We start from the raw sequence: 72,089 nt of genomic DNA, 5'->3' as shown, positions 1-72,089 counted from the left end.
AAGTAACATCTACCAAATATAATGTCTTATTTAATCAGAACAATAACTCTATTAACTTGGTATTGTGTATATGCCCAATTTTACACACATACACACACACAGAGAGAGAGAGAGAGAGAGAGAGAGAGAGGGAGGGAGAGAGAGAGAGAGGGAAAGAGAGAGAGAGAGAGAGAGAGAGAGAGAGAGAGAGAGAGAATAGTCTGACAAAAATTTAGATCAAAGACCTAGCATAGAAGAGAGCCAGGCTTTGAACTTTGGACACTCATGCAGATAATGATAATGAGGTCTGAAACTAAGAACTTTTGCTTCTGGTGAAACCATATCCCATCCTTAGTCCCCTACATACATATCACAGAGTGAGAAAAGAAAGACAAGATATATATAACACAGATAGCTTATTTCCATATGTACAGATATATAAACAAGGCATACACAAGATAGTATCTGTGATCCTATGAAGAACTTGAAAGCAGAAGAGAAAGTAAGCATAGAGGAATAAATTGGATCGACTTGAAATTCAGGGAATCACATTCTCTGAGGCCCTAATACTGCAACATGAGCCCAGACAGGTTTTTGTACCTTCTTGGACTATCCACACCTAGTGAGACATATGCTTCAGCAAAGACAGACAACAATAATCCAATATGTTTCTAAGATTCACAAGTTGACAACGTGAGGCAAGCTGCCAATTTTGCATCCCTGAAAATTACTCTAACTAATGGGTCTAGTTTAAAAGTGTTATGTTCCAGAAGGAAAGTCTTGGTTTATTCTTGTTTCTAGAACCATTCTGTCCAGCATAATTGTGTCTGACCCTCTTTTCTTCAATATGTTCTTATTCATTTCTCAAATCTTCACTCTGGCCATATGTATACCCTGGAGTAGTTCGCTATTGAGCCACAAAGACATGCTCAGAGAGAGTACTGACCTTAACCTCAGCAATTCCTATAGACTTGGGAGACAAAAATCAAAGGCCCTTTCAGAAAATAAGGGAATGATATCAGAGAACGCCACCAGAGCTAAGTGCAGAGAGACTATTTGAGACAACCAGAGAAAACAAAAGGGGACAAACAAATGGCTCCAGCGTAGACAGAACTTCCTGCAGCCAACCGTGTCTCAAAATCAAATCCCATACCTAGTACATTAGCCATGTTTTTGCCTTATCTAAAATGACTTATTTTTTTTAAAAAAATTGTAAATTATTATCGTTGTTGTTGTTGTTGTGTGTAGATGATGTATGCATACATGTAACCATGAACATGTCATAGCAGGTTAATAGAGGTCAAAATTCTATAATTCCTTCTCCCATTCTGCCTTTATATGTGTTCCAAGAATTGAACGTGGGTTGTCAGGCTACAACAATGAGCACTTTTCATGCTGAGCCTATATGTCCAATGAATATATCCATTGACATATTAATTGACCATTAGACAATATGTCCAATGAATACAAAATAAAATATTTAAATATTGAATTTCCAAGCTGGGTATAACAAAAACATTAAGTTAAAAAACTCCTTAACTGTAGGGAGCTGCTTGCCAGTTAACTGTCGTTAGCTGTTAACAAGTCCTTATTTGGGTGGAGCCTGTTGAGTCTTGCGCCTTCCACGTGGATACAACCTATCAGCAATGCCCACGTGGCTAAGCCTGATTGGCTGGCTATTAGTATTTAAGGGCTGGGCTGATTCTCTCGGGGGCAGAAGAGGGAGAAGAAGGAGAAGAAGTACAACGGTCCTGAGTAAACTGCTTGAAGAAGCTCTTCCTGTGTTGCGTCATTCCTTGCAGGCGAGGGTGGACGCGACACTTAACTTTATACAGTTTTTCATATGAAATAGTAAGTAACTCTAGGCATTTCTTAATGATGGTTATCTGTCAATTGTATCATGTCAAACACTGTCACTGTTTTACATGTAGTTATCACTGAATATTCATGCTCCAGATATAAAATACCATGTTTACATATAACCTGTATCCAGCTGAAAAACTTTATACTCCTCTAACTTACCTGTAACACACAGTATAAAGGAAATGCCACGTAATTAGTTTTTATACTCTATTGTTCTGGGAAAATGATAGGAAAGGGACCATATAAGTTTAGTACAGATAGAAAGGTTTTTCCTTCCTGAATTGTTTCACTCTAAAATTGGTTAAATCTGTAGATACAGAGGGCCAACGATCCTTTAGTGTACACAATGTTTTTTATTAGGTCTTTAGAAGCTTGTGTTTGCATATTTTGAGTTTCTGGTATGGCAAGGATTATAAATGAATTGAAACATAATTTTTACAGTTTTGAGTAATTTTTTAAATACTAATAAAGTAGAGAATGCAACAGAGACAACATTTGATCTGCAATACCTAAAATATTCAATATATGGCCCTTACAGAAAAGATGTAGTCATGTTTTTAAATGATGAACTACAAATAAAATTATCTCCACTTGCTCTATTCAGTGAAGGAAGGACAAAATATCTCACACTGGAACTCAGAGATGGAGGCTTTTATCTTATGGTGACAATGGCTGCCAGAAGGGTGTAAAGAACTAAAGGTGGCTCTCAAGTGTGCCAGAAATCAAGGATGCTAGTATCAAACTGAGAACCCATATAGACATCAGAGGAAGAGCAGGAAAGCAAGTCAGACACACTGCATTCTCATCTTAGCTCATAGGCAAGGTGTTTAAGTGTAGTTCTATTTACATATGCAATTAAATATGGAAGAATGAGAAACAAACGCATTAACAATGCATGACTAAATGATTCGTTTAGCGAGGCTTGGCTTGGAACAGATCATGCCACATGTTCATTGGATGACTAATGCGAGCCTTGTAGTATTACACAAATAAAATGCTTGAACATCAAGGACACCCAGGTGATTTTTCAACTAGGTATGTCTACAAATGTGAGTGCTGCAGTTTAGTTGACTTCGGAAACTTTGTTCCTGAACTTTACAATCAAGTAGCAAGTACTCATTTATTTTTTTTTTAAAAAAGTCACAATACCAATGGTTGGTTTGGTTGCCTACTTCCTAATATCAAATTTTATATTTTCACATGTCACATTCAACTATAAAGGAAGAGAAAGCAATTTCCAAAGAAAGCCACTTTTTGAGTCTGTAGTTTCTGGGATGAGACCAGTTAGCAAACCCTTTATAACTCTAACCAGGACCTAAGCCAGAGAGCACAAGGTCCCTGTCGCATTTCAGTTTTAAAAGCACAGCACGATATATTTCTGTGGCATTGCTTCAAAATGTATTACCTCATCAATTCATTTCTGAAAAAGTCAAAATAGTGGAGGCAGTCTATTTTGCCAACATTTTGAATCAAAGCTGTTTTGAGTTCTTCAAGCACCAGAAAGCAGAGCCACTTAATGAGCCCTATCTTCTCCCAGCCTTGATGAACACAGTGAGTTCATTCATGCAGTCATTCATTCAATGAAGAACAAAGGAAGGTAAACTGGCTGTCAGACACATGGGCAGATGCCTTGAGGGACCAAGAATGACCAAAGCCAAGACCCCGCAGGGGTTCACAGCCCAGGAGAGGGAGATGGGTAATCAAACAAGCTGCCTTTAAAGCTATAACAGAAAAAGTGCATGGCTGTGTGAGATAAGGTATAAGAGTTACTGCCCCCAGATTCATGGGATGACAATCACAATAGCGTCCCAGGAAGTAAAAAGCTACATTTCATCCTCCCAAAAGAAGCTGGACAATATTACTTGACATATATACCCACCTACCCAGGACACTAAATGACTACCACACTACTACACTGTCTCCAATAGGTAGCATGGGGTCTGAAGGATCCTATCATACATGAAGGGCTCCTGTGGAGCTATAGTCATCTGTGGACAGAAGGGTGTGCCATACTTTTTTATTTAAAGTAAAAATCATGCCATATGCCCCTACACACACACACACACACACTTTCTCACACACACACACATACACACACACAAACACACACACACACTTTCTCACACACACACACACACACACACACACACGCACACACACACACACACACACACGCACACAGAGTAAGAAGGTTAGTGGTTAAGCTAAGATATAAAGATTGCTATACAATTTAAAAATTTATAAGACAGTTCCTTTCTTTCCTGTCTTCCCCAGATCCCTTCCCCCACAGGTAGAGTAGAAGAAGGCCCTGCCCTGCTTCTTTCCAGAAAGCAGTAGCACCAATAATGACAGGCTAAGGTAGGGTCCAACCCCAGGAGGTCAGCCTCCTTAGAGTCAGAGCAGCAGAGCAGGCAGCTGATCAAAACCTTCTTCTGTCAGGATCAGGTCCTAGTTCCTCATTTTCTTCACCATGGCAACTTTATCTAGTCACCAAGACCCAAAAGGAAGCAGGTCCAGAGCGCTCCTGCATCCTGCTCTAGCTGAAAGCCCCTTAGCTGCTCCTGCTGGAGCAGGAGACACCACGCTGAGCCCATAAGGCTCCAGAGTTCAAGGAGGCTAGAAAGGAGGCCAGGGCAGAGCAAGGAAGGAGGTGGAGTCTTGTTAAAGAGGCCAAAGCCCACAGCTGAGAGCTATTTTAGAATTTCGTGTGTCATACAGAACAGCTTCATTCTAACGGGAGTGAATTGGGCTAATTATGTCTTCAGGCAGGTGTTTCCCTAGTTAAAAGAACATACAAATTGATAGCAAAGTTTTTGTGAAGATGAAACGGTGGACCAAGACAAAACAGAACAGTGGGTGAGTGATAAAAGCCTCAAATCATCCAGCCTGAAGCCTGGACACTCACAGCTCAGTTATGAATGCAAGCGCAAGATGGAGGAAAGGCATGTTAGTAGAGAGGCTCTGTCTAGCGAGGAACCAGAGTTGGCAGGATCTGAGTCAGCTCATTTGGACACCCTCTCCTCAATTTACCAATGAGAAACTGAAGGCTCAAGATGCTAAAGTAACCACCGCAGGGTTTATGTGGCAAAACGTCACCTTTTTCCTTTTCTTATCTCTGCTTCCAGGTTCTTATACAGTCAAATCCCTTCCCTTGCAATTCATTAAAGGAATAGATAGGAATTTTCACCCTCATTTTTTCCTCTTTACATCAGGCCCCTGGACTGTCACCTGTTTTACTCATGCTACATTCCTTTCTAAAATTACTTCAACTGCCTTTCTCTTCCTGATAGTAATGGTGCCCTACTCCTTCAAAACAAAACAAAAATAATCAATATCAAAGGTCAAGATCACATAGTCACTGGTTGCAAGAACCAGAAGGGCAAGAATCAAGCCATATGGCTTTGCACTATTTTCCTGAGCTCTATATAACCCTTCAAGGAGGGGTGCTTAATTCATTCTTTCATTGAGGGTGTTACCAGTACCTCCCTCTGGTTTTCCTTGGACTTCCCAGACCTTCTTATCTTCATGGAAAGGGGTTAAAGAAGAAGCATAAAGTGACAGACAGAACTGTTCAGAGTACGAAGGAGAGCACACTCTCAGAGGATGAGAGTGGACAATGGCTAGAGAGATCATTCTGCGAGCTTGTGGTTTAGGCAAGCTTATTATTTCTAAAGTCTCTAGGACAGAGGACTGTTTTTTTTTTGTTTGCATAATGGCAGGCCCATTAGAACTGACTCTTCTAGGAAGGCAATGGTATGTCCTTGTCACAATAATCCTGCATGGCTTAGTACTCTAGGAACCAGATTTAGATCATTATATATTAATAATCTCTGGATATTCAAGAAAGTTAGTCTCTGTTGCCTCTTAGGGCCAGAGATCAGATATGGGTCTGATTCCTCCTGTGGTTTGGTTCCAATTCTTAGTTTTACAAGCTATGAAAACCATTTATTTATCATCCCTAATCTTCAACACTAGAATGGACATTTCTCCCCAAGTTAATGGGACTATACACATAGAAGAACTAAGGTTGTGAACTTTTCTTACCTTTTCTAGTCATGGTCTACAGTCCTGTCTCTTCCAACAGCTTCTTTTGTTGAACAAACAAGGAAGCTATAAATGTCTTTCTCTCCCTCCATCCATTCCTTGTTTCTTCTGTGCGGAGGGTGAACCTAGGGCTTTGCATGTACTAAACATATGCTCTGACATGGGGCCCCAAAGCTCCACGAACTCCTATTTGGATGAAAGAAAAATCCAAGATGTCTGAAAGGAAATTTAAAATGGCTGGAGAGCAGAGGCAAGAGAGGTCAGTAAATAGGATATAGGCTCACAACAAAAGTCTGCTTAAGTTACTAGGTGTCAAAACACTACTCAATTGCCATTTTTATCATGGGGGCCTCTTTATGACTCTTTTTTTTTTTTACAGGCAGAACTAAATTTTTTTTCTATATTCTTTGTTGGCATTCCCAGTGATTTTGCTTTTCCCGGTCCCCGCCCCCCCTCCCCACATAAGTCCCTTAAGCCCTCTTCCCTCTGCCCATTCCCCCAATCAACCCCCTCCCATTTCTCTGTCCTGGCAATCCCCTACAATGCTATGTCAAGCCTTTCCAGGACCAGGGCCCTCTCCTTACTTCTTCTTGGGAATCATTTGATATGTGAATTGTGTCTTGGGTATATCAGGGCTTCTGGGCTAATATCCACTTATCAGTGACTGCATTCCATGTATGTTCTTTTGTGATTGAGTTACCTCACTTAGGATGATATTTTCAAGTTCCAACCATTTGTCTAAAAATTTCATGAATTCATTGTTTTTAATTGCTGAGTAGTATTCCATTGTGTAAATATACCACATTTTCTGTATCCATTCCTCCATTGAGGGACATCTGGGTTCTCTATCCAGAAGCAAGAATCCTTTTGCATAAGGACTGCAGGTCCTTCCCACACCTTTCTGCCCTCTACACATCCTGCTTCTCTTTTCTGAAGACACTGAAGATTCAACATAAACTTTTCATTTCCTCCCAAATTTTTGCTTATAGCTTCAGTCCAGCAGACATCCTCCAACTGCTATTTGGACCCAGTGTGGTTAGGCCAAGAAACATGTCCTAGAGCTTGCTGATTAAACACTCCCATTTCAGAGTCCCCAAGATCTCAAGAGTTTGGAGTTAATGCTTCTCATCTCTGAGCCTTCCCCTCTGATCTAGAAATGTTTTTCTCAAATGCCAATGGAGGGGGGTTAAAAGTTAGTCAGAAAATAAAAAATAAAAACAAGCAAATAAACCTCTTAACATTGGCCTCACTTTCTTAGCAATTTGGAAATCTCTTGATCAATGCTTCCTTTTCTGAATGAAAAATTTCTAGTCAACATATGCTTCCAATGCATCTGGGGTAAACCCTCCCAACAATGGCTGATGCTGCAGATTAAGGCAAGCAAACACGAACTGGACCTCCCACAAGAGTGGGCCAAAAGATGCGGAGAAGCAAGTAGTTGAGAAGCCTGTGAGAATATAAGAGATAAAAAGGTGACTTTTTTCTAATCATGCCTAAGTCTCCCATTTCTGCAAAACAGTTGAGCTGTTAAGTTCTATACTAAGGCACGCATGCACTTTGGAAAGGTAATTTAAAAGCGAGTTGAGCCATGACAAATAGGGACAGCTGGCCTAATTGAATCATTTGATCTAAGACAGCTCAACTTGGTTATCCTCACTGCAGCCCACACTGATATTAGGGAGGGAATCATTAGCCATGAAATCATGTCGCCTTTCCTGACTACAGCGTTTTTTGACATGACAGCGATAGCAGCCTGCCTCTCATTAGAGCCCCACGAGTTCCATGGTCTGTCAGAGAAACAGGGGACCTTGGAAAACTTTCATGTTCGGCCTCAGAAAGTCAGCTTCCCACAGGGAGCACAGAGCATTTCAAAGAAAGGCAGGGTGTGTGCTGGTGTGTGCAGCTCCCACAAAGGTGTACATCTTTGGCATTCACACCTGGTGCAGTGCAGAACCAGCTCTGCCTCTGTGTGACTTTTCTCTTTGCTGTAACAAAACACCTGACAGATACAACTTAACTGGAGAGACATTTATTTTTGGCTCACCATTTTATAGGCTAAGATCCATCCTGGATGGATGGCAAAGTGGCTGGCGCTCCATCTGTGGTGGCAGGAGCTTGTAGTAGGGCTTGTTATAGTTTGGTATCTCAAGAAGCAGAAAGCCAGACAGAAAGCAGCTGGTGGTAGTCCTCAAGGTACATCCTTGTGACCCTACAGCTGCTGGCCAGCTCCATGCCCAAAAGGTTTCACAACCGCCCACGCAGTGCCACCAGCTGGGAGCCAAGGGTTCAAACGCCTGAGTGAGTGGGAGATAGTTCATATTCAAGCCAATAAAAAACTTGAGCTTTTTGATTGTTTGATTGCTTGATTGCTTGCTTGCTTGCTTGACACATGTCTCATTATGCAGCCTCGGTTGGCCTTGCACACATTGTATAGCACATGTTGACATGGACACCAGGCCCTCTTCTACACAGACTCCCAGGTGCTGGAATTATACATTACATGCTGGCTTCAGCTCCACCTCTTAAGCCTCATTTTGGAACCACTCAGGAAAATGGAGCCATGATAACTATGTAATCTATAAAAAACCTCTTATAGGAGTCTTTGTGTATTTCACACATTCCTGATAGCTTCTCTTTTGTTCCTCAAGAGCAATGGTGTGGGCCTGTTCATTGTTTCACCAGGTTTGTCTAAGGTAGAGAGACACAGGTGTGAGAGTGCAAGTGGAAAGGCGAGCAGCAGTTGTAAAATAGCCCTCCTGCAGTCCCTTTCCTGTTCTGTGCATGCAATCAAGGCAGGAATTGAAGCGGCATCAAAGTGACCCCATCTCCCGTTTTCATTGCAGACATTCCTACTACAAAGATGGTCAATGTACCTAAAACCCGAAGGACTTTCTCTAAGAAATGTGGCAAGCGTGGTGGCGCACGCCTTTAATCCCACCAGTTGGGAGGCAGAGGCAGGCGGATTTCTGAGTTAGAGGCCATCCTGATCAACAGAGTGAGTTCTAGGACAGCCAGGGCTACATAGAGAAACCCTGTCTCAAAAAACCAAAAAAAGAAAAAAGAAATGTGGCAAGCATCAGCTTCACAAAATGACCCAGTATAAGAAGGGCCAGGAGTCCCTGTATATCCAAGGGAATTGGTGCTACGAACACAAGCAGAGAGGCTGCAGTGGGTAGACAAAGCCACGTTTTCTAAAAGCCAAAGCCACAAAGAAGACTGTGCTCAGGCTAGAGTGTGCTGAGGCCAACTGCAGATCCAAGAGGATGATGGCCATTACAAGATGAAAGCATTTTGAACTAGGAGGCAACAAGAAGAGAAAGGGCCAAGTGATCCAGTTCTAAAACTTGTGTTTTCTGAGAGGAAAATACTGAAGCAGTAGAAAAGAATGCCCTGCTAGAGGATAGAGTTATTGTTACTGATAATTTTGATCTTGACAAGGGTGAATAATACAATAACAAGGAAATCAGGCAGCTTGAAGACTAGCATTGTTAAGGAGGATTCAGACTTTTGATATTCTTATATGATGTCATCCTCAAACACACTGTGCTTCATTCTTGGTCTCTTGGAAAACATGTAGCCTGTAGACCACATGTTAGACAAATCTGACCATGACTTTTTAAATCTCATGCATGTGCAAGCATAAAAGCTACATTTTCAATGCACTATAGACTTAGCCTATGTTAAAAAACTAGTATGAATCAAGTCAAATCAATCATGTTTATTGAGTGATATCCTACCAAAAAACAGAGCAAATGATTAAATTATTTTCATGTATTTGATAAATAAAAAATGAATAATTAAGTAGACTTTCATACACCTGGTTCTGTCACTCTTTACTTACGTCCTTTTCCTCTCAAACTGCATGTCTGCCCATACAGCACCTAGAACCCTGTGAAATGCCTGTCACTCAAGTATACAAAGCTCCTTGATGGGACATCAGAAAAGACTCATAGAAGAGATAAAGTTTGAGATGGGCTACAGACTACACATGGTGAAGGGAAAAGAGAGGAAAAATTGGTCTTCCTATGGCCCTGTGGGCAAAGACAGACGAGTTAAATTATTTGTCAATAATCACCTCACCTCCCAGGACCATTTTATTCTCCTTAAATCAAGCAGTCAAGTTACAGTATCACAGAGAAATTAAATCACCAGAATCTTCAACAAAATGAGCTGGTGTATCATGATAAGCAAGAAAATGCTGAAAGGCATTCCATTTTTGCTAATATAACAATACAAATTTGCACTGGTATTTCTTTTTTTCATATTTCAGCTTCCATAATTTCAGCTAGCTGTGGTTTGCTGATCTGGAATTATAAGTGAATATTATAGAAGCAAACAGTTTGTAAGTTTGAAATTGTTCATGATCTGAGTAACATGATAAACCCTCAAGTAGTCCTATTTAGAACTTGGTTCTACTTATCTAGAATATCTACACTGTACAAAATATCTACTTAATAGTTAGAAGCCCTCCCCACTCTCAACTGTCAAATTATCTCAGTATCATACTGTTTGCATTCAAGAAACCCTTATTTTGCTGGGCTGGTTTATTTTGGACTTGAACTCTGCAGCCAGTCCTATAACACCTAGAAGAAGCTCAATTCCTAGGAGCTCTAACATGCCCGGGATCCCAGAATTACAGGATCACAGGAATATGGGATCTTGGTAACACCAGGATCTCAGGGTCCCAGAGGCAGTTTGATACCCAGGAACTCTAACACACCCAGGGTCTCAGGATTGTGGAATCATAGGAACACAGGAGACAGCTGGACTCTGAGAAGTTCTGATACAACCAGTATCACAGGAAGCACAGGCTCCAGCCAGATATAGAAAGGCCAGTTAGCACTAGAGATAATCAGATGGAGGGAGGCAAGAATAAAAACATAAGCAGCAGAAACTAATATGGCATCATCAGGACCCAATTCTCCCACCATAGCAAGTCTTGGATACATTATCACACCAGAAAAGCAGGGTTCAGATCCATCATCACTTCTCATGATGATGATAGAGGACATCAAGAAGGACATAAATAATTCCCTTAAAGAAATACAGGAGAACACAGGAAAAAATGGCAAGAAGTCTTTAAAGAGGAAACACAAAAATCCCTTAAAGAATTACAGGGAAAAACAATCAAACAGGCAAAAGAAATGAATAAACTCACCCAGGATCTAAAAATGGAAGTAGAAACAATAAAGAACTCACAAAGGGAGATAGAAAACCTAGGAAAGAGATCAGGAGTCAACAACAGAATACAAGAGATAAAAGAGAGAATCTCAGGTGCAGAAGATAACATAGAAAACACTGATACAATAGTCAAAAAAATGTAAAAGGTAAAAAGTTCCTAACTCAAACATCCAGGAAATACAGGACACAATGAGAAGACCAAACCTTAGGATAATAGGTATAGAAGAGAGTGAAGATTTCCAACTTAAAGGGCCAGTAAATATTTTCAACAAAATTATAGAAGAAAACTTCCCTACCCTAAAGAAAGAGATGCCCATGAACATACAAGAAGCCTACAGAACTCCAAATATTAAAAGCAGTAAGGGAAAAAGGTCAAGGAACATATAAAGGCTGACCTATCAGAATTACACCAGACTTCTCACCAGAGGCTATGAAAGCTAGAAGATCCTGGGCAGATGTCATACAGATCCTAAGAGAACATAAATTTCAGCCCAGGCTACTAATCCAGCAAAACTGTCAATTACCATAGATGGAGAGACCAACATGTTCCATGATAAAACCAAATGTACACATTATCTTTCCACAAATACAGCTCTACAAAGGACATTAGATGGAAAACACCAACACAAGAAGGGAAACTACACCCTAGTTAAAGCAAGAAGGTAATCTTTCAACAAACCCAAAAGAAAAGAGTCACATAACATAATTTTACCTCTTACAACAAAAGTAACAGGAAGTAACAATCACTTTTCCTTAATATCTATTAATATCAATGAACTCAATTCCCCAATAAAAAGACATAGACTAACAGACTGGATATACAAACAGGACCCAGCATTTTGTTGCATACTGGAAATGCACCTCAGTGACAAAGACATAAACTATCTCAGAGTAAAAGGTTGGAAAACAATTTTCCAAGCAAATGGTCCCAAGAAACAAGCTGGAGTAGCCATTCTAATACTGAATAAAATCAACTTTCAACGAAAAGCTATCAAAAAAGATAAGGAAGGATACTTCATACTAGTCAAAAGAAAAAACCTAAGAAGATGAATTCTCACTTCTGAACATCTATGCTCAAAATGCAAAGGTGCCCACATTCATAAAAGAAACTTTACTAAAGCTCAAAGCACACATTGCACATTATACAATAGTGAGAGACTTCAACACCTCAGTCTCAGCAATGGACAGATCATGGGAAATGAAACTAAACAGAGACACAGAAACACTAAAAGAAGTAATGAACCAAATGGATCTAACAGATATTTATAGAACATTTCATCCTAAATCAAAAGAATATACCTTCTTCTCTGTACTTTATGCTACCTTTTCCAAAACTGACCACAAAACTGGCCACAAATTAGGCCTCAACAGATACAAGATTGAAATAATCTCATATACCGTATCCATGGACTAAGGTATTAAATGCCAACAAAAACAACAGAAACACACACACACACACACACACACACACACACACGGAAGCTGAACAATGCTCTACTCAATGATAACTTGGTCAAGGAAGAAATAAAGAAATTAAAGACTTTTTAGAATTTAATGAAAATGAAGACACATCATACCAGAACTTATGGGACACAATGAAAGCAGTGCTAAAAGGAAAACTCATAGCTCTGAGTGCCTCCAAAAAGAAAATGGAAAAAGCTTACACTAGCAGCTTGACAGGACACCTGAAAACTCTAAAACAAAAAGAAGCAAATACACACAAGAAGAATAGACAGCAGGAAATAATCAAACTCAGGGCTGAAATCAACCAAATAAAAACAAAAAGAACTATGCAAAGAATCAACAAAACCAGGAGCTCGTTCTTTCAGAAAATCAACAAGAGAGACAAACCCTTAGGAAGACTAACCAGAGGGCACAGAGACAGTACCTAAATTAATAAAATCAGAAATGAAAATGGAGAAATAACAATGGAAACTGTGGAAATTCAAAAAATAATCAGATCCTACTACAAAAGCTTCTACTCAATAAAATTGGAAAATATGGATGAAATGAAATATTCTCTAGACATATACCAGGTGCCAATTTTAAAACAGGATCAGAAAAACAATCTAAATAGTCCTATAACCTCTAAAGAAATAGAAGTAGTCATTAATAGTCTCCCAACCAGGACCAGATGGGCTTAGTGGAGAATTCTATCTGACCTTCAAAGAAGACCTATTACCAATACTCTTCAAATTATTCCATAAAATAGAAATAGAAGGAATACTGCCCAATTCATTCTTTGAAGTCACATTTACGCTTATACCTAAACCACACAAAAATCAAACAAAAAAAGAGAACTTAAGACCAATTTCCCTTATGAACATTGATGCCAAAATACTCAATATAATTCTTACCAACTGAATCTAAGAACACATCAATCTTATTCACCACAACCAAATAGGCTTCATACCAGGAATGCAGGGATGGTTCAATATATGGAATTCCATCAAAGTAATCCACTACATAAAAAAGTCAAAGAAAAAATCACATGATCATCTCATTACATGCTCAAAAAGCATTTGAAAAAGATCAGCATCACTTCATGTTAAAAGTCTTGGAAAGATAAGGAATTCAAGGCCCATACCTAAACATAGAATATACAGCAAACCAGTAGTTAACATCAAACTAAATGGAGAGAAACTTGAAACAATCCCACTAAAATCAGGGACCAGAAAAGGCTGCTCACTCTCTCCCTATCTATTCAATAGAGTACTTGAAGTTATAGCTAGAGGAATCAGACAACAAAAGGAGGTCAAGGGAATACAAATTGGAAAGGAAGAAATCAAACTATCACTATTTGCAGATGATAGGATAGTATATTTAAGTGACCACAAAAATTCCACCAGACAACTCAAAAAATGAGAAACAACTTCAGCAAAGTGGCTGGATATAAAATTAACTCGAACAAATCAGTAGCCTTCCTCTACTCAAAGGATAAACAAGATTAGAAAGAAATTATGGAAACAACACCCTTTACAATAGTCACAAATACATATACATACCTTGGTGTGACTCTAACAAAGCAAGTGAAAGATCTGTATGACAAGAACTTCAAGTCTCTGAAGAAAGAAATCGAAGAAGATCTCAGAAGTTGGAAAGATCTCCCATGCTCATGTATTGTCAGGATTAATATAGTAAAAATGGCCATCTTGCCAAAAGCAATATACAGATTCAATACAATCCCTATCAAAATTCCAACTCAGTTCTTCATAGAGTTAGAAAGAGCAATTTGCAAATTCTTCTGGAATAACAAAAAACACAGGATAGCAAAAACTATTCTCAACAATAAAAGAACTCGTGGAATCACCATCCCTGGTATCAAGCTGTATTACAGAGCAATAGTAATAAAAAGTGCTTGGTATTGGTACAGTGACAGGCAAGTAGATCAATGGTATAGATTTAAAGACCCAGAAATGAATTTACACACCTCTGGTCATTTGATCTTTGACAAAGGAGCTAAAACCACCCAGTGGAAAAAGAAAATAGCATTTTCAACAAATGGTGCTGATTCAAAAGGTGGTCAGCATGTAGAAATATGCAAATCAAACCATTCTTATCTTCTTGTACATAGCTTAAGTCCAAGAGGATCAAAGACCTCGACATAAAACAGATACACTGAAACTTATAAAGGCGAAAGTAGGGAAAAGCCTTGAACACATGGGCACAGGCGAAAATGTCCTGAACAGAATACTAATGGCCTATGCTCTAATATTAAGAATCAACAAATGAACCTCATAAAATTGCAAAGCCTCTGTAAAGCAAAGAACATTGTCAATAGAACAAAATGGCAACCAACAGATTTGGAAAAGATCTTTACAAATCCTACATCCAACAGAGGGCTAATATCCAATATATACAAAGAACTCAAGAAGTTAGACTCTAGAGAATCAAATAACCCCATTTAAAAAACAGGGTACATGCACCATGCAGTGGTGGCACACGCCTTTAATCCCAGCACTTGGGAGTCAGAGGAAGGTGGATTTCTGAGTTCGAGGCCAGCCTGGTCTACAGAGTAAGTTCCAGGACAGCCAGGGCTACACAGAAAAACCCTGTCTCAAAAACAAAAACAAAAACAAAAACAACACAAACAAAAAACCCAACAACAACAACAACAACAACAAAATGGGGTACAGAGCTAAACAAAGAATTTTCAGCTGAGGAATATCGACTGGCTTAGAAGCACCTACAGAAATGTTCAACATCATTAGTTATCAGGGAAATGCAAATCAAAACAACCCTGAGATTCTGTTACAGACCATGGGTCTGCTGCGGGATAACCAGGATTCTTTGGTCCAGGAAGACATGGGTCCAGCGGAAAATGACAAACTGACATGACCATAGAGGTAGTTTGAAATCTGAATGTATTTTTTTTTTTGTTCTCTCCCAAAGTCCAGTCAAGTTAACATCTCAAATTAAACATCACATACATCTGTAAAAAGCTAGTTAGGCTTTCTTGGGCAATATAGGATGTTTACCCAAAGTCCAGGGTGCATGTGGCTAAACTGTTTCTTCATCTTGGTCTCGATGTCATGCAGGCCCGGGAGCTGAAGAAGGATGGTTCCAGTGTCTAACCTCCTAGTGAAAATGGCAGCATTGTAGAGCTTGGAAAGCTGCCAGGCTCACACTGTCTTTTAAGAGTACTTTTGCCTAGTTTGCCCGTTGCATTTTTCTCTGTGCTATGCTCGGGGCCATTGTAGGTCCTGGGCAATCAGCTCCAGTGATTAGCTTCAATAGCAGCCTCTAGCTTCTAGCCTAGTAAAACTAACTGGCTGTCGCCTTTTGGGCCAGCCTGGTAAATTAACTGGCCGTAAACCCTTAGGCCCAGCCTGAATGAACTAACTCATTCCTCTTCTGAGTGTCTCTCTGAGTAGCAAAAATCTATTGCCTCTCTGAGTAAAAAGTTATCCATTCTCTCTCTCTCTGAGACTCAATCTCTATTGGGTCTTTATGAGTATTAAGTATATACTCTATCCTGAATCACACCTGGATAAGCTAAGAACGGTTGTTTTTCTCAAGGACTCCCTGGGTGAGGTCTTTAACACAAAAGGCAGTTCCTCACAAACTTCTCTCGCTATTCAGGTGGGCTTGAGATTGCCTGTCTGCAAGCAAAATCAAGAGTTAAAGGCAGAACTGGATTAACTTGTGGGGGAAGATAGCTAGGGAACCAATTCAAATGTAAATCCTTTCTACCTTGCCCAATATTCATTTGTATGGCAGGGGCCTCATAAGATTTTTCAGATGTAAATATCCTTAGTCTGGGCTATTGTTTGAAATATACCTGCCCTGAAAGGCAGTGACTAGAAAACCAAAAAATAAAAGAACTTGTGACTGGAATTTCTGGAATGCCTTTTCTACTATAATAACATAAATGGTTGGAGCAAAGCAAAGCAGAATTTTTGCTATAAGATGGATTCTTACATATCTACATTTGCTTGGTTATACCATGTCCCTGCTATAAGGAAAGAGGAGAGTTTAGGAAATTGCCAAGTGAGATTTTCAGCTTCTAAATATACAGAGATGTACGTTATTCCCAGGAGACATTTTTCTTCGCCCCTGTCTATAAAATATCATGTTTACAGACGTTACTGGGCCAATGCAGCAAAATTCCACCTCATACCAATCGGAATGGCTAAAATCAAAAACTCAGAACAGCAGATGCTGGTGAGGAATGTGAGAAAGAGGAACACTACTCCATTGGTGCTGAGATTGCAAGCTGGTACAACTACTCTGAGAATCAGTTTAGCAGTTCCTCAGAAATTTGGACATAGCACTACCTGAGCACCCAGCTATACCACTCCTGGACATATACCCAGAAAATGCTATAACATGTAATAAGGATACATGCTCCACTATGTTCATAGAGTAGACTTATTTATAATATCCAGAAGCTTGAAAGAACCCAGATGTCCTTCAGCAGAGGAATGGATACAGAAAATGTGGTATATTTACACAATGGACTACTCAGCTATTAAAAACGATGAATTCATGAAATTTGTAGAGAAATGGATGGAACTAGAAAATATCATCCTGAGTAAGGTAACCCAATCACAAAAGAACACACATGGTATGCACTCAGTGATAAGTGCATATTAGCCCAAATGCTCTGAATACCCAAGATAAAATTCATAGAAGCTCATGAAGCTAAAGAAGAAGGAAGACCAAAGTGTAGTTGCTTTAGTTCTTCTGAGAAGGGGAACAAAATACTCACAGGACCAAATATGGAGATAAAGTGTAGAGAAGAGACTGAAGGAAAGGCCATCCAGAGATTGCCCCACCTGGGCATCCCTCACATATACAGACACCAAACCCAGACACTATTGTGGATACCAAAAACTGCTTGCTGAAAGGAGCCTGATATGGCTGTCTCCTGAGAGACCTGGCTAGAACCTGGCAAATATAGAGGTAGATGCTTGCAGCCAACCATTGGACTGAGCATGGGGTCCCCAATGGGGGAGTTAGAGAAAGGACTGAAGGAGGTGATAGAATTTGCAACCTCCTTGGAAGAACAACAATATCAACTAACCAGACCCCCAGAGCTCTCAGGCTAAGAGAGCTATTAACTAAGCATGCAACTAAGCCATCAACCAAGGAGTGTCCATGACTCCAGTTGCATGTATAGCAGAGGATTTCCTTGTCAGGCATCAATAGAAAGAGAGGTCCTTGGTCCTATGAAGGCTTGATAGATGCCCCAGATCAAGGTGATTGAGGGTGGGGAAGTGGGAGTTAGGTGGGTGGAGGAACACCTTCATAGAAGCAGGGAGAAGGAACATGAGATACTTTGTTTCCAAGGGAGGGGAGAACCAGGAAACGTATATAAAGAAAATGTCCAATAAAAACACATAAAAAAGAAACCCTTACTTTACTTATCAATAGCCCCAAATTACATTATTAAAATTACCCTATTATATTATCAGTTAAAATAATTTTCTACTGAACCTAACATAAACTTTGCCATATATCAGTATATAAACAGTATAAATAGAATTCAGTGCTGTCTGCAGTTTTAGATATCTATTGGGGTTATAGAACACAGAGCCTTTGTAGATATGCAGAGACTATTATGGATCTTTTTGTTTCTAAGAAAGAAAGATGGATGAGTGAGGAGAGGTTATCAATAAAGAAACAACATCACAGTGAATTGTAGAATATGTGTGGAGCACATATGACAACCTTCTGATGATTCTCAAATTCATTAAAACACACCAAAAATTTCAGCAACTGAAAGCCCATCATGGGATTTCTTTTGCAAGCAGGTAATGAGTCAAGTTCTGCATCATGAATGGTCCTCATGTGCAAATGTAAATGGCAGGTCAAGGATGCAGTAGCAGCTAACTTCTGTGCCACACTATATAAAGGATCTTGGTTAGTTTGCCTTGGTTATCATTACAAACTGAGTGGCTCAAAACAACAAATTAGTTCTCTCATAGTTAAAGTCCAGAAATGCAAACTTGAGATGTTAGCAAGGCCACTTTCCATACAACTGTTCTAGAGAAAACTCTCCTTGCTTCTTGTTGTTTCTCCAGATGGGTGGCAACCTTTGGAATGCTTGACTTGAATCTACACCCTTCCAACTCCTGCTACCATGGGCACAAGGCCTCTGCCATGTGTCTCTGTCTCCATTCTCTCTCTCTCCTTGAAAGAATGCTAAGCATGCAGGAGTCCCCTGTCCAATATGGCCGACCTCATTTGATTTTGTAAACACTAAAGTTATATTCACAGGGAGCAGAGGTTAGGATATATATATGCTTTTAAATGACACACTTCAAACCGCAGAGGAAAATTTACCCCCAAGTATTTTGTGTGTTTTTCACTGTCTCCAAGAAGCTAAAAGCACCTATGTAATTATGTTGGTATAGTTAACTATAATCACAGAAGACAATTCATCTTCACCTGATTTTTCCATACCATAGCTTTTGACTTCTTTGTTCAGCCAATGAGGCAGGGTTGTTAAGGTGCTGTATCCTGATTTCTTCCCTATCTTAACAGTGTGATAGAGCATCATTTGGTACAGGTGAAATGTCTCAGGGGAGAGTCAGCACTCAGGCACCCCACCAACACAGGACCTCAGTACATGCAGTGGTTTTCTCAGTCTAGGTTACTCTGTGCTTCTCTCTCTCTCTCTCTCTCTCTCTCTCTCTCTCTCTCTCTCTCTGTGTGTGTGTGTGTGCGTGTGTGTGTGTGTATGTGTGTGTGTTTGTGTGTGTGGATGTGTTTGTATGGATGTGTGTGGATGTGTGTGTGTGTTCATCAATCTTAATAGTCAAACCAAGAAAGTATTTGTCCTGTTCACAATTTCAGACGGGTTTATCTATGCTTACTTGGTCTTCAGTGACGAAATACATCATAGTAACTGGAACTTGTAACCTCCGACCTCTGAGGACAGAACCAGATAGTTGGCATCTACATTTGCCTCCAACTTAAACACCAAGTCAAGATAACAGAAAATATGGTTTGTATGCATTATATATACCTATAGTCCAAGTAAGTAGGGTCTGATGGTCATGAAAATATCCTACTAGATACTTATGCACCCTGTAGTGTCTGATGGGGTCTGACTCTATGGAAATGTCCTACTAAACGCCCCTACACTCTGTAATGCCTGGTTATAGTGGTGTTCACAATACAATCTCCATGGTACTGTAATTTCTGTGAGCAGATACCCAACCATCTTATCATCATAGCACTGGACAGTCACTTAGCAAATCTATAGGTAGTTAAAGAACACAAGTTAGGTCAAGCTGTTATCTGCATAATAACAAAGATAAAATTAATGAATTTCACAAAAAAAAAAAAGGTTTCTTCTTCAGTTTAGAAAATGAGAAGTTCACAGAGGAATCCTAATCTATGGCATTCTAATGCAGAAAAGCTGCCAGTGTGGTATATAACCACAACACCCTACACACCGCAGCCACCTGAAGTGAATTTCCAAAGGAAGTCACAATTTACTTCCTAAAAGTTCATTAAATATTAGTGTAATTTAATGTTTTCCAGATTAATTTGAGATTAATTTACATCCAGGCATTTGTACAGCCCAAGCAGTATCTCTCTTTTCTGTCATCTCTATCATCCCCCAGACAGCAGAAAGGGGGAAATGCGCCGTCAAGGAGGACCGTGATAGACTAAGTAGGGAGAGATTTAATTAAATGACATTACATTATCATTTCCTAAGAGTTTAAAAAAAAACAAAATAAAGTATAAATTTGCCAACAGATAGAGCTGTATGCATATCAAGAAGGCTGACGATACAAACTTTACAGATCTTTGATTACATATTATTTACTTTAAAAATGAAAGCCTGTAGAGATCTGGAAAAGTGGCGCTTAAGCCAGCCAGGACTGCAAGGCCGAAGCTCAGCTTACTGCTTCCTTCTCCAAGACATGCTTATTCCTGTCGAAATAACCTTTATTCTCAATTCCTTTTCAGATAGAAGAAAAGAACCAATTGTTCATCAACATTCAGCATGGCTCTCTTTCTTCTTTTCCACTGTTGTCATTATAGCATTCTAGAATTTTAGAACTCACAGGAACTGGAGGGAAAATCAAGCCCCACATGAACTTTTACTCAAATGAGATCTTCTATGCACATGGGAAAACAGGTGTAAGCACAGCTGCTTTGACAGTATCGTGTAGAAGCTGAGCCTTCTCCCAAATGTCCCCATCCCAAAAGATTATGTCCAAGTACTATGCATCATTCCTAGAGTGCTCCAAACACAATTCCATGCTACAATTTAATGCAACTTCCTCATGTTACACGGGAAAAACAAAGACTGGCAAGCCTAACAGATTAGTCCAGTTCTACCGAGAAACTAACAAACCGTGACTGAGAACTCCACTCTGCCTCTACGATCTCTTTCATCTTCTGTGGGCACCTGTAGCACTCAGAATCACAGCTGAACTAACTGCTCAGGCCAGAAAAAGGTGCTAACCAGAGAAGTGGGCCTAAAAGATGCCCTTTGATCAGATCTGAGGCCATCCATGAGGAGACCCCCTGCTGGTGATTCTTCTGTTATTGCTAACTTCTAAAAAAAGTTCTAAAAAAAAATTGAAGTTTGCATAATTCTTTTTATAAAGGTCCCTATAGGGCTAGAGTGATGGCTCAGGGCTTAGAAGCATTTGCTGTTCTTACAGAGAACCTACATTCTGTTCCCAGTGCCCACTAGGTAGCCCACTACCTTCTATTACTTTGGGAGATACAATGTCCTCTTCTGACCTCCAGGTCTACCAGGTACACATTTATGCATACAGATAAAAGCACTCATACACATTAAAAAAATTCAAAAAGAAAATGTAAATCATCCCTTATCACACCTCATAAATCTTATATAATCATTTAAATCTATTGAATATCCTATGTAGGACTTAATTTCTATTTAAAGATATTTACTATTGTGTATATGTATGTGGGGGTGGTGCATATGTGTGAGCACACACATGCACAGTGTGTATGTGGAGGTCAGCAGAAAACTTTTTGGGGAGTTGATTCTTTCCTTCCAACAATGAATCCCTGTGATCGAACTCAAGTCATCAGACTTGGCAAGGTTCTTTTTCCATTAAGTTTCCTTACCTACAGCTAGAGTTCAATTTCTATACTTCCTCTTAAAAATTGAGAAAAGTGGACATCAAAACTTGCACTGTGTGCTCTCCTTGTAGACTCTGTTCCCATTGTCAAGATTTTTGTTTCTGTAATTATAATAAAACTGGTGCTCTGTTGATTCTCAAGCATCTGACCAGTTGGTTAACTATTGTTGGTTTCCTACCACATTTCTAGAAGCATCTAGAATATTCTCTGACCCCTTCTTTTCTCAGATTTTATAGGCTATATTTAGAAATAGTTTTTATTTATTCACTGGCTTGCTTTTTTCTCATCTGGCTGCACTCAATCAAAGCTACTTCTGATCAGCAATTTTCTTGAACCCAGTGAATTTAGAATATCTGTCAACATCACTGTAGTCCTGGACTGATAGGGTGATGAATCTCTGAGTCCATCTTTCATCTCTCTTGCTGGTTTTATACATTTTTTAATAACACTCTCCTTTTGCATTGCATCCTGGGTAAGACATTGCTCTTTCTATATGCCAGATGATTACCCTCAACAATAGCTTTGCGAATTTTCATTAGTTCATTAGCTATTGTTTCTTTTTTCTAAATATACCTTTATTATCATAGATTGCCCTTTGATGTATGTATATATCTTAAGTCTCTAAAAATCTTCAATTTTCAAAACTGCACAATCTACCTTGAAGCACAATAATTCTTTTTGCCTAATTATTTTTAGAACTAACCACTATAATCCCAACACTCCTCCACACGCAGATATTTACAATACAGACAAAATTCAGAGTAGGAGAGCATGTGAAGAACAACTCCCACCCAAGCTCAGGAGGCCTCCTCTAAGATGGACACACCTGTTGAATCAGCAGCTCCTCCTTGGAGTTTTGTCTTATGGAAACGGTATTACGATCCTCTTGGAAAAGGGTGCCATAATGGAAAGCCCGGTATGCCTTGATTGCCAAGGTGTGTCCCTGGCATGTCAGCCTAAACAGAGCAGCTAAGTGAGCTGATGCCAATTCTTTTACCTTGTGCCGGATGATACATCTTGAGAGTGCTTTTTGTCTGCATGGAAGAGTAATTATACAGCACAAGAGGCACCTATGTCAGCAACACGCCTTCTCTAGGGAGTGCCTTGAACCTCCCCAAATAAGGAGTATGGAAAATTTTAGTGAAATACTTTCTTAGATAGGTTCCCCCTTTTAATTTTTCTGGGATCTGGTATGGCGATTATGACTCACCTACACTGTTCCTCGTCTTTCTCCAGCTCTGGGACCTACTCATTGATCTTCACAGAAAGCTCACATAGGAGATCAGGTGTGACTTCTAGTCTGAGAAGAAAAGTCCTCCAGGTTCCTCTTCCTGTGTGGCAACTGAAGGACCTTGATTTCTTATAGTGCTTCCCCATGCAATGAAGGGCCATGAGTTGTAATGATGTTATCTTATTCAGTGAAGGACCATGTACTCTAATAGTGCTTGCCCATGCAGTGAGCATTATTCCGTTAGAAAAAGGTCCCCAAGTGCAGACCTCCTGCTGACCCCTGTGGGACATGTGGCTATAGCCAGAAATAAAGATTTACATTGTGAATTTTTGGGAGAGAGAATAATGTCATCTGTCCTGACTAATACAAGATACAAAGAAACTGTGGAGGATCAGTAAGAGAAATAAGAAGCCAACAAAGGAAGAAAAACATGTGATCAGGGGCTTCAGGGTAGTTGTTTATGGGGATGTGGTTAACATCAGAAGAAAATTTCAATAGGATTTTGTTCTTCACTGACAATCCTTCCATCAGCCATTTGTTCTTAAACACAGCTCTGCTCTGCTTCAGTGATCTCCTTGGATCAAAAATGCACATACCAAAACATCTCATCATAAAAGTATAAACCTGAAATGTGAGCTCCAAATGCATATTACAATCAGAGCAAAATATTTACATTCTGTAAAACATTAAATAAATAAACCATTAGAAAATTCCTATTGAACTGAGCAAAATGGAATCCAATGGAACAGCTGTTAATATTATCTTCCCCCATAAAAGGAAACCTTGATGACTCATTTAGAGCTTCATAAATTGTAGCCTTTCCCCTGCTTGGTGCAAACAGTTTTCCATCCAGTCTGTCATTTAGTATATACTACTAGACTCAGGTTCATATTGTTAGCAGTTCAAGATCTCACCTGCTATTGTCTCCTAGACATACACGCACCCCCTGGTAGTAAATGCAACCCAGCCAGACAAATCCACCAATCCCAGGCTAAAAAAGGTAAAAATAGTAATTGCGATATAATACTATATTTGTTCACAGGCCAAATATAGAATTGTTTACTTTAGAATAATACATGCATGTACATGCATGTATGCAATACATTACAGAAAAATCATGAGCTAGCTATTCTTAAATAAGAATGGCCAAAATAATTGAAAGTGTGCATTTCTCTAAAGCTAATGCCTTCTCCCTTCTTTTGGCTAAGATAGTCCTTCATTTACATTGGCTTTATCTTCCTAAGCTCACTCCTTTAGTAACCAGCAAGCCAGATCTTGTCCTTCCATATTATATCCAGTGAATTGTTCCCTCCATGACTTGTGCTTTACTTTCTAAGGAGTCACTGTGAGTCCTGTTCTGTTCACAGACCTGTGACTGTTCTACAAAGCAGGCAAGTGCCTTACCAAAAAGAGAGAAAAACTATCTTTCTACCTTTGACTTTCTATTCAACATATGTGTTTTTAAAAGATTTATTTATTTTATTTATATGAGTAAACTGTAGCTGTCTTTAGACACACCAGAAAAGTGCATCAGATTTCATTACAAATTATTGTGAGCCACAATGTCGCTGATGGGAATTGAACTCAGGACCTCTGGAAAAGCAGTCAGTGTTCTTAACAACTGAGCCATCTCTCCAGCCCAACATAGGTGTTAACACACTTTGTGTACTGTAACAGAACATGGAAGACTACATAATTTTAAAAAAAATCAAAAATAATTCCTTACAAATGGAAGCTGAGAATCCCAGAACATGGGGTAGGCATTTCTCAAGAGATTCTTGATGTATGCCGACTTGGAGGACAGAAGAACAAGAAAGCAGAAGACCGGAGAAGGCAAAGGGAGCCAGGCTTGTTTATGACATGTGCACTTCTTCCATAAGAACATTACTCTGCTCCCATCTATCAGCCCTGCTATACCAGGAAGCTTCCAATACAGACTTGGAGACTTACAGAAACCACAGCATCAATAGTATTGCCAAGGGTGAAGAACAATGATGTTTGCAAATGTTTGTATCTGATATTGGAAAGAAAGAAAAGAAAAATGCCCATGGCAGGTTCTGCCATAATTGTTTCAATAAAAGTATTGTTTAAAGCATTTATCAAAGGATATATTATTAATTTTCAGGACTCATACAAATGAATTCGGTGAGGGTTTACAACATCTTGGGGAGATTTAGATTTGAGAAACCCAGCTAAAGCCATAAAACCATGAGTAACCCTTGCTAAACATTCTTTTTTGTACAAAAATAAATCTTACCAATAAGAACAAAGGTGAGGACAGGGGATGGAGCAAAGACTGAGGGAATAGCCAGCCCATAACAGGCCCAACCCGAGACCCAGTCCATAGGCAAGCACCAATCCCTGACACTATTAATGATACTTAGTTACGCTTGCAGACAGGAGTTTAGCCTGACTGTCCTCTGAGAGGCTCCACCCAGCAGCTGACTCAGACAGATAAAGGAATCCACAGCCAAACAGAGATGAAGCTTGGGGACTTTTATGGAAGAACAGGAGGAAAAACAACAGGTCCCCAAAGGGATAGGAACTCCACAGGAAGACCAACAAAAAACTTACCTGGGCCCTTGGGGACTTTAGATACTGAATCACCAACCAAAAAATATACACAGGTGGGACCTAGGCCTCCCTACACATATGTAGCAGAGGTGCAGCTTGGTCTTCATGTGGGTGCCAAACATCTGGAGCGGGGGGGGGGGGGGGTTGTGTATCCCAAAAGCTGTTGCTTCTAGCTGGGCTGCCTTGTCTGGTCTCCGTGGGAAAGGATGTGCCTAGCCTCACAGAGACTTGTTATGCTAGGGTTAGGAGACACTCAAGGGGAGGGCCCACCCAGACTCAGAAGAGAAGGGGAGGGAGAGAGGGAGGGGAGGGAGAAGTATTGTGGGAGGGTGTGACTGGGAAAGGGGCAGTGAATGGGATGTAAATCGAGTAAGTGAAAAAAGAGAAAGGAAGGAAGGAAGGAAGGAAGGAAGGAAGGAAGGAAGGAAGAAAGAAAGAAAGAAAGAAAGAAAGAAAGAAAGAAAGAAAGAAAGAAAGAAAGAAAGAAAGAAAGAAAGAAAGAAAGAAAGAAAGAAAGAAAATGATGGTCACAATATGAAATAAAAATAGAAATCAAGACCTATATCTAGATTACAACAACTGTGAATTCCTCTTTCTTCAAAACCCTGTAGAGTCACGCCAGGAGTAGAATTCTCTGGTAAAACAATGAACAGATAACAAGCAGAGCCTTACCCCTCATATCTGCACATGTAATTGTTATAATCACACTGAGAAAAGGATACAACCATCGAATTAATTTAAATTTACACATTTCTCCGGAATTCTACATGTAAAAATATACCCTGCCTGACACAGGAGCTGGGGAGACACTTGTAGGGAAAGTGCCTGCTGAGCAATCATGGGGACCTGAGGCAGGTGTGGCTGCTCATGTGCCTTTGACCCCAATGCTAAAGGAGAAGACTGGAGGTAAATGGCCAAGACACCAGGATTACTAGGGCGTGCTGGACACCAACAAAATCTCAGGTTCAGGTTCAGTGAGAGACATTGTCCCCAAGGAATAAGGTGGAAAGTGACAGAATAGAACATCTTACATCTTCCTATGGCCTTCATATGCACATGAGTGTACACACATGCACATTTGTACATATTGCCATATGTATGTATGTATATGTATGTATATGTGTATGACTATGTGCATGTGCATGTGCATGTGCATGTGTATATGTATATATACAGCACACAGTAGGAGCATGTATTTCTCTATTTTTTATGATGAATAGTAGACACATAGGCTAATCCCTCACCTTATATGTTACACCCTTTTGTACCTATTTCATGTAAAATTATTTAACTTGATATGTATAAGAAATCCTTTCTAAATTCTCAAGGAATCTTTCTTAGAACCTCAGATTTCTTAGAACCTCCTTTTAACAAAAATCCAGGTCAGCATACAGGCAGTCCATACAGATCTGAGAAAAAAAATTTCACAAGAAATAGGTTATCTTCATGAGTTATCAAGACTTTTATCAGAGAGCTTAGAAGCCTATACTATTACCAACAGCTGAGAAACCCTGGTGTCAATCCCATACAAAGAATTTCATAATCGAAATAAGCAACTTTAAGAAAAAATTCAAAGTAGAAAATAAACCTTGGCTACATTAGTTTATAAGTGAGTATACTAGTGTAAATTGATTATTCATGCACTGTTTTGTGTGTTACAATCTAGCACATACTAAGAATGTAATATTATTTATGGGAGTTAATACCTGATAATTACAGAACAATGCATACAATTTGTGTTAAGTGGTATTTAAGGCAAAAGATTTGCAACCCTGTATTTTAAACTACTAGGAGCATTTCCCAGAACAGCCACAAACACAATTTCTTCTACCGGAATACTTTCAAGCAACCAAAGTAGTGGATTTGTTAAACTAGCCACGGCAAGCCACAACGCCCTGAACACCTGCTGCAAGACAGAATTTTCTAGTCACTAATGTAATCTGAGCATGTTGTCTAGAGCAGACTCTGCATGAAACATGTAGCCAAGGAGAGAAAGGCCTGGAATGGAATATTCAAATAGGAAAAAGTAGGTGGGCGGCTACATATTGGTGAAAATGGAACATCATGTAGAGAAATGTGTTCCTTCTCTTTGAATTTACATCTTGTACACAAATCCTATAATTAATACTTGGCCATAAGCAAGACTTCATAAAATGCATTGAGGAGAATTTTCTAAACTGTTGCTACATGCAGAGGTCCTCACCACCAAATCCTGGCCAAGATATATGATATCTACAATGGCAAAAACAATATAAAAGTTGGTGTTCTGAATGAAAACCCTTCACCTCATAAGCCCATTGGTTTCTGTTGATTCTCTTGGCCTTCATTCAAGAGGAGCTGGCATGGGCCGTTGCCTAGCAACAGCATGTACTGCACTTTTCTACTAGCCCATAGAAACACTGTCTCTCTGGACCTCCTGCCATTCAGCATCATATTTTTGTTAGTGATGACAATCTCTGAGGAAATTTTTTTTTTTTTTTTTTTTTTTTTTTTTTTTTTTTCTCTGAGGAAATTTTTATGCTTACTATCCAATAACTGCTGGAAAAGGGCTTTTTCAGCACTCAATTTCTTAACATGGAGTATACTTGTCTTAGCAACAAAAGAAGAAGCATGATCATCAACCCTCAAATTCTGACCCGTGGCACGTTAATGTATATATAGCCATATCCATTATTGAAAATTTCAACAAATGGTTTTTGAATAAAGTATGACAATTTAATACCATCTATGCATTCAACAAATATTTGTTTTCTATGTACTGACATTGTCCTGAGGGGCACAGGATACTGTGAACCTAGCTTCCTAGACTTCCCTGGTTGTTCTTTTTTTTTTTTAAATTGGATATTTTCTTCATTTATATTTCAAATGTTTCCCCCTTTCTAGGTCTCCCCTTCGGAAACCCCCATCCCATCCCCTCTTCCCTTGCCCCACCCACCCAAACCCATCTTCTGGTACTGGCATTACCCTACACTGGGGCATCTTACAACCTCAGACCAAAGGACCTGTCTTCCCACTGATTTCCAACAAGGCCATCCTCTGCCACATATGTGGCCAGCACCATGGGTCACTCCATGTGTATTATTTGGTTGGTGGTCCAGTCCCTAGGAGCTCCAGAACATCTGGCCTGTTGACACTGTAGCTCCTGCCAAGGGGCTGCAAATCCCCTAAGTTCCTTCAGTCTCTTCTCTAACTCCTCCATCAGGGACTCCCAAGCTCAGTCCAAAGGTTGGTTGAGATAATCTACCTCTGTATTTTTCAGGCTCCAGTAGAGCCTCTCAGGAGACAGTCATATCCAGTTTCTACCAGCAAGTACTTCCCAGCATCCACAATAACATTTGGGTTTGGTGGCTGTATATGGGATGGGTCCCCAGATGGGGCAGTCTCGGGATGGTCTTTCCTTCAGCTTTCTGCTCCACACTTGGTCTCCATATTTCCTGTGAGAATTTTGTTCACTCTTCTAAAAAGCACTGAATCATCCACATTTTGGTCTTCCTTCTTCTTAGGCTTCATATGGCCTGTGAAATGAATCTTGGATATTCTGAACTTTCAGGCTAATATCCACTTATCAGTAAGTACATGCCATTTTTGTTCCTTTGTGACTGAATCACCTCACTCAGGATATGCTCAAATTCCATCCATTTGCCTAAGAATTTCATGAAGTCATTTTTTTAATAGCTGAGTAGTGCATACAGTACCTGATTGTGTAAATATACCACATTTTTTTTGTATCCATTACTCTGTTGAGGAACATCCCTGTTCTTTCCAGCTTCTAGATAATATAAATAAGGCTGCTATGAACATAGTGGAACATGTGTCCTTATTACATGTTGGAGCATCTTCTGGGTATATGCCCAGGAGTGGGTTCTCCAATTTTCTGAAGAACCTCCAAATTGATTTCCATAGTGGTTGTACCAGTTTACAATCCCACCAGCAATGGAGGACTGTTCTTTCTCCACATCCTCACCAGCATCTGCTGTCACCTGAGTTTTTGATCTTAGCCTTTCTGACTGGTGTGAGATAGAATCTCAGGGTTGTTTTGATTTGCATTTCCCTGATGACTAAGGATGTTGAACATTTTTTAAGTGTTTCTCAGCCACCTAGTATTCCCCAGATGAGAATTTTCTGTTTAGCTCTGTTCCCTATCTTTAATAGGGTTATTTGTTTCTCTGGAATCTAACTTCTTCAGTTCTTTGTATATATTGGATATTAGCCCTCTATCAGATGAAGGATTGGTGAAACTCTTTTGCCAATCTGTAGGTTGATGTTTTGTCCTATTGTCAGTGTTCTTTGCCTTACAGAAGCTTTGAAATTTTATGAGGTGCCATTTGTCAATTCTTGATCTTAGAGCATAAGCCACTGGTTTTCTGTTCAGGAAAATTTCACCTGTGTCCATGTATTTGTGACTCCCCCCCCCCCTTTCTCTTCTATTAGATTCAGTGTATCTGGTTTTATGTGGCTGTCCTTGATCCACTTAGACTTGAGCTTTGTTCAGGGAGATAAGAATGGATCACTTTGCATTCCTCTACATGCTGACCTCCAGTTAAACCAGCACCATTTGTTGAAAAGGCTGTCTTTTTTTCTACTGGATGGTTTTTGCTCCTTTGTCACAGATCAAGTGACCATAGGTATGTAGATGCATTTCTGGGTCTTCGATTCTGTTGCATTGATCTACCTGCCTGTCACTGTACCAATACCATGTAGTTTTTAATCACTATTGCTCTGTAGTACAGTTTAAGGTCAGGGATGCTGATTCCCCTAGAATTTCTTTAAAACCCCTAAAGAAATAGAAGCAGTCATTAAAAATATCCCAACCAGAAAAAGCAGGGCCAGAGGGTTTAGTGGGGAATTCTATCAGATCTTCAAAGATTTAATACCAACATTTTTCAAACTATTCCACAAAATAGAAACAGAAGAAACACTACTCAATTCATTCTATGAATCCACAGTTATGCCCATAACAAAAACTCACATACACCCAACAATGAAAGAGAACTTCAGACCAAGTTCCCTTATGGATATAGATACAAAAATAATACAATTCTCTCAAACTGAATCCAAGAACACATCTAAATGATCATTCATTCATCTTACTCAGGTAGGCTTCATCCCAGGGATGCAGGGATGGTTCAATATATAGAAATCCATCAATGCAATCCACTACATAAACAAACTCAAAGAAAAAAAAAACACATGGTCATTTCATTACATGCTCAAAAAGCATTTGACAATATTCAGCATTCCTTCATGTTAAGAGTCTTGTAAAGATCAGGAATTCAAGGCCCATACCCAAACATAGTAAAAGCAATATACAGCAAACAAGTAGACAACATTGAACTAAATGGAGAGAAACTTGAAGCAATCCCACTAAAATCAGGGACTAGACAAGGCTGCCCCCTCTCTCTCCCTACATATTCAATATAGTACTTGATGTTCTAGCTAGAGCAATTAGACAACAAAAGGAGGTCAAAGGGATACAAATTGGTAAGGAAGAAGTCAAAATATCACTATTTGTAGATGATATGATAGTATATTTATGTGACCCCCAAAAACTCCACCAGAGAACTCCTACAGCTGATAAACAACTTCAGCAAAGTAGCTGGATATAAAATTAACTCAAACAAACTAGTAGTCTTCCTATACTAAAAGGATAAACAGGATTAGAAAGAAATTAGGGCAACAACACCCTTCACAATAGTCAAAAACAAGATAAAGTATCTTGGTGTGACTCTAACCAAACAAGTAAAAAATCTGTATAACAAGAACTTCAAGTCTCTGAAGAAAGAAATCGAAGAAGACCTCAGAAAATGGAAAGATCTCCCATGCTTGTAGATTGGCAGGATTAATATAGTAAAAATGGCCATCTTGCTGAAAGCAATCTTCAGATTCAATGCAATCCCCATCAAAATTCTAACTCAATTCTTCACAGAGTTTGCAACAGCAATTCTCAAAATTCATTTGGAATAACAAAAAAAAAAACATGGTAGTGAAAACTATTCTCAACAATAAATGAACCCATGGTTATCCTTTAATGCCTCTGCATATTATAAAATCAGCTATACAACAAATGCTCACATGCAACTTGAAAGTTAGGTCCTACACTTCAAGAAATGCTTTCAAAGTGGTTGGAGAGATGGTTCAGTGGTTAAGAGTCTGCATCATTCTTGCAGAACACCTAAGTTTGATTCCTTGGATCTATATTTATCAGTTTACAACTACCTGTAACTCTAGCTATAGGGATCTGATGCCCTTTTCTGGCATCCACTTGTACTCAAATGTCTATGTGGGTCTACATGCCTCTATGTGTGTGCATGTGTGCATGCATGTGTGCGTGCATGTGTGCGTGCATGTGTGCGTGCATGTGTGTGTGTGTGTGTGTATGTGTATGTGTTCTGAAAGTCAACCTAAATTCAAACCAAACATCTATTTTAAAACGTCAGAACATAAACCTAAATCCAATGAGTCTACCTTCTCATGAAGGTCAAGGCAGGATATTTAGAGTCCTGCATCCCTAGCCTGACTAGAAAAAAATTTTTTAGGAAACAGTACAGCCTGATTTTCATCATATTTAATCCCAGATGGATGCTTGTGCACCATTAGACTGACAATTTTTTCCCAAATCCTATGTCAAATCACATTTAAACAAAAGCCTACAGAAATCTTATCAAAGGAACTCTGAGCTCTGATCTACATTATATATACAAGAATCATTAGCAGCAGCAGCAGTCAAAACACCAAGACTCCTATCAATTTCCTATCAGATGAACCCACATTGAGTACCTTTCTTTGCATTGCAAGCAACAAAAGTCAACTGGAGCTATTGGAAACTCTAACAGCAGCAATGAAAGTGGAATATACTAGAAAAATACTCTCTTATCTCACAGCATTGAAATCAGGTCCCAGTCTATGGGTTACAAAAATTACAGAAGATTTGTCTCTGAAGAGCACTCATCAGTAGGACCCTTCCAAGGCTTCAGTTCTAACTATCCAGGCGGTTATAAACGAGTCACCCATTGCTTTAATAGCTGCTCACTATGCAAACAAACCTTTCAGAGTCTTTATCACCAAAACAGCTTGTAGCTATCATTTTCAAACTACAAAACATTTAAATGGGCTTGTTCCCTCTAAGGCCAGTGTGCAGTTTTAGCACTTCACCTAACCACCCTGCAGAAAATTGGCTATATGCCAGAATACCTGAACCATGGTTTCCCAAAATGTGTCAGATAGTTCTTACCTAAGAGCAAGGACCTCATCCCTTGAGCCAGAACAGTGGCCTTGCCAGTGCTGGTCCTGGCCATAGGAACATTCAGAGAATACTCCCGCCAGGTTCTACTTATTTACTGTAGACTTATGACAGCCCTGAACATCATTACAGTGGCTACTATATTTTTAAAGATTACCTAAGGATGTAGCCTATTTTCTGAATAATTTTTTGTGCCAAGGGGTTGTACTGGGGCTTAGAAGAGGCCACCCCTTCAGGAATAGAACACATTATTTCCAGAATGAGGAAAGGGATTTGGAGAAGCCCTCAGAAGTCATAATCAGGATATCATGACCTACTCCACCCTAGTTCCTCCTTGGTCTAAGAAAGAAAACTTCAAACACAGAGGCCATTTCCCATTTTACTTTTTAGGGTTTTGAAAGGAGATAGTCCTGCATGGTCAGAAGAAATTCAACAACAGCCTGGATTAACTTTCCTGGCTGCCCTCAGCTCCTCTGCTGAGCAAGCCAGCCAGAAGCTAGTAGATGGTGTTGTCTGATAAAATGATAAAATGTTGTCTGGGAAATTTTTGGGTTTTGGGGATTAAAGGAGAGCCAACAACACTCGGGAGAATGAGAGGGAGGGGGTTCAACCTGAACAGACCTTGAATTTAGCTGCTAGTAAGAGTGCACTGCTGTACAGGATCACAAGCACATTGGCAAAACACACACACAGAGCCTGAGCTGCCTAAATCTGCAGCCTGGTCTTCGCCCCATGAATCGTGTAAAGCTTACTATACTATGCTCCATCCACAGAAGCCTACCTCACAGCAGCAGTCCTCAGGGTGACGATTTGATCTGCGTCTCTGTGCCTTTGCAGTGCCATGGCTCTTGTGGGCCCTCCTATCTTTATGGCAGATGTGGTCCTATTGGACCTAACATGGTAAGGACTAGGGTATAGATCTCCTTAAAAATTCTACATTGGTGCCCTAATGTGATAGTATTAAAGGGGGGACAGTTTTAGGAAAGGAGTCAGCCCTGCCTCTGCTTTCCACACGTGCATACAAAGCAAATGCTGCCCACCAGATACTTGGACAATGCCTTTTTGGTCTTGGTCTTTACAGGCTCCAGAGAGTGACGAGTAAATGTTTGGTAGTTAAGCCACTTAGCATATGCCAACTTGGAATAGCAGCCCGAATAACAGAAGATCTAACCTGGTTTCTATGAAGACTCCTTAGTCTCTAGGTCTAAGACACTGCCTGTTCCCATTTCTGTATTTTTATTGTGTCTTGCATTTCTCTACTGTGGTATAATCACATTTTCTTTTTTTTTTTTTACTCTGCTAATAGACTAGATGCCTCAATCCTGCTGACCTTTTTATTTCTAAGTTTGAGTACAGTGTCTAGCTTAAAGAAGATCTCTAGGCTTGTCCAGTGAGTTTAAAGAAATTGGAACAAGTAATGTCTATTTTAGGAAGGCCAGAAAGTACTCCCATAAAGACTTAGTTTGAGCTAAGCACTGAACTATGTGATTTTATATGCACAATTTCAATTGCACCCTTCCCCCCAACCCTGCAAAGTGTGCTATTAATGTTCAGCATAGATGCACGATCCAAGGCTCAGAAAAGATGAAAAGACTCACTCATGACCACATAACAGAAAGTGAGGGGCCAGAGTTTGAACAGTTCTCTTCCAGATCCTGCTTTTTAAAGTACTTTGCAAGTGGACTCTACTTGCAGCAAGTTTAATATTCAGTTTTAAAATTACACTATGTAAATTAATTTATCATCAACATTCCATAACTTCACAGTTTCCATTCATATTAGTCGCTGAAATTTTCAGTCCTAGAGGGAAGCAGATGGTTAAGTAAGAAGAAACTGGAAAGTGTGGTGTCAATGTCCCTACCTTGTCAAAGACAGCTAGCGCCATGTGAACATGTTCAAAAGAAGAATAAATGTTGGAGTCAACTGCGCACCAGCAGCGCTCACGGATTAAAAACAAGAGAGCAACTTCAGTCAAACCAAATAAGATGGTTTTACTGAAAGATGCATTTTTAAAGGAGATGAGCTTCCCAGGAACTCTATAGTATATCATTGTGCTGCCCTACTGTGCTCTGCACGTGATAAAGCCTTTCTCTACAGCTTTAACACATTGGGAGGTTGTTAGAAAACGCAAGCTTGTGGGGGAAGATCTCTTTCAGAAGGTGTGCAGAGTTACCAATTAATGAATTTTCATATTATTCTTTTATAACTGGAAGCATCTGTATGGGGCTCAAGAACAAAGTAACCCCACTTTATGTGTCATTACTTCGAACTCACAAGGAGAGTTCTTCCCTCAAAGTCATCTACTCTGATTTCCTTTGTAATTTAGAGATCTGGGGCCCTCACCAATGGGCCTCATCACTCAAGTGAATCTTCAATTCTTCTCAAGTGTTCTCTGTTTACTGCAGCTGCCTTAAATCTTCTAAGCAGAGGCATAAGGCATTTGGGTTGTCAGTCTGAATAAAGCTCTCTTGAACAAATGACCATATTCCAAGCCACAAACAAACATGAAAATACAGTAAGGATCCTCTCTTAGGTGATTCATAAAAGTATAAAAATTTTACAAAATATGGCATCATGTTGTTTTGACACATAATTGAGTACATAGGTGATAAAAATTTAAACCAAGTCAAACATATTCATCTCCTAAAATAGTTTTTAAGTTAAAAATTATCAAAATCCTTTCCTCTTTCTGAAATACCATAGCACTTATTAATAGTCACTCAACAGCACAATACACACCACGACTTCTTGCCCCTTTCTACCTGTAACTAAATACCCATTGGTCAACACTTAACTGCATGCCTTCCCTCTGTGGCACCTGATAATTACCATCTGACAAGTTTCAAATGTGTGTCAAATCAGCCTTCTAAGATCCCACCTAATCATGTGCTCTTCTCGTTCAGGCCCTGGCTTAGTATGCTTTCTAGTTGTATTCACATGGTCTCAAAGGACAAGAAGTTGTTCTCATAGCTGAATGCTATTCTATTGGGTGTATGCTCCACGTGGTCTTTATCCTTCTGTCAGCTAAAGAGCATTTGTTTTTACTTTTTGACTGTTATTCATAGTAAACAGGACATTTCAGATGCCCCCTCTAAGCATTCATTTCATCTGAGATAAATACTGAGGCAAGTAAATTAAGTAGCAAGTCTATTTGTGATGTCTAAGGGACCTTCCTGCTCTATTCTATGAGGACTGTAGTAATATGTGTTACATCAGTGTGTGATTGAGTGGTTACATTTCTCCACTATTGTCCAGCACTTGTTACGTTCAGTGTTTTAATAGCCATTTTGCTGGTGTGGTGATACTTTGTTGTGTTAGGTTTTGATTTACATCCCCCTAATAATTAGTGTTGAATATTTTTTATTGGTAATATTGAGTATTTGATTGCCATATGAGAGAGCTTATTGGATGGGCATAATAATTGGAAACTATACACTTTATAGCAGATTGATGTTTAGGATATGTAGATGCTTTAATCAATGTTCTCTTGCTGTGAAGAGTCACAGGCACCATAGCAAATCTTCATAAAGGAAAGTATTTAATTAGGTTTGGCTTACAGGTTCAAAAACCCATTATGCTAGTGGTGGGAAGCATGGTGGAACACAGGCAGGCATGATGCTGGAGAAAGAGCTGAGAGTTCTGTCAGGAGCCATACTGGGAAAATCTAATAAATAGCAGGTGATCATCCTGAGATAGCCTGAATCAGATTGTTACATAATCTGCAACAGGTTCACCCATTTTTTTCTTTTTTATTTCCTATATTCTTTGTTTACATTCCAAATGCTTTCCTCTTTCCCAGTTCCCCCCTCCCCATAAGTCCCATAAGACCTCTTCCCTCCCCCTGTTCCCCAATCAACTCCCTCCAACTTCTCTGTTCTGGTAATCCTCTACATTGTTGCATCAAGCCTTTCCAGGACCAGGGCCCTCTCCTTCCATCTCCTTGGGAATCATTTGATATGTGAATTGTGTCTTGGGTATTCAGAGCTTCTGGGTTAATATCCACTTATCAGTGACTGCATTCCATGTGTGTTCATTTATGATTGGGTTACCTCACTTATGATATTTCCAACCATTTGCCTAAGAATTTTATAAATTCATTGTTTTTAATTGCTGAGTAGTATTCCATTGTGTAAATATACCACATTCTCTGTATCCATTCCTAAATTGAGGGACATCTGGGTTCTTTCCAGCTTCTGGCTATTATAAATAAGGCTGCTATGAACATAGTGGAGCATGTATCCTTATTGCATGCTGGGGAATCCTTTGGGTATATGCCCCCTGAGTAGTATAACAGGATCCTCTGGAAGTGTCATGCCCAGTTATTTGAGAAACCGCCAGACTGATTTCCAGAGTGGTTGTACCAACTTGCAATCCCACCAGCAATGGAGGAGTGTTCCTCTTTCTCCATATTCTTGCCTTCTGTTTCCTGAGTTCTTAATCTTAGCCATTCTGACTGGTGTATGGTGAAATCTCAGGGTTGTTTTGATTTGCATTTCCCTAATGACTAATGATGTTGAACATTTATTAAGGTGCTTCTCATCCATTCGAAATTCTTCAAGTGAAAATTCTTTGTTTAGCTCTGTACCCCATTTTTAATAGGGTAATTTGCCTCTCTGGAGTGTAACTTCTTGAGTTCGTCGTATATATTAGATATTAGCCCTCTGTTGGATGTAGGGTTGGTAAAGATCTTTTCCCAATTTGTTGGTTAACATTTTGTCCTTTTAACAGTGTCCTTTACCTTACAGAAACTTTGTAATTTTAAGAGGTCCCATTTGTCAATTCTTGATCTTACAGCATAAGCTATTGGTGTTCTCTGTTTGGGAACATTTCCCTTGTGCCCATGTCCTCAAGGGTCTTCCCCAGTTTGTTTTCAATTAGTTTCAGTGTGTCTGGTTTTATGTGGAGGTCCTTCATCCATTTGGAGTTAACCTTAGTACAAGGAAATAAGAATGGATCGATTTGCATTCTTTTGCATGCTGACCTCCAATTGAATCAGCACCATTTGTTGAAAAGGCTATTTTTCCCCCCACTGGATGGTTTCAGCTCCTTTGTCAAAGATCAAGGGACCATAGGTGTGTGGGTTCATTTCTGGGTCTTCAATTCTATTCCATTGATCTACCTGCCTGTCATTGTACCAGTACCATGCAGTTTCTAACACTATTGCTCTGTAGTACTGCTTGAGGTCCCGGACACTGATTCCCCCAGAAGTTCTTTTATTGTTGAGAATGTTTTATTGTTTTAGCTATCCTGGGTTTTTTGTTATTCCAGATGATTTTGAGAATTGCTCTAACTCTATGGAGAACCAAGTTGGGATGTTGATGGGGATTGCATTGAATCTGTAGATTACTTTTGGCAAGATGGCCATTTTTACTATATTAATCCTGCCAAACTAAGAGCATGGAAGATTTTTCCAATTTCTGATGTCTTCTTCAATTTCCTTCTTCAGAGACCTGAAGTTCTTGTCATACAAACCGTTCACTTGTTTGGTTAGAGTCACATCAAGATACGTTATATTGTTTGTGGCTATTATGAAAGGGGTTTCCCTAATTTCTTTCTCAGCCTGTTTATCCTTTGAGTATAGGACGGCTACTGATTTGCTTGAGTTGATTTTAGAACTAACCACTACTTTGCTGAAGTTGTTTATCAGTTGGAGGAGTTCTCTGGTGGAGGTTTTTGGGTCACTTAAGTATACTATCATATCATCTGCAAATAGTGATAGTTTGACTTCTTCCTTTCCAATTTGTATCCCTTTGACCTCCTTATGTTTTCTAATTGCTCTAGCTAGTACCTCAAGTACTATATTGAAAAGATAGAAACAATGAATTCATGAAATTCTTAGACAAATGGATGGAGCTGGAGAACATCATACTAAGCGAGGTAACCCAGTCTCAAAAGATCACTCACAGTATGCACTCACTAATAAGTGAATATTAGCCTAGAAAATTGGAATACCCAAAACATAATCCACACATCAAATGATGTACAAGAAGAACGGAGGAGTTGCCCCTGGTTCTGGAAAGACTCAGTGCAGCAGTATAGGGCAATACCAGAACAGGGAAGTGGGAAGGGGTGGATGGGGGAATAGGGGGAAGGAAGAGGGCTTATGGGACTTTCAGGGAGTGGGAAGCCAGAAAAGGGGAAATCATTTGAAATGCAAATAAAAAATGTATTGAATAAAAAAATGAAAAAAAAAGATATGGAGAGAGGGGGCAGCCTTGTATAGTGCCTGATTTTAGTGGGATTGCTTCAACTTTTTCTCCAATTAGTTTGATGTTAGCTACTGATTTGCTGTATATTGCTTTTACTATGTTTAGGTATGGGCCTTGAATTCCTGTTCTTTCCAAAACTTTTGGCATGAAAGGATGCTGAATTTTGTCAAATGCTTTTTCAGCATCTAATGAAATGACCATGTGGTTTTTTCTTTGAGTTTGTTTATGTAGTGGATTGCATTGATGGATTTCCATATATTGAACCATGCCTGCGTCCCTGAGATGAAGCCTACTTGATCATGGTGAATGATCATTTTGATGTATTATTGGATTTGGTTGGCAAGATTTTATTGAGTATTTTTGTATCATATTCATAAGAGAAATTAGTCTAATGTTCTCTTTCTTTGTTGGATCTTTGTGTGGTTTGGGGTAGTGTTTCTTCTGTTTCTCTTTTGTGGAACAGTTTGAAGAGTATTGGTATTAGGTTTTCTTTGAAGGTCTGATAGAATTCTATGTTAAACCATCTGGTCCTGTGCTTTTTTTTTTTTTTTTTTTTTTTTTTTGGTTGGAAGACTTTCAATGACCACTTCTCTTTCTTTAGGGGTTATGGGACTGTTTAGATGATCTATTTGAAGCTGATTTAATTTTGGTATTTGGTATCTGTCTAGGAAATTGTCCATTTCCTCCAGATTCTCCAGTTGTGTTGAGTATAGGCTTTTGTAGTAGTATTTGATGATTTTCTGAATTTCCTCAATTTCTTTTTGTTTGTTTGTTTTTTTATAAATTTCTTTTAATATGAAATTATTCAATAAAATGACTTTTAATTTCCTTTTTTATTCCATGTATTCTTTATTTACATATCAAATGATTTCCCCTTTTCTGGGTCCCCACTCCCCGCAAGTCCCATAAGCCCTCTTCCCTCCCCCTGTTCCTCCATCTACTCCTTCCCACTTCCCTGTTCTGGTATTCCCCTATACTGTTGCATTGAGTCTTTCCAGAACCGGGGGCCACTCCTTTGTTCTTTTTGGACATCATTTAATATGTGAATTATTTCTTGGGTATTCCAAGTTTCTAGGTTAATATCCACTTATCAGTGAGTGCATACCATGATTGATCTTTTGAGACTGGGTTACCTCACTTAGTATGATGTTCTCCAGCTCCATCCATTTGTCTACAAATTTCATGAATTCATTGTTTCTAATGGCTGAATAATACTCCATTGTGTACCACATTTTTTGTATCCATTCCTCTGTTGAGGGACACCTGGGTTCTTTCCATCTTCTGGCTACTACAAATAGGGCTGCTATGAACATAGTGGAGCATGTGTCCTTATTATATGCTGGGGAATCCTCTGGGTATATGCCCAGGAGTGGTATAGCAGGGTCCTCTGAAAGTGCCATGCCCAGTTTTCTGAGGAACCGCCAGACTGATTTCCAAAGTGGTTGCACCATCTTACAATCCCACTAGCAGTGGAGGAGTGTTCCTCCTTCTCCACATCCTCGCCAGCACCTGCTGTCTCCTGAGTTTTTTACCTTAGCCATTCTGACTGGTGTGAGGTGAAATCTCAGGGTTGTTTTGATTTGCATTTCCCTAATGATTAATGATGTTGAACATTTCTTAAGGTGTTTCTTAGCCCTCCGAAGTTCTCATGTGAAAAATCTTTGTTTAGCTTGGTACCCCACTTTTTAATGGGGTTATTTGGTTCTCTAGGTTCTACCTTTTTGAGTTCTTTGTATATATTAGATATTAGCCCTCTGTCAGATTTAGGGATTGTTTAATATAAGGAAATCCATCAATGCAATCCACTACATAAACAAACTCAAAGAAAAAACCACATGATCATTTCATTAGATGATGAAAAGGCATTTGACAAAATTCAGCATCCTTTCATGCTAAAAGTCTTGGAAAGAACAGGAATTCAAGGCCCATAACTAAACATAGTAAAAGCAATATATAGCAAACCGGTAGCCAACATCAGACTAAATGGAGAGAAACTTGAAGCAATCCCACTAAAATCATGGACTAGACAAGGCTGCCCCCTCTCTCCATATCTTTTCAATATAGTTCTTGAAGTCCTAGCTAGAGCAATTAGACAACATAAGGAGGTCAAAGGGATATAAATTGGAAAGGAAGAAGTCAAACTATCACTATTTGCAGATGATATGATAGTATACTTAAGTGACCCCAAAAAACTCTACTAGAGAACTCCTGCAGCTGATAAACAACTTCAGCAAAGTGGCTGGCTATAAAATCAACTCAAGCAAATCAGTAGCCTTTATATACTCAAAGGATAAGCAGACTGAGAAAGAAATTATGGAAATGACACCCTTCACAATAGCCACAAACAGCATAAAGTATCTTGGTGTGAATCTAACCAAACAAGTGAAAGACCTATATGACAAGAACTTCGGATCTCTGAAGCAGGAAATTGAAGATGATCTCAGAACATGGAAAAACCTTCCATGTTCATGGATTGGCAGGATTAACATAGCTAAAATGGCCATATTGCCAAAGGGAATCTACAGATTCAATGCAATCCCCATCAAAATTCTAACCCAGTTCTTCATAGAGTTAGAAAGAGCAATGCTCAAATTCATCTGGAATAACAAAAAAAAAAAAAACAGGATAGCTAAAACTATTCTCAACAGTAAAAGAACTTCAAGGGGATTCATTATCCCAGACCTCAAACATTACTACAGAGCAATAGTGATAAAAACTGCATGGTATTTGTACAATATCAGGCAAGTGGATCAATGGAATAGAATTGAAGACCCAGAAATGAACCAACACACCTTTGGTCACTTGGTCTTCGACAAAGGAGCTGAAAGCAAACATCCAGTGGAAAAAAGATAGTCTTTTCAACAAATGGTGTTGGTTCAATTGGAGGTCAGCATGCAGAAGAATGCAAATTGATCCATTCTTATCTCCTTGTACTAAGCTCAACTCTAAATGGATCAAGGGCCTCCTCTTAAAACCTGACACACTGAAACTAATAGAAAAGAAACTGGGGAAGACCCTTGAGGACATGGGCACAGGGGAAAAGTTCCTGAACAGAACACCAAAAGCTTATGCTCTAAGATCAAGAACTGACAAATGGGATCTCATAAAACTACAAAGTTTCTGTAAAGCAAAGGACACTGTCAAAAGGACAAAATGACAACCAACAGATTGGGAAAGAATTTCCTCAGTTTCTATTGTTATATCTCCCGTTGCATTTCTAATTTTGTTAATTTGTATACTGTCTCTATGCCCTTTGGTTATTCTGGCTAAGGGTTTATCTATCTTGTTGATTTTCTCAAAGAACCAGCTCCTGGTTTTGTTGATTCTTTGCATGGTTCTCTTTGTTTCTACTTGATTGATTTCAGCCCTGAGTTTGATGATTTCCTGCCTTCTACTCCTCTTGGGTGAATTAGCTTCTTTTTGCTCCAGGGCTTTCAGGTGTGCTGTTAAGCTGCTAGTGTATGCTATCTCCAGTTTCTTTTTGGAGGCACTCAGGGCTATGAGTTTTCCTCTTAGCACTGCTTTCATTGTGTCCCATAAATTTAGGTATGTTGTGCCTTCATTTTCATTAAATTCTAAAAAGTCTTTGATTTCTTTCTTCATTTCTTCCTTGACCAAGGTGTCATTGAGGAGAATATTGTTCAGCTTCAATGTGTATGTGGGCTTTCTCTTGTTTTTGTTGCTATTGAAGACCACTCTTACTCCATAGTGATCTGATAGGAGGCATGGGGTTAGTTCAATTTTCTTATATCTGTTGAGGTCTGTCTTATGACCAATTATATGGTCAATTTTGGATAAAGTACCATGAGGTACTGAGAAAAAGGTATATACTTTTGCTTTAGGACGAAATATTCTATATATATGTATCTGTTAAATCCAATTGGTCCAAAACTTCAATTAGATTCACTGTGTCCCTGTTTAGTTTCTTTTTTTTCTGATTGGTCCATTTAGAGAGTGGAGTATTGAAGTCACCCACAATTATTGTGTTAGGTGCAATGTGTGCTTTGAGCTTTAGTAAAGTTTCTTTTACGAATGAGGGTGACCTTGCATTCGGAGCATAGATGTTCGGAATTGAGAGTTCTTCTTGGTGGATTTTTCCTTTGACCAGTAAGAAGTGTCCTTCCATGTCTCTTTTGATGACTTTAGGTTGAAAGTCAATTGTATCTGATATTAGAATGGCTAGTCCAGCTTGTTTCCTGAAACCATTTGCTCGTAAAATTATTTTCCAGTCTTTTATTTAGAGGTAGTGTTTGTCTTTGACACTGAGGTATGTTTCCTGTATGCTGCAAAATATAGGGTCCTGTTTATGTATCCAGGCTGTTAGTCTATGTATTTTTATTGCAGAATTGAGTCCATGATGTTAAGATATATTAAAGAAAAGTGATAATTACTTCCTGTTATTTTTTATGTTATTTTTATGTTTGAGTGGTTATCTTCTTTTGGGTTTGATGAAAGAAGGTTACTGTCTTGCTTTTTCCAGGGTGTTGTTTCCCACCTTGTATTGGTGTTTTCCACCTATTATGCTTTGTAGGGCTGGGTTTGTGGACAGATATTTTGTAAATTTGACTTTATCATGGAATATCTTGGTTTCTCCATCTATGGTGATTGAGAGTTTTGCTGGGTATAGTAGTTTTGGCTGGCATTTGTTTTCTCTTAGAGTCTGCATGAGATCAGCCCAGGATCTTCTAGCTTTCATAGTCTCTGGTGAGAAGTCTGGTGTAATTCTGATATGTCTTCCTTTATATGTTACTTGGCCTTTTCTCTTACTGCTTTTAATATTCTTTCTTTGTTTAGTACATTTGAGGTTTTGATTATTATGTGACGGGAAGTATTTCTGTTCTGGACCAGTCTGCTTTGAGTTCTGTAGGCTTCTTGTATATTCATGGGCATCTCTCTTTTTAGATTAGGGAAGTTTTCTTCCATTATTTTGTTGAAGATATTTGCTGGTCCTTTAAGTTGTAAATCTTCACTCTTATCTCTACCTATAATCCTTAGGTTTGGTTTGTCATTGTGTTAACCTTAACCTCCACTTTATGTAATTTTTTTTAAATGCCAGACTATCCATTTTACACTTGCTTTATTTTTCATTATCTATAGCTTCAGGAAGATTCGCAAAGGCAAATTAATGTATAGAGTTGGATTATTACTACGAAACTGTTTAGTCCTAGCTATCTAAGCAGATCTTCTTTTGGGAGGATTTGACATAACTGCCAAGCCTCAGCAAACCCAAGGATGCTAACAGTATTTTGAGAAGTTGCTGCAGATACCCTTGGCCACCGTTCTTGTTAATTTCTTGCAATTTGAAGGTACAAGAAAAAATTGTTTACAAAAAACGATCAGGTTTTGTTCTTTAAAATGCATTTAAATTGTAAACATCATTTTAAGCCTTTAAAGTGCCTATGATTCTATGTAACTTGTTGCATACTGGTGTTAACAAGTATATATACAAGTTTGAAAAAAGAGTTGGTATTTTATAATCACAGAAAATTCTAAGTGTAACTTTTGTAGTCTTATGAATAGACATAAATTGTAATTTGGGAACAAAAAAAATTACTGACTAAATCACATGGCTTAATATTGAAAAAAAAGAGAACCAAATAGCCCTATTAAAAATGGAGTTCAAAACTAAACAATTCTAAATTGAGGAATACCGAATGGCTGAGAAGCACCTAAAGAAATGTTCAACATTCCTTAGTCATCAGGGAAATGCAAATCAAAACAACCCTGAAATTCCACCTCACACCAGTCAGAATAGCTAAGATCAAAATCTCACTCAGGTAACAGCAGATGCTGGAGAGGATGTGGAGAAAGAGGAACACTCCTCTATTGCTGGTGGGATTGCAAGCTGGTACAACCACTCTGGAAATCAGTTTGACAGTTCTTCAGAAAATTGGACATAGTACCACCTGAGGACCCTAGGCATATACCCAGAAGATGCTCCAACATGTAATAAAGGCACATGCTCCACTATGTTCATAGCAGCCTTATTTATAATAGCCAGAAGCTGGAAAGAACCGATGTCCTTCAACAAAGGAATGGATACAGAAAATGTGGTACATTTACACAATGGAGTACTACTCAGCTATTAAAAACAATGAATTCATGAAATTGTTAGGCAAGTGGATGGACCTAGTAAATATCATCCTGAGTGAGGTAAACCAATCACAAAAGAACATATGATATGCACTCACTGATAAGTGGATATTGACCTAGAAGCTAGGAATACCGAAGATACTATTCAGAGACCACATGAAGCTCAAGAAGAAGGAAGACCAAAGTGTGGATACTTTGGTCCTTCTAAGAGGGGGGAATCATAATACCCATGGGAAGAGATATAGAGACAAAGTGTGGAGCAGAAATTTAATGAAAGACCATCCAGAGACTGCTCTACGTGGGGTTCCTTTCCATATACAGTCACCAAATCCTGGCACTATTGTGGATGGCCACAAGTGCTTACTGACAGAAGCCTGATATAACTGTCTCCTGAGAAGCTCTGTCAGTGCCTGACAAATACAGAAGTGGATTCTCACAGCCAACCAATGGACTGAGCACAGTGTCCCCAATGAAAGAGCTAGAGAAAGGACCCAAAGAGCTGAAGGGCTTTGCATCCCCATAGGGGGAACGATGATATGAGCCACCCAGCACCCTCAGAGATCCCAGGGACTAAACCACCAAGCAAAGAATACACATGGAGGGGCCCATGGCTCCAGCTGCATATGTAGCAGAGGATGGCCTTGTCAGACATCAATGAGAGAGGAGGCCCTTGGTCTTGTGAAGGCTCAATGCCCAAGTGTAGGGGAATGCCAGGACAGGGGAGTGGGAGTGGGAGAGCTGGTAAGCACAGGGGGATGGGATAGGGGGGTTTAGGAGGGGAAACGAGGAAAAGGAATAATACTTGAAATGTAAATAAAGGAAGGGAGGAAGAAAAGAAGGAAGAACAGAGAGAGGTGAGGGAGGGAGGGAGGGAGAGAGAGAGAGAGAGAGAGAGGCCCATATCCCCCTGCCAGGGCTGGCCCCTGGCTGTGTTCTTCATCCAGATCATTTAAAATATGATATTAAAGGCTTGCTTGCTTTTTGTTGCTGCTGCTGTTGTTGTTTTAAAGAATTCTCTATGACTAAAGCGATAGATCAATGGTTAAGAATGTTTTCTGCTCTTGCAGAGGACCAGGGTTTGCTTCCCAGAACCCATATGATGGCTCACACTGCATGTAATTCCAGTTTCAGGGGATCCAATGGCTTTCTCCAGTATATAGAGACACTGCACATACACACACACACACACACACACAGAGAGAGAGAGAGAGAGAGAGCACATACATCCATATCGACAAGCATTCATGTATATAAAAATAGTTTTTTTTTGAAAAGAATTCCTTCTTGTAGCCATTTGAATAGGAATATCCCTAGTAGGCTCATAGACTTGAATGTTTCATCACCAAGGAGTGGCACTATTAGGAGATGGAATACCATGTTGGAGTAGGTATGGCCTTGTTGGAAAAAGTGGTGGATGTGCTGGTGGGGGAGACTGATGTTTCAAATGCTCAAGTCATGCCCAGCGTCTCTTCCTGCACCCTGCTGATCCGGATGTAGCACTCTCAGCTCTTTCTCCAGCATCATGTCTGCCTGTGTGCCACCATGCTTCTCCAAATATTATTCCTATCCAGGAAGTCACTCTGTAAACAGTTGCCATTGCTGAACAAAAGCTTTCTAGTTTTATGTACTTGATTTTTCAAGTTTTTTCTTTTGTTTCCATGCTTTGGGGAGTCTCCCCAAAATACCATAACATTTTAGTGTCATAAAGCATCTCCTCGCTGCTTTACTTCAGTGGCCTTACAATCTTAAATTTACATTATTCTATGGTGAGCTGATCTGCATCACTGGTAGGAGATGAGTGTAGGCTAATTTTCCAAGTACCACTATCTGGAAAGACAACTTTTTCTTCAGTATGAATTTTGTCACCTTTGTCAAGAATCATTTACCATAGATCCATGGCCTTATTTCTTAACTTTCTACTCTATTCCATTGGTCTATACATTTGTTTATATGTTAATACCATGTTTTGATTACTATGGCTTTGTAGTATGTTTGGGAACCATGTTACATAATGCCATTTATCTAATTCTATGTGAAGAAATCAACAATAAATCTCACTTTTAAAATTAGAAAAAGATTAAGAACAAATGTAATCAAAGAGATAAAAAATTTCTATGATGAAAATTATATAATATGAATAAAATTAGAATGTTAAACAAAAATTGGAATGACATCTACATCAAACTGGGTTGTCTCTGAGCCCCATGGCCACAGGTCTTGCACAAGTTATGGGTCTGTCACTAACTATGGCCTGTAGAAAGAATATTGTGTGTACTATATGGATGCATCACTCGTCAATTAAAAAGCCTATGGTCTCTGGCTTAGGCAAGAAACAGAGGTGGGGCATCTGGGAGGAGAAAGGATTCTGGGAAAATTGCCAGGTGGAGATTTGCCGAGAAGATGTACAGAGAAGGATGCCTAGTACCTGAGCACAGGTAATCAATCATGTGGCAGAACATAGGTTAAAATAAATGGGTTTTCTTAAGTTATGATTCTAGCCAGAAAAGGGCCTACTTATCTGGCCAAGGTACTTATAAATATATTTTGAGTCTCAGAGCATGGGACTGGGAGGGAAGAACTAGACCATAAGTTTACAATGGCCCACACAAGAAGCTTTTTTAAGGCTAAGAGCAACATGAACCTGTGAACAGAAATATTTGGAATGTGGTGATGACATATCAACTTAGTGAAACAATAATATCAGGTTCTCCCCTTGGAGCTTAGAATCTCCTCAGCCACCAGCTCTTGAGCAGGTTTACAGGTCAAATCCAGCAGGCCTCAAATCCAATCAGAAAACTGTTGGTTAAACCAAACAGAACATTCTGAGTAAGGCTGTTGATGACTCCCTGAAGTCCTCCCAGGACCCCTCATAGCACTTCCTGGTACAGTGAAAGCTGGCCAACGTGGAGGAAACCTCTAGCTCAGTTTCAGCTGATTTCTCCATGTCTTGTCACTGCATTGTGTGGTGTCTTCAGTAAAAAGGGGTTACCATAAACTTCTGGTTAGAACCAAGAGCAATGGCAGTAATCTGCATTGGTTTGGGGACCCATGGAAACTGCCTGATGAACAATCTAAATTTAAAAAAAAATGGAGGTAGCAGCAGTCTTACTATATATCCCGGGCTGGTCTCAAACTTCCAGTCTTCCTGCTTAGTGCTGAAACATTTCCCTGAGTGCTGAAACAACAGGCATGTGCCATCCTTCTCAGCTCCTCTTGCAAAAGACAAGCTCTTACTTTATACCCCAGGCTGGCCTCAAAAATGGCAGTCTTCCTGTGGTGGCCTTCTAAGTGCTAAGATTAAAGGCGTGACCCACCATCCATGGCTGGAAGTTTTTCTATTACTAGTAAACAAAAGCCCCTAGAAATGACGGATCATGATAAATACATCTTTTTCAGAGTTAGTTTGGGATGTGATGTAAAAAAGTTACTCTAAAAGTACTTCTCAAAAGTGATGCTAATAACCCTCTAATGTCATTCAGTGTATAGTTGCTATCTCATTAACAGAAAAGAGTTACTTTTACTAGGAATACTGAAAGTATAGGCTGTAGTATAACAAATATTCCTATTTCACCCACTCACAACTAAACAATGTCAATAATTTGTCATATTGAGTATTTATAATAAGGAACTAACACTGATTGAGGAGTAACCAGGCACAGGCAGCATTGCAAGTGCTTTACATAGATTAATTTGACTAAATCTTGCAAATCCCTATGAGACAGGGCTGTGAGCTTTGCAAAGTTAAATTTAAGGGGTCTATATTAGTATTCTAAATCTGCCAAGAAGAGTGTCATAGTCTGGGTAATTTAAACAACAGAAACTCATTTCTTCACCATTGGAGAAGCTCAAGTTTGAGATCATTGTGCTATCTGGTTATTTCTGTGCCCTCTTTCTTTCATATGCAGATCTTCTGCCTGCTTTTCTCCTTCATCTGCACATGGTCATCTTCTACCTGTATTTCTATACCATTTTTCTTTTGTTTTCTAATTCTTATACCGATGACAATCTTATTGGATTCGGGCCACCCTGATACCCTCTCACTTAATTTGAGCATCGCTCTCAATAACTAAGAAATGGAAGCAACTAATGGCACATAAATAGATAAGCAGTTGTTACTATGAATAAATGCAACAGTAATATCACCCTCAAAAAGAACAAGGAGCAGAAGTAGTAGAGGAAGAACAGATCTGGCTGGCCATGGTCGGTCATGGGTCATGCCTCACACTTAGGCTGAGGCAGCAGGATCACAAGTTAAAGGACACCCTGGACTCTGCAGTGAGATCCTGTTTAGAAAGAAAGAAGAGAGGAAGAATAAGGAGGGGAAGGGGAGAGAATAGGAGGCTAGGAGGAAGGAGTGGGAAGGGATAGAGGTAAAGGAGCAGGAGAAAGAGATCCCACCATCTGCAATACACACACACATCTGCATCTGCATCTGCATCTGCATCTGCATCTACATCTACATCTACATCTACTCACACACACACATACATACATGCACAAATATATATATATATATATATATTTAATTGAAGGGTATGATAGCCAAAATAAGTCAGAGAAGGAAATTAATACATGACCTTCCTCAAATGTAGAATCTGAAAAGTCAAATATACAAGAGAGTAAAGGTGGGACTGAAGAAACTACGAGACATTGGTTACAGACACAAAGTACAGGTCTACGGGATAAATAAGGCTAAAGATCCAACAAGCAGCAAAGTGAATCTGCTGATAAATCTATATGGTGTACATATAATTTGCTGGGAATTAATCAGGAGATAACCACACACAGGTAACATAAGAAAATGGGCAATTTGCTTATCATAACATTACAATAGAATTAATATATGTACCTCAAAATGTTGCTATGAACATTGAATTTGTAGAATGGTCAAAAGATCATAAGAACCTTCTCTGTATATACGGTTATACTTTGAGAACTGGTCAGTTCAACTTGTAGAATTGAGGAGACACTTGGTTTTATAATAAAAGCTCTATTCGTGTTTTCCAAATGCTGAAGGGACAAAACCAGCTAAAGCAGCAGCTCAAACCCAAATAAATGCATGAAAAGTATAATCACCACAAACTATAGAAATAATCTCTGAAAGTACAGTCCTTAAAAACCTATAAATAAGGCTGGGCAGTGGTGGCGCAGGCCTTTAATCCCAGCACTTGGGAGGCAGAGGCAGGCATATTTCTGAGTTCGAGGCCAGACTGGTCTACAGAGTGAGTCCCAGGGCAGCCAGAGTTACACAGAAAAACCCTGTCTCAAAAAACAACAACAACAACAAAAAAAAAACAAAAACAAAAAAACAAAAAAGCAAACCTATAAATAAAATCAAGCTTCATTAGTGAAAATCTGTTTAATCACACAAAAAGGTTAAACAATACAAATTAGTGATATTATAGTGGGAATGACATAATATTTTGCTTCAGATTTGAATAATATTTCATATAAACAGATAAAATATTAGGTGATTTTGATTGCAATTGACATTGCTTGGGCAAGGTATTTCAGCAATAATACAGCACATTTACAGTGACAAGAAATATTTATCCTTCAGGATATGTTTCCCTGAGACCCTTGGAGTGCTCACTGCTGCTCACACCCTGGAGACACAGGCATGAGGGATAAACCTTGCAAAGTGTGCAACCTACTGACGTACAACGTAAATACGCAGACTATGCAGAGCAGGTTAAATGCCAGTGCTGAGCTAATGTGAAACCTGTGCCATCAGAATTTCTAAGAAGGCAATCTCAATAGCTATTTCCCTTGAAAACAGAGAATTTGGGGGACAGTCCATATACCCGAAGTTTCAAAACAAGCACTTCTAGTCCACTGCCCTAATAGTTCTGTGCTGTCTCTCCCAAAGCCTAGACAAAGCAACATTTCCTTCCAAGAAACACATTCTTTAAAAATAAAAAAGTCTCCTTTCTTAGTATACTGTCATAAGTTACTACTCATTTCAAAGAGCAGTAACAGCCCAATACTGTAGTGAAATGTTGTCCTCATCTGTAACAACAACAAGGAAAAGAGCAAAGTTTTCTTTACTAGTCATTTTGAGAGTGGCTCACAGACCACAGCGGCCCTGTGTTCCGTGAGACTACAGAGAGGATGGCAGCACAGGAAGCAGTGCCCTGAGATGCTAATGAAGTGCAGCCAAAATAAGATAATTATTTTAATTAATGGTAATGATTTTAACGGTTGAACATTTTAACTAATTAATTATGATTGATTGCTTGTTACTAATCAAGGAATATGATTCAAAGTTGTAATTGAAAACCAGGAGCGATAGGTTCCATTGAGAGCATATCACGGCCCAATTGAGACACGGGGCTTCATTCTTTCTTTCAGAAGTCACAATCTGTATCATTCCAGCACTTCACCCAACTCCAGGAATTCCTTCAGGTAAACTCATAGGACACATGTTCCAATTGTGTATTTGGGATCCTTTATCCTAATATCAGATGAAAACATATTCAAAGAAATACATGATGTTTTGTAACTGTAGCTTTTAATCAATTTTTCATCAAATTTTATCCTTGTTCACCTACAGTCTAAGTTTTTTCCTTTCAAGTAAATACTCTGCTTATAAGAAGCCATTCCAATAGGCTGCTGAGAAAATGTTAAATTTATTCATTAAATGTAATAACTGAGAATTTGGCTTCCACACGATTTGCATACAGCATCTTGGACATTGATTAGTTAAGCAGGAAATGCTCAAGACTAAGACAACCATGTCCTGACTCTGCGTTCTAGTCTAACAGGTTTTTGCATGGAGGCAAGTCAATATTCCAGTAGATCCTGAGACATAGAAAATAGCAGAGCATTCATTATAAGGTCATAAAACAGTTTGGAAAGGGGAAAAGTACAGTATATCTATACTGCAGCATGTGACACTATAGTGATGGCAAGACATTGGGCAAGGATGGGTCTAGGTAGAATCCAGACTCTGAGTCTCCTGTTATCACATTAATGAAAGAATTATGGGAAAAGTCCCCGATGCTGAAGCACTTCAAGGGGTTTAAGGAGGATCCACTGTAGACCACCTGTTGGAAGACTGGTAGACCGAAAACACAAAGCAGGAGGCTGCTCCTATTGTCCAGGTGAAATGAATAGACAAAGTCACTGTCAGAATTTTCTGAATAAGATTACCTGATTTTATTTAAAAAATAAACTGTAGAGGAAAGGAAGATGGAGGCTTATAGGCAGACACAGTCTGCTGGGGTCCCTTGGGAGCATCCAGGAAAAGATGGACAACAGCTGTCAAAATAAATCTCCGGTTTCAAAAGCACAACAGAACGGAAAAGTCCACAGTCATCCCAAGGGAAATTGTGTGGTCTAGACAGCTCTCTTCTACCAGGGAGAGGGCGAGCAACAACAGATTGGCCAGCTTAAGCCAGAAAGCCTCAGCAAATCTGCACAGTGTTTTGAGCAGCAGACATTTTTAACAAGCAGAGAAAGAGGAGAAAGGAACCCAAACGTTGGACATGGCCACGGCATAGGCATCGTGTGGGGAAGGCCAAGAAAAGTCCATTGGTTGGAAGCATATGAGAGATGTCTTTATAAACAAACCCATCTGAGTTAGCAGATTAGCCCCCTAGATGTTCCCTAAACTACACATTCTGAGAACCTACATAAATCTCAAGGGACAATATCCTGACAAAAAAGACACATGCTTCTAGAATCTATGCAGAAGAAACTGAGTTGCAATCATTTGGTACCTAGCACAGTGGAAATCTAGTTGGGTCTGCAGAGGGATACAGACACAGGTTCGAAACCTAACTTCTACACAAAGAGAAGGTTCACCAACCTATGCAACCTGTGAAGGACCTTCCATGATAGGACTAAGATCACCTCGGCATTAGACTTGTACTGAGGAATCCGAGAAAGAATGCTAAGAGATGAGGTTAGGAAGAGTAAGCAGGCAGAAGATAGAATTCAGACTCTACCCCATCCTGTACTCTATTTCACTTTGGTTACTTCTTTCATACCCAACACCAAAAGACAGGACAACCTTACCCTGCCTAACATTGTTCTCCCTCTTTTAATTTTTTTGCCATTTTTATCCCCCGACCCTTTTTGATAGGACTACCCAAAACTCATCGTGGACTGGTTTGGAGGACTCTGAGTATCCTGGTAGCCCGAGCTGACATTGCTCGAAGCAATCTGGTTGCGTTGCTTCATGTCTCTCATCTTATTCTATCTTGAACCAGAGCTAGTCCTGGTCCCATTACCCTCTCCCTTCAACATTATCACAATATTAATTTCTTTGTTTACATTTCTATTAATTCCCTTAGAAACTAGTATCTTAGTGTAGACAGTACTTCCTTTACTTCCCCAAATTGATTAAATTTGAGGGAGAATCCTACTGAACTATTGCTGTATTATCATAATGGACCAATTTTTCATTAGTGTTTTTTAGGTAGACATTGACCTGCCTCCACAGACACATGGGCTGAAGGTCTGCCTCCCAACAAAGATCCCAGTCTAACACAGAGACGTGACACCTCAACATTATTACAGCGTAGTCCACATGGAACACTGCAGCATTTCTGCTGAAAGACCAAAGGTGATTAAGAAACAATCCAGCAGGCCAGTCATGGAGATACATGCTATTTAATCCCAGCACTGGTGAGGCAAAGGCCGATAGAGCTTTGTGAGTTTGAGGCCAGGTTGGTTTAGATAGTCCCAGTTCAGCCAGGATGATATAAAGTGATCTTTTTTCAAAATCAAAACAAAACAGGAAAAAAAAATCAACCTGACCAAAAACTTAACCCCCGGTATACAAATCTCAGTGCAAACACACAAGAAACACAAAAAGGCAGCATAACTTCTCCAAAGATTATTAACCTCTTACCCTTGGTTGGATTTAATATCTGCTCCATGGGAAAATGTATGTCTGCTACTATAAATCTTTCCGAGAACTCATGGCTAGGGAGCTCTTGGGGGATGATATCCTCTTAGTAAGTGGAATTTGACCTATCTTCTAAATATAATCTCTATTAGTGCAGTTCTCAGTCCTCATTAGAGAAGCTTCTTTCTACAGTGGAAAGTGATTTCTAAATAGACATACAAGCAGTCAAGGTGTAGAGAATATGTGTCTGTGGAGTGCTGAACTGTGAACGGGAGCTCCATATTACAGCCCCTTTCCACAAAGTCCAAAACCTTGTGGAGATGGATGGAAAGAGCCAGAACACAGGGTTACTTCTGAAAAACAGTCTCCTGGACACATCAGACCTGCTGCATGCATGACTTTACAGAAGCCTTGGCTGCCTGCACAAGATCAAGCCAGTCAACAGTCCAGCAGGGATAGGGAAAGGGCCTGTAGGTCTCACTGCTAGCTGAGGAAACGATGGCAGTTAATGGCTGCTGGGGAAGACAAATTTTCTTCAGCAGTAAATTGATCATACTCCAGAGGATTGCCCCACATCCATCCATCCATAAAGGGCAGCATTATTTGGATACAGCGGTCAGGGAGGAAGCATGAAACTGGGAGAAAATGTTAGGAAATGGTTTAGGAGAACTTGGAAAGAAGTAATACGAAGTGGTGAATATGATTAAAATTCATTGTATTCATATTAAATTCTCAAAGAATAACTTAACATATAATTTAAAATATATAATTTTCTAACCTTACATTAATAGCCATCAATGAGTGAATTAGTAAAATCCCAAAGAATTCAAAAGAATGCCTATAAATATGTTCAAAAACATCAAAGAGTACAGAAAGAAACTCTTGAATAGATTCAAAGAAAATAACCAAGCTGAATGACATAAACTTCCTGAACAGAACACCAGTGGCGTATGCTCTAAGAACAAGAAGCAACAAATGGGACCTCATAAAACTGCAGAGCTTCTGTAAGGCAAAGGACACTATCAGTAGGACAAAATGGCAACCAACAAATTGGGAAAAGATCTTTACCAATCCTACATCTGACAGAGGGCTAATATCCATATATACAAAGAACTCAAGAAGATAGACTCCAGAGAGTCAAATAACCCTATTAAAAATTGGGGTACAAAGCTAAACAGGAAATTCTCAACTGAGTAAACTCGAAGGGCTGAGTAGCACCTAAAGAAATGTTCAGCATCCTTAGTTATCAGGGAAATGCCAATCAAAGCAACCCTGATATTCCACCTCACACCAGTCAGAATAGCTAAGATGAAAAACTCAGGGGACAGCAGATGCTGGAGAGGATATGGGGGAAAAGGAACACTTCTCCATTGTTGGTGGGATTGCAAGCTGGTAAAACCACTCTGGAAACCAGTTTGGTGGTTCCTCAGAAAATTGGACATAGTACTACCAGTGGACCCAGTTATACCACTCCTGGGCATACACCCAGAAGATGCTCCAACATACAATAAGGACACATTCTACACTATGTTCATAGCAACCTTATTTATAATAGCCAGAAGCTGGAAAAAACCTAGATGTCCTTCAACAGAGGAATGGATATAGAAATTGTGGTATATTTACACAATGGAGTACTATTCAGCTATTAAAAACAATGAATTCATGAAATTCTTGGACAAATGGATGGAACTAGAAAGTGTCATCCTGAGCAAGGTAACCCAATCACAAAAGAAAGCACATGGTATGCACTCACTGGTAAGTGGATGTTAGCCCAAAAGCTCAAAATAAGTTACAATTCACAGACCACAGGAAGCTCAAGAAGGAGGAGGACTGATATGGGGGTGCTTTGGTTCCTCTGAGAAAGGGAACAAAATACTCACAGGAGCAATAAAGGAGACAAAGTGTGGATCAGAGACTGAAGGAAAGGCCAACTAGAACTGTCCTACTTGGGGATCCATCCTATAAACAATCACCAAACCCAGACTCTATTATGGTCGACAAGAAGTGCATACCAAACGGAGCGTGTCATGGTTGTCTCTGAAGAGGCCCTGTCAGAGCATTACACATACAGAGGCAGATGCTAGCAGCCAGTTATTGGACTGGGAGTGGGGTCCTCAATGGAGGAGTTGGGGGGGCAGTTCATAGGAGCTGAAGGGGTTTACAGCTCCATGGGAAGAACAACGATGTCGGCTACCCAGATGCCCCAGGACTCCCAGGTACTAAACTATGAACCAAGGGGTATACATGTTTCCAGCCAAAAATGTGGCACAGAAATGCCTTGTTGGGCATCTGTAGGAGGAGTGATCCTTGGTAGGTCCTGTGAAGGCTCAATAGATGCCCCAACAAAGGGAAATCGAGGAGGCATGGGAGTGGTTCCGGTAGCAGAGCATATACTTGGAGGCAGAGGGTGGGAGGAGGGGTTGGGGGTTTTCAGGGAAGGTGAAACGGGAAAGGTTTTAGCATTTGAATAGTTAATGAAGATGATATTCAAAAAATTTAAAAAAAAATGTCAGTACTGTAGTGTCAGGGATGCAACAGCAGGGTCTTTATTCTGCTTGAGCTAGCTAAGGCCCCTCCAACACATCACCGACATGCAGGTTGGTTTTGGTGGTGGGAAGTCTGAAACATCTATCAGGGCAAGGCTTTATAGTAGGCAGCAAGCAGGGGCTAAGTGTGGAAGCATCTAATTGGAAAGCAACTGGGGCCTTTAACATAATTGACTAGTGCTGGGAATCATATCATAAACTTAATTTCTACTTCCCTCTACATTGCTGGTCATTAGGCAGGAGCTGGGCTTGTAACCTGAGGGTGCAGGATTGTTGGGGGAATGAACTGGAGAAGCTGGTCTTGTTGAAGGTGTAACCTGGAGATTGTTGGGGATTGGCCCAGAGACCAGAGCTAGGCTCAGGTTTTATTGGGGGGCAACTTGGAAACTAATGCTAGGTACCAGCCTGTTAGTTTACCTGAGTTCAAACTTAGGTCGGGTTCTCTAAAATGGAGTCTGAACTTAAAAGATTTGGCTTCTCAGTATGAGATACTGGACATGAAATTTGATGATGAGCTAGAAAACTGAAATGGTAGAAATAAAAACTTCAATAAATGAAATCAAATATATGGCTCCGTGCAAAGAACCAAGAAGAGGAAAGAAGGCAGTTCAAGAAGAAAGGACAATACATTGAAACATTCAATGACAGAAATAACCTAACAGGAAAGTATGAATAAAACAAAGCTTTAATGGAAAAAAATTCAATACAAAATCTGCAAATCATGGACATAGAAGTCAGAGAAGTATTTTGGGCTAAAGTCATATAAAACATTTTCAATAAAGTCTAGGGAGGAAGATGTCCATCCAATATAAGAGGCATTTAGACACTAGGCAGACAATGCCAAGAAATAAGCCCTATATCATATTTTAGTTAAAACACACAACATGACAGAAAAGGAGCAAGTATACTCAAAGTTTCAAAAGAGCAAAACCAAGTTATATAGCAAAGCAGATGTTTCAGGTCAACAGCAGCTAATGAAAAGAAACTTAAAAGCTAAGAGAGCTTGTAATGATGTATTTCAATCTCACAAAAATAATATCTATCAACCAAAATTACTATGTCCACCATATCTACTGGTCATAAATGATAGAAAAATAAAAAAAATTTCCACAAAAAGTAAAATCAAAAATTTGTGACTAACATGCCAACTTTACAGAAAATACTTTAAAGAATCCTTGATTCTGAAGGAAAAATAAACGCATCCATGTGGCTATAAGAAAGAAAAAATCCAATGAGAAAAGTAAATAGGAAAACACTACAAAATCAGCACAATTACAGGATCTCAAGCCTGTCTCTCAATAATAACTCTGTATATCAGTCACCAACAAAATTAGACGGGTTTGTTTGTTTGTTTGTTTGTTTGTTTGTTTGTTTGTTTGTTTCAAAAGGGATCCAGTTATTTGTTGCCTCTAAGATATACACCTCATTATCAAACACAAACTCAACTTTAGGATCAAAAGACCAATGTAAGGAGAAAATACAGACATTTCTGTTGCTTTTCTAATATCTGACCACATGGACTTTAAACCAAAACTAGTCATGAGACATAACTGCTGTTTCTCATTAATAAGGAAAGTGACTTACAGAAGATATTAAAATTTTAAGCATGAACACAATGAGTACCAATATACTCAATTATACATAACAAGCATTACAAATATAATGACATATTAATCTTGTCTAAAGGTTACTATTTCTCTGATGAAATACCATGTCCAAAGTTAACTTGGGGAGGAAAGAATTGGGCTTACACTTCCACATCACAATTCATCATTAAAGGAAATCAGGACAGGAACTCAAACATGACAGGAACCTGGAGGCCAGAGCTGATGCAGAGGCCGTGGAGGAGTGTTGTTTGCTGTCTTGGTCTACAAAACTTGCTCAGTCTACTTTCTTACACAACGCAGAACCACCAGCCCAAGGGTAGCCCCAGCCACCGTGGGTTGCCCTCATGCCCCCCCAATCAATTATTAATTAAAAAAATTCACTGCAGGCTTGCATACAGCTCAGTCTTATGGAAGCATTTTCTCAATTGAAGCTCCCTACTCTACAATGCCTCTAGCTTGTGTCAAATTTGCATAAAACTACCCAACCCAAACCCTAACACAATCATAGTGGGGTGACTTGAAAGATTCACTCACACTAAGAGACAAGTCATCCAAATGAAAAACAAAAAGAGGAAAATCCATTTAAGAAAATGGACGTACTAGCAATCAGTTCAACCAACCATTGCTTCATTTGTTCCAGCACTGGTTGAGGAAGACCTATAAATCTTACCCTTAGCTCAGGAACTATAGGCAGTTAATTGCTCCCAGGAAAGAAAAGTCAATTTTCTTCAGGGGGTGGCACAACAGTTTATCCAACACTGCTCCATGGCCTCTGCATCAGCTCCTGCCTCCAGGTTCCTGTCATGTTTGAGTTCCTGTCCTGATTTCCTTTAATGATGAATTGTGATGTGGAAGTGTAAGCCAAATTCTTTCCTCTCCAACAGTGCTCTGGAAAAATTCTGTATCTTAATCAGTTGACCGATAATGAAAGTACGGTGCATATACAAAATGGAATTGTATTCAGTTGGAAAGAAAGCAAACTGTAAGAAATTTATAGAAACTTCCTCTAACATAGATCATATGAAAGAATACAAGACAATTCTTGAAGTTAATTAACTATATCAATGGAATAAAATTAACTAATATAATGGAATAAAACTAGAAATAAAATGTAAGAGAAAATATAGAATAAACACAAACTCATGAAGATTAAACAACAAACTGTTGAATGATAACTGGGTCATTAAATAAATTAAGAACATTTTACATTCTTAAAGCTGAAAGCAAATGAAAATCTACCTAAATCTGAGATCCATGAATGCTAGTTTATAATTCTTTTTTTTCCTATATTCTTTGTTTACATTCCAAATGTTTTCCCTTTTCCTGGTTCCCCCCTCCCCATCAGTCTCATAAGCCCTCTTCCCTCTGCCCATTTCCCAATCACACCCCTCACATTTCCCTGTCCTGGTATTCCCCTTCAATGCTGGATCAACTATTTTCAGAAACAGGCCCCTCCCTTTCCCTCTTCTTAGGTATCATTTAATATGCTAATTGTGTCTTGAGAATTCAGAGCTTCTGGAATAATTAATATCCACTTATCAGTGATTGCATTCCATGTGTATTCTTTTGCAATTGGGTTACCCACTTAGGATGATATTTTCCAGTTCCAAACATTTGCCTAAGAATTACATGAATTCGTTGTTTTTAATTGCTGAGTAGTATTTCATTGTGTAAATATACCACGTTTTATGTATCCATCCCTCCATTAAGAGATGTCTGGGTTCTTTCCAGCTTCTGGCTATTATAAATAAGGCTGCTATGAACATAGTGAAGCATGTGTCCTTATTGCATGCTGGGGAATCCTCTGGGTATATACCCAGGAAAGGTATAGCAGGGTCCTCCAGAAGTGTCATGTCCAGTTTTCTGAGGAACCACCAGACTGATTTCCAAAGTGGTTATACCATCTTGCAATCCCACCAGTGGAGGAGTGTTCCTCTTTCTCCACATCCTCGCCAACACCTGCTGTCTCCTGAGTTTTTAAACTTAGCCATTCTGACTGGTATGAGGTGAAATCTCAGGGTTGTTTTAGGTATGCTGTGCCTTCATTTTCATTAAATTCTAAAAAGTTTTGATTTCTTTTTCTTCCTTGACCAAGGTATCATTGAGTAGAGTATTGTTTAGCTTCCATGTGTATGTGGACTTTCTGTTGTCTTTCTTTCCTTTCTTTCTATTTATTTATTTATTTATTTATTTGCTATTGAGGGCTATTTTACTCCATAGTGATCTGATAGGAGGCATGGGATTATTTTGATCTTCTTATATTTGTTGAGGTCTGCCTTGGTGCCCTTGCATTTGGAGCATAGATGTTCAGGATTGAGAGTTCTTCTTGGTGGATTTTTCCTTTGACCAGCAGTCCTTCCATGTCTCTTTTGATGACTTTTGGTTGAAAGTCAGTTTTATCCGATATTAAAATGGCAACTCCGGCTTGTTTCCTGAGACCATTTGCTTGTAGAATTGTCTTCCAGCCTTTTACTCTAAGGTAGTTTTTTTGTCTTTGACACTGAGGTATATTTCCTGCATGCAGCAAAATGTAGGGTCCTGTTTACGTATCCAGATTGTTAGTCTATGTCTTTTTATTGTGGAATTGAGTCTATTGATGTTAAGAAATATTGAGGAATAGTGATTATTGCTTCCTGTCATTTTTGATGTTAATTTTATACTTGAGTAGTTATCTTCTTTTGGGTTTGATGAAAGAAGGTTATTATCTTGCTTTTTCCAGGGTATAGTTGCCCTCCTTGTATTGGTGTTTTCCCCCTATTGTCCTTTGTAGGGCTGGGTTTGTGGAAAGATATTGTGTAAATTTGATTTTGTCATGGAATATCTTGGTTTCTCCATCTATAGTGATTGAGAATTTTGCTGAGTATAGTAGTCTTGGCTGGCATTTGTGTTCTCTTAGAGTCAGCATGAGATCTGCCCAGGATTTTCTAGCTTTCATGGTCTCTGGTGAGAAGTCTGGTGTAATTCTGATAGTTCTTCATTTATATGTTACTTGGCCTTTTTCTCTTACTGCCTTTAGTATTCTTTGTTTAGTACATATGGGTTTTTGATTATTATGTGACAGGAGATATTTCTGTTCTGGTCCAGTCTGTTTGGAGTTCTGTAGGCTTCTTGTATATCCATGGGCATCTCTCTGTTTAATTAGGGAAGCTTTCTTCCATAATTTTGTTGAAGATATTTGCTGGCCCTTTAAGTTGTAAATCTTCACTCTTCTATGCCTATAATCCTTAGGTTAGGTCTTCTCATTGTGTCCTGGATTTCCTGGATCTCTTGGGTTATAAGCTTTTTGCTTTTTGCATTTTCTTTGACTGTTGAGTCCTTGGTTTCTATGATATCTTTGGCATCTGAGATTCTTTCTTCTAACTCTTGTATTCTGTTGCATTTATGGCCCCTGATTTCTTCCCAAGGTTTTCTATCTCCAAAGTTGTCTCTCTTTTTGATTTCTTAGTTGTTTCTACTTCTGTTTTTAGATCCTGGATGGTTTTGCTCAGTTCCTTCACTTGCTTGTTTGTGTTTTCCTGTAATTCTTTAAGAGATTTTTGTGTTTCCTTTTTCATGACTTCTGCCTGTTGACCAAAGTTGTCCTGTATTTCTTTAAGTGATTTTTGCATTTCCTCCTTATTGGCTTCTACCTTTTGATCCATATTCTCCTGAATTTCTTTAAATAATTTTTGTGTTTCCCTTGTAAGGGCTTCTAACTTTTGATCATTTTTCTCCTGAATTTCTTTAAGAGATTTGTTTATGACCTTCATGTGTTCCTCTAACAGCTTCATGACCAGTGATGCTGTTTTTCTGTTTTTATGGTGTGTTGGGGTATCCAGGACTTGCTGTTTTTGGAGAATTAGGTACAGATGCTGCCAACTTGCCTTGTTTTCTGTTAGTAATGGTACGACGTTTACCTTTAGCTATCTTGTTCTCACTGGTGTTAGTTGGTCTTGTTGTCACTGGCTGGTGCTTCAACCTCCTGTGAGCCTGTAAGACTATTTCTGTGACACTGGATGACTGGGTTTCCCCAGGCACAGATTGCTGATGTGCTGCCTTCCTCTTGTGTGTCCTTGGAACCCTGTTGTGTCTTGCCCCAAGCAATGTTATACTTAGGTAGTCTCAGTGAACCTGGTGCTCCCCGACTGCTCTGTCTTGGAGTGAAGATGGTGGTGGGGAGTCCATCCAAATGTTGATCACCCCATAGGGCACAGGACCTATGACCAGATGGAACACAGATGAACCGCTGATCTGCCCAGGTCCTGGGCACAGGCAGACCTCCAGCGGTTTGCGACCCCAGAGAACTTAAACTCGGGATATCTCAGTACCTGGTGCTGCCCTTCTGCTCCATCAAGGAGTGAAGATGGTGGCAGGGAGTCACTCCCTGTGCTGATCCACACGTAGGGCACAGGTCCCACGACAGACTGGCACACAGACGAACCACCTATCTGCCCAGGTCCTGGGAGCAGGTAGACCCCTGGTATTTTGTGTCCCCAGAGATCATAAAGTCAGGATATCTCAGTACCTGGTGCTGCCTTTCTGCTCCAGTAGGCAGAGAAGATCTAGTTTATAGTTCTATGTGCAACATCTGGGAAATTATAAATGAATAACTTAATAATTCACCTTAAAAACAAAGTGAAGGCACACCACAACTAGTAGAGAAAGCAAAAAATAAGATTAGAACAGAAGTTAATGAAAAGTGGGGGATGGTTGCAAAAAATGATGGAATGAATATTGATATATTTGAAAAAGATGAAAGAAAACTGACCTAGTCATAGCCAAATTAGCCAAAAGAAAGAGAAAAGACTCAAATTAACAAAAATTAGATATGAAAATAAAAACTTTATAAAAGATACTAAGGAAATTCAGAAAATCATTAAAATTTAAAAAATTTTTAATTTATGTTTTTAACTTTTTAGATATATGTATTTTTAAAGATTTTAAAATATATTTAAAAATATATTCCACTAAATTGGAAATTGTAAAAGAGATAAATTTCTGAATATATGACTTAACCAAATTTAGACTAAGATGAGATAGACAACTTAAATATGTATTATATAAACTGAGATGGAAGCAGTTAATTTTTAAGAAAAAAAATCTTGCAACTAAAATAAATGTAGTCCTAGATAAGAGTCACTGCTGAACTATTAAAATTTTAAAGAAGAACCAACAGAAATGCTTCTCACACAATTTCATAGAATAGAAAACAGAATGGATGCTACCAAATCTTTGTTACAATGTATCATCTTCATAGAAAACCAGAGAAAACACAGAAAGAAAACTATATGCCATGCTTCCAATAAATATAAGTATAAAACTTCTCAATAATATACTTGAAAATTAAATATAAAAATACATCAAAAAGATCTTTCATCATAGCCAAATCTTCCTCATTCCAAAAATAAAAATTCAATAGATGCAGATCAACGAATGTAGTATGTCATAGAATTGAACTAAGAAATAGAAACCACAAGATTCAACAGACACAGAAAATGCTTTTGACAAAATGTCACGGTCACTCATGAAAAAAAATTTGAAGGAACTAGAAATATAAGAAAAGTACTTCCACATAATAAAGGCTACAGACAAAAGACCAATAACTAACAAAATACTAAGGAGTGGGCAAATTGAAAGCATTTTCACTAAAACCAGGAACAAGAAAATAAAGCTCAATCTCTCTATTCATACTCAATGCACTGATGAAGTCTTAGCTATAACAATAAAGTCAGAGAAAAAGACAAATGTGATACAAGTAGTAAATTAAGTCAACGAGTTATTTGCAGATGATTTGGTTCTGTGCTTATGAGAGCTTAGAAAGGCTCCACTAGAAAATATAGACTTAATAAACATATTCAGCAGAGTAGCAAGATACAAAACTAAATTATAAAACCTATAGGTTTCCCAAACAAAATAATAAACATGTTGAAAAAAATTACAAAATAAGACCCACTCACAATTACTTCAACTACCTGTTTTTTGAAAAAGATGTTTACTAAAAAAAAAAAAAACAAAAATGAAAAAACAATGAAAAACTAGTGCTGAGAAAACTGGGTATCTCCATGAAACTAGATACTTATCTGTCATTGGCAAGAAAATAAACTGCATAAAGATCAAGATCCAAAACATAAGGCCTGAACCATTAATACTGCTTGAGGAAAACTAGGGAATACACTTCAAGATAGATGCATAGTTAAGGACTTTCTAATAAGACTAATGTTTGCTCAAGGAAAGAGGTCAATAACTGATGACTGAGAGATTATGAAGCTTTAGAGTTTAGGTATAGCAAAAGAAAATGTTAACTGAGAAAAGATAATGGGAGACATTCTATATATAGTGTTAATGAACATTTATCATCTGGGCTGACTGTGCTCCCTCCAAGACTCAAAGACTTGTAGCAAAAACACGAATACCAGACAGGGGAAGCCCTCCTCTAAATTGTTGACCAAAGTAGTCCAAAAGACTCTCAAAACACACAGTCTATTGCTGTTCTCCTTGGTTGCACCCTAGAGATGGAGGGCCAGGCCCTATTGATGGAGACAGCATGCTCTTCAGAAACAAGTCCCAAACTGAAACTGACCTGAATCCTGCATTCCTGATGAGTAGGTTGCAGAAGGTGCTATGCAAGCTTCCAAAGGAGGGAAGCGATCAACACTCTTGAGCAGCTAGGATGCCTATGAACGATATTAGTAATCAGCAAGGCACGATAACCTCACAGGTGCAGCAGTAGCACCCAGGTAATAAGTTACCTTGGTAGTCACCAATTGCTCTTTAATTGTATTTAAGTCCTAGTCAACAACTGGAAAACAATTCCTGGCACTGAAAACCTAACTACTCAGTGCTAGTGAAGCCATGGTTATTGGAAGAGAATCTACAACCACTAATTTACTAAAGCAGCAAATATAAACCCTAATAACAATCTATAAACATTTGCCCCTTTACCCACAGATAAATGTAATCTTTACCCCCTCATCAAAAATTGTTTTTCTTTGTAACAAATGGAGACTGCTACATCCTTAGTAGTCATAGTAAGGCAAATTAAAATTGCTTTGAGATTCTATCTCACTTCAATCTTAATGGCTATAATATGTTTTTAAAATGACAACAAATTCTGGCAAGGGGGTTGGAAAATGAGAATACTTAATTCATTGTTGTTTGGAATGTAAACTGCTATAACTACTATGGAAATCAGTGTGGAAGTTGCTCAAAAAACTAAAAATAAATTTGCCATATGGCCCATCATTCTCATGCCTGGATACTTGTATAACTATGTTCATTGTTGCTCTCTTCACTAAGTAGCCAAGAACTGTAAAAAAAAAAAAAAGCTATATGCCAATCAACTGATGAGTAACAAAATAGTGCTACATATACACAACAGAGTTTCATTCATCTGTAAAAAAAAAAAAATGAAATTCCAAAAGCTTGAGGAAAAGGAGTGGAACTGGAGAAAACAGAGAGATGACCCAAGCACAGGTAATCACAGACTGCGTTTCTCTCTCATATGGAGAGCCTAGCACCCAATAGTTAGAATGTTTGGTTGAAATGTTTTTAAAGGACAGGAACTTAGGAAAGGGAACTTGTTGGGCATGTGTTAAGTAAGGACCTACAGCAGAGCAATGAAATTGGAAAGTAAAATAGTTCCATGCAGGCACCAGCTCAATCTCACTTTATTCAATGAACTGGGTTGACATTGTCCTGGGCAATGGAGCCTCATTCCCTTCTGTCCTAGATCAGCCTGGGTTGCTTCGAGATCTTTACTGGACGCCCCGTCAGCCAGTGCCAGCAAGTATATCTGACGATCTTTTCTGTCCTGGAACTCCTTTTCTCCTATTGGGTTACCTTGTTTAGCTTTGATAGGAAGGCTTATTATATCTTATTATATATTCTTTTGTCCTGTTTGGCTGTTGTTTCTTGGAGGCCTTCTTTCTTCTGAAGACAAAACAGTAGGAGAGTGTATCTGAAGAAGAGGGGAGTGAGGGGGATCTGGAAAGAGTAGAGGGAGGGGAAACAGCAGTCAGATTTTATTGAAGAGAGAAGACTGTATTTTCAATCAATTAAAGAATCTATAGATAAATAAAAAGTAAAGAAGTTAATATTAGAAATGAAGACATTTTAGTGGAAATTGGTCTAGGGGGATAGGGTAGAAAGGAGTAGGGTCAGGGTAAAGTTAACCAAAACTAAGGATGTATGAAAATCACTATGGAAATCTACTACTCTATACATCTATTTAAAAACATAATCTTTAAACTATGTTTTGAGTGGAAATACTCTACATGAGTGGATAATGTTCCTCCCAGAAACCAAAGGTTGTTAAACAAAAACCCCAGTTCCAGATTATAATATATACTTAGGAGGGATTGATCAGGGAGGACCCAGATAATACAGGCTATTGCTGATGTTCTTGGCTGCCTATCAGAATGAGTCCATAAGACCTTACGGCTGAAGATACTACACACACAGGCTATAAGACATTGAAAACTCAAGCTAGACCTGCATGGAACTTTCCTCCTAGCTAGCTATCTTTCCTAGGGCCAGAAGGTGCTAGGCAAGCTGCTAGAGGAGAAAAAATCATTAATAGTTCTAACCAGTTGTACACCTCATGGGCTACAAGAATGATTGTCTACTAGCAATATATACCCCCATCTTTGTGCATTAGTGGCGTGACTATAACGTGGTAGGAACTGATTTCTGATTCTGAGACCCACTCCACAGGAAGTAATTTACACCCTGTGCTGTAAATCTGGCTAAGAACTTGTGGCTAAGAAGGTCATAGTCCTTAGAAGAAATTTACCAGTCTCAGTTTGCTAAATAAAAATGGTGGCAAAGTGCCTTCTAGACACCTGTCTTTATCCCTGCAGTTCCTGCTGCTAGGTCACCATCAGAGAATCTTCATTTTACATGTGCAGCAATCATTCAGACAAATCACAGTTCGTAGTAAATGACTATCGAGTGTCCCACCCTAAACCATGAAGAAGAATGAATATAGGAAGAAGTAGTGGGGGAAGAATGCTAGAGTGTGTTCTGGTCATGGCACAGTACAGCAGTCATGACCTCACTGCTGCCCTAGAGATGGGCACAAGACTGAGCCCATCGAAATTTCAGCTTGTGTAGGAAGGAGCTTATCAGACTCCACTCTCATTTATTCTCTCTGGCTCAAAAAAAAAAAAAAAAAAAGACATTAACCTAGGAGGATAGGAGGTAGGCATTAAGTAGTGCTGTAGCCCTCTGGCTAAGTCTGGTGACCTGTGAACTGACTGGGAGCAACTGGAGGTGAAGAAGGAAAAACACAAAGCAGACTGGAATATGATTTGGGGTTCCATGGCTTGCCAACTTGGATGGGATGAATACTCCCCGTGTTTATTACACACAGGGAAAACAGCAGTGGCCAGCTAATCACAGTAGGGGATCTCAGCACGGGGAAAGTTGGTCTCTTTGGTAATTAATGCTAGAAAAGCTGAAGTCACATGTAGAAGAATGAAACCATTTGTCCATATTCACCCTGTTCCAAGTGGACCTCGGCTCTGAAACTCTAAAACCAACATATAGGCATAGGCAGGCACTTTCTAAAAAGAACTCCAGTTATTTAAGTAATAATGCTAAGAATTGACAGTCATGGGCCCTAATGAAATTATGAAGCTTCTGCACAGTGGAAGAAAGGGTGAAGAGAGCTTGGTGCATGCATTAAAATCTATAATAGTTAACTGGCTTCTCATAGAGCACTAATATGCGGTCAGAAAGCTGAAAATACAAAGATCTAAAAAAAAAAAAAAAAAAGAAATCAATCTACCAAAAATTAGCTAATGGATTGAACATATAGTTTTTAAGAGATGAAATACAAAGGAGCATCAGAGAAATGCAAATTAAAATTAGATTGAGAGTCCAAGGGCAGGAGAGATAGCTCAGTGGTTAAGAGCACTGACTGCTCTTCCAGAGGTCCTAAGTTCAAATCCCAGCAACAACATGGTAGTTCACATTGAGAGTCCATTTCACCACAGTCAGAAGGAAAGCAATTATAAAAATCAGTACAACAAGTGCCAGTAAAATGACAAAAAGAAGTAAACTTTGCATACTGCTAGTGAGAATGCAAACTAGTCGAACTACATGGATATCAATACTGATACTCCTCATAGCCTATATAAGATCTGCCTCATGGCCCAACTGTTCATCTGCTGGGTGTTTGCCCAAGCCAGTATAGCACAGACAAAGTGGCACATCAATGTTTATGTGCATCAGTCATAAAACTAAGTCATGGGGCCAACCTAGGTATCTAACACTAGAGGAGTGTTAGAGAAATATGCTGGTTTTGGAAAATGTGTGCCATTGGAGCTGATCAGATTAAGAAAGTTAAGTCAGTCTCAAAAAGACAAATATCACATTTTCCCATTTGTGGTTTGTATATATTTACAGCTATCTAAGATTCTTACGTATATACAGCAGTAGAACTGTGGCAATGGACTAGCAAGCAGGGGATAAGAAAGCAGAGGGGTGGGGTCCCAGAAAGGATATTTTCAAAGTTTTCACCTATATGGAAATGTTCTTTTGTTGTCCAATACCGTGTACAGTAAATACACTTTTACATATACAAAAATATTCCTCTTTTGCAAAATCTTCTACTAAACTCTGAAGGAGAAGCAATATCTTTATCCCTGTCAGATTGTAGCAAGGTAACGTTACAGTGTTTATATTTTAGCCAAGAAAATGTTTTACAAAGTCAGGGAGGAAACAGACAAAGTTGAAAGAATAATGACGTTCAGATCATCTCCTTTTACAAATCTTGTTTCTGATCGTCCACTCAGGAGTTTACCCTTGGACATTTTTAATCTCAGGTCACACTTCCTTCTGCCATTTGGCATTTTCCCAGGCACCATCTCTTTCCATCACTCAGTGGAAACATTCGCCAAGCATAATTAGGAAAGTAAATCTGCCGGAGAAATTATCGCATTTTCATTTCGATTTAGCCAGTGCTAAACAATGGATAGTCAGTTCATTTTCCTTCCCTGGAAATTTAAAAACAAACAGCCAACCAATCATCTAGGCACATCTGAACTGGGTGTGAACTGAGCCTCTGCTATATGCTTTGCAAATCACACATTCATTTGTGGTTATGCCCTAGTCAGTGCAGGGCTTGCAGGACTTCCAAGACTAAGGCACGGTCTTCAGTTGGGATGACAGAAGCAACACAGGTGTGTAAGGGAAGTGTAGGGGAATGGCATCAGTGGAGACCACTAGGTATCACAGACTGGCATATAATCTCAAATTCTGCCCCAGGAGAAGTCACTAGCTACATTGGCTTGCAGAATTCATTCCAGAATGATTTTTCCAGAATGATCAGCACTGGGAAGCAGAATCCTACTGGAGAGCTGTGGGTTTAGGCTACAGCCGTAAAGGAGGTTGATGTGCTTATGACTTGGTACATCTCAGCGAAAGGGGTGAGCCTCCCTGGTCTAGAGGCCTAACCTCAAGGCGTGCTCAGCCGCTGAGTTGTATCACCTAGCACAACCCCTCCATGCTTGGAACCACCCACAGCGGGCTGCCCTCCCAATCAATTATTAATCAAGAAACTGCTCCCCACAAACATGCCTACAGACCTGTCTGGTGGGGGAATTTTCTCAGTTGAGTTTCCCTCTTCCGACCTGGCCCCAGTCTGTGCTAAGTGACAAAAACCTAATCAACACAGTTCCTACTCAAGACTTTTCCTATAGGAATGTCTTAAAAATAATTACTTTGGGCCGGGTGGTGTTGGCGCACGCCTTTAATCCCAGCACTTGGGAGGCAGAGGCAAGTGGGGTTTCTGAGTTCAAGGCCAGCCTGGTGTACAACGTGAGTTCCAGAACAGCCAGGGCTACACAGAGAAACCCTGTCTCGAAAAAAAAACCAAAAAAAAAAAAAAATTATTTTGAGGCATATTTATTAAGTTGTCCACTGAAGAGATTTCTCCCAAATCCGAGACAAAACATTGGATAATACGCATTAGGAGACAATGTAGTTTATTTTCTTCCAAGATATTATTATACCCTATACTCCTAAGTGGCAGGATATGTGTTTCCAAGCAGGAAGATATGAGGATTGAAAGCAAGGAGATCACACTTAGGAACCACACAGCCATCTTTGCCACTTGCCAGCTCAGGTTTCATTAGCCATATAATGGAACTGATAACAAAATTCTCCTGCATAACTTGCATGAGCTTTAAAAACAACAACAACAAAATTCAACTGCATGTCCGTGGCTCAAAAGTCATATATTTTACAATATTTTAATGAAAAAAATCAGTAATACTAAGATACTTTATATGTTAAAGAAACAAATTTTTCTAAATTAATTTAGAAATTATACTCAATATTGATTTTTGACATAGGTTTGCTGTGTATCTTCTAATTAGTTACAGACTACTCCTATAGGATTTTAACAATAAATTCTCAGTTAAAAATTGTAAGAAGACCACTGGCTGCTCTGAAAAGCCATCTTAGCATTGTTCCCAGGTCGAGCTCACTGCAGCCACCTTCGCCACCCCCACTGCCTCCTCCATCGCGGACTCCGACCAGCTCTGTCACCAGAGTCCTCGAACTCCACTCATTCCTCACTCGTTGCATCCGTGCCCCACCAAGTCAGACACGGCAGTGGACACCAGCTCCGAGATCACTACCAAGGACGTGAAGGAGAAGTAGGAGGTTGTGGAGGAGGCGGAGAATGGAAGAGATGCACCTGCCAATGGGAATGCTCAAAATGTGGAAAATGGGGGAGCAGGAGCCTGACATGAGGTAGATGAAGAAGAGGAAGAAGGTGGGGAGGAAGAGGAAGAGGAGGAAGGTGACGGCAAGGAAGAGGATGGAGATGAAGATGAGGAGGCTGAGGTTCCTATGGGCAAGCTGGTAGTGGAGGAGGAAGAGGAGGAGGAGAGGAGGAGGAGGAAGAGGAGGAGGGGGGAGGAGGAGGAAGAAGAGGAGGAGGAGGAAGAGGAAGAGGAGGAGGAGGAAGAAGAGGAGGAGGAAGAAGAGGAAGAGGAGGAAGAAGAGGAAGAGGAGGAGGAAGAGGAGGAGGAAGAGGAGGAGGAAGAGGAGAAGAGGGGGAGGAGGAGAGGGGGAGGAGGAGGAAGAAAAGGAGGAGGAGGAGGAGGAGGAGGATGTTGACATCAAGAAGCAGAAGACTGACAGCAAAAGGGAAAGCTAACCTTACGCCCGCCCGTGACCTATTCACTCTCTACCTCCCATCTGGTCACTTCCACGAGAGAAGCAGGCCTGCCCACCCACAGCGGGCAGTGCCACCTACAGATGGCATTTGCTCCCCACAAACCACAACATGAAGTGGCAACACAGAAGGGAAAAAGAACCAGAACTTCCCAGGCCCTGCTTTTTTTCTTAAAACTACTTTAAGAGGAAAATTTGTTTGTATTTTTACTTACATTTTATATTTTTGTACATATTGTTGGGGGTCAGACATTTTTAATGATAATGGGTGAACAAACCAGCCTTCAGAGCATTTTCTGTCCTACTTCAGACTTTACTTGTGTTGTGACCATGTTCATTATAATCTCAAAAGAGAAAAAAAAACCTTGTAAATAAAACCAATCTTATTCTGAGCATCCCAGTAATTTGTGTGTGTGTGTGTACCTAGCTGTACTATAAGTAGTTGGTTTGTATGAGATGGTTAAAAAGGCCAAAGATGCCGGGCGGTGGTGGCGCACACCTTTAATCCCAGCACTTGGGAGGCAGAGGCAGGCGGATTTCTGAGTTCCAGGGCAGCCTGGTCTACAGAGTGAGTTCCAGGACAGCCATGGCTACACAGAGAAACCCTATCCTTGGGGGATGGGGGGAGGGAAGCCAAAGATAAAAAGAATTATTTTCCTTTTTTTTCTTTTTTTTTTGTGTGTGTCTATGAAGTTGCTGTTTATTTATTTATTTATTTATTTATTTATTTATTTATTTTGGCCTGTTTGATGTATGTGTGAAACATTGTCCAACAATAAACCAGAATTATATTTTGCTGAGTTGTTCTAACAAAAAAATTTTTAGTAAAAGTAATATGTTAACTGTAATAAAAAATAAATATACTAAACTCATGCAATACATAAAATAAAATGAAACAAAACTATTTTCTAGTGGCAGATTTT

At 39.3% G+C, this 72,089-nt stretch overlaps 2 pseudogenes; both read left to right on the top strand.

Moving 5' to 3' along the window:
- Nucleotides 1-8,746: 8,746 nt before the first annotated feature.
- Nucleotides 8,747-9,227, top strand: LOC127682417 (60S ribosomal protein L36a-like; annotated as a pseudogene).
- Nucleotides 9,228-33,425: 24,198 nt separating this feature from the next.
- LOC127683746 (prothymosin alpha-like) lies at nt 33,426-70,911 on the top strand (annotated as a pseudogene).
- Nucleotides 70,912-72,089: the final 1,178 nt, after the last annotated feature.

This window comes from Apodemus sylvaticus, chromosome 4 (assembly GCF_947179515.1).
Source record: "Apodemus sylvaticus chromosome 4, mApoSyl1.1, whole genome shotgun sequence".
NCBI lineage: Eukaryota > Metazoa > Chordata > Mammalia > Rodentia > Muridae > Apodemus > Apodemus sylvaticus.
The sequence above is the reverse complement of the archived record's forward strand: the minus strand, read 5'-3'. Positions and strand labels throughout refer to the sequence as shown.